General features: G+C 39.9%; 3 protein-coding genes across 3 annotated transcripts; 2 read left to right on the top strand and 1 right to left on the bottom strand.

The window, feature by feature from the left end:
• The first annotated feature begins 18,264 nt into the window (after positions 1–18,264).
• Positions 18,265–23,657, top strand: LOC131218815 (uncharacterized). The gene is made up of 2 exons (XM_058213640.1): positions 18,265–18,473; positions 21,792–23,657. The coding sequence occupies exon 2, from the start codon at positions 21,876–21,878 to the stop codon at positions 23,484–23,486; it is 1,611 nt and encodes a 536-aa protein (XP_058069623.1). The 5' UTR covers positions 18,265–18,473; positions 21,792–21,875; the 3' UTR covers positions 23,487–23,657.
• Positions 23,658–39,077: 15,420 nt separating this feature from the next.
• Positions 39,078–67,197, bottom strand: LOC131218814 (cytochrome c oxidase subunit 6a, mitochondrial). The gene is made up of 4 exons (XM_058213639.1): positions 67,043–67,197; positions 64,263–64,369; positions 64,056–64,098; positions 39,078–39,314 (listed from the first exon to the last, which is right to left on the bottom strand). The coding sequence occupies exons 1-4, from the start codon at positions 67,149–67,151 to the stop codon at positions 39,280–39,282; spliced, it is 294 nt and encodes a 97-aa protein (XP_058069622.1). The 5' UTR covers positions 67,152–67,197; the 3' UTR covers positions 39,078–39,279.
• Positions 58,001–58,635, top strand: LOC131218813 (uncharacterized). Its single transcript, XM_058213637.1, has 2 exons — positions 58,001–58,094; positions 58,193–58,635. The coding sequence occupies exons 1-2, from the start codon at positions 58,029–58,031 to the stop codon at positions 58,586–58,588; spliced, it is 462 nt and encodes a 153-aa protein (XP_058069620.1). The 5' UTR covers positions 58,001–58,028; the 3' UTR covers positions 58,589–58,635.
• Positions 67,198–72,089: the final 4,892 nt, after the last annotated feature.

Raw genomic sequence — 72,089 nt, 5'->3', positions numbered from 1 at the left:
CGAGATGCATGAGTCACACCGTCAAATCATGTAACAATCTCACGCGTACCGCGTGCTCATGTGGGGCACTCCGCTCATAAGGAGTCCCGTAAATGTCTCAGCCCAATGGCTTATGTTATGATCAAACATTCCTCATATCAAGCATATATATGATGCGTATGGGCATGAATCATAGAGCTATACTAAGCATGTTATAAAGTGATGAACTGTCCTTACAATGAAGATGGGCCTATATGGCCTACACACAACAAGTACGGGCCTATTAATGGGCACTAGGGAGAGTTATAATGCGGACATTTAACCAACATTATTCTTACAATGTGGACGTCAAACCATCATTGCTCCCAAGGCATAGCCCACCCTAAACATCAACACATAAACCACGGTGGAATCACATTACAATGGGCCTTATGTACATCTCATTGGGCCTCGACCCATGGGCCTCTAATATATCAAATGGGCCTCATAACATGGGTCTCATATATATCAAGGTGGGCCTCAACGGATAGGCCATAACTACATCAAGATGGGCCTAATCATATGGGCCTCATATCTATATATATACCAAGTGGGCCTCAACAACGGGCCACAAATACATCAAGATGGGCCTCAATAATGGGCCTCATAAATTTCCAAAAATGAGTCAAATTGAAGGATCATTTGGACCATACCACAAATAGCATTGAAGATAACAATTTTCACGGTTAATTAAATCACAGGGCCCACTTTAAAGTTGTAGGAGCCGTCTCCTAGTCTGTACTGTTATGTCGACTCCCGCGATCCTTCCCGTCGAATTTCGGCAACCTGTGAACTATAGTCGACGTTTGCGCATGACTATAAGTCAAATCCCTTAGATTTAAATCGGCTTAATCCGAGAGTTGTACCATTGCGACCGCAATATCACCGCGGTTTCAATGCCGCGTCTCACGCACTGATCCGATACCCTGGCAGGGAGATGTGGGCCGGTGTTTATTTCGAAGAAAACACCAAGCGTTTGTAATCCCAAGAGAATCTCTACGACATGTCCCATCAATGAATCAATCAATGTTTTCTTTCTCCTCAAGTCAAGCAACCCCAAAGTCAACTCTTTCTCACCCTCTCTCTTACACACCCATGCTAGTCAAGTACACCTTCACCTCATATCCATCAACCATCACTTCTCTTATAACAACCCTCTCTCTCTCTCTTTTCTCCAACACAATTTTCAAGCAACAAAGAGAGCAAAAGAGTGGACATCCATGACTTTCCCAAGTGAGAGAAAAGTGTGATGTATGTGGCTCACTCCCTATTTCAAAAATCCTTCATCCTAGCCATTCAAACCTCATCATCTTCCGTTAAAGTGAAGCACAAGGAGATCGGCTTTCCATCGGACCAAGAAGATCGACCGGTGGGTGCTTCTATAGGCTAGATTTTCATATTTTTATGATGGGCCAAGTGAGGCCTACCGATTGATAGTATGGATCTCATTTTGGACCCTAGGTATGGCCGATGACCCACCTTGATTCTCATGATCATTCCATGATGGGGCCATTCTCCATAGACCCCATCATGATGTTTATTTTTCCTTGTATGAAGAGTGGTCATATAGACCGTCCATTTTAGGTGGAGCAAGTTTGGTGGGCCCACATTCTCGGATCCCGATACCCATTCACCAGGTTCCGATCCTGGGATACTACAAGGAGGGTTTCAAATCATCAGTCTGATTCATAATGAGAATAACAAAAGCATAACCCACAAACAATAACCATAAGAACACCACCACAAAATCCACTATGATCAAAAACTTTTTGTACAATACAACAGAAAGGGAAAATACAATGTAACAAAAGAAACGAAACTCCAGAAGCTCAGCTGCACGCTCCGACTAAGTGAGACTATGGCTGCGACTGCGTCCTGGCGTCACCTGCACGCATCAATCGTGCATAAGCTTATGGAAAGCTTAGAGGGTGGTGTAAGTGTGTGCGCAATGTAAACGTGCTCAAAATGCAAGGTTAGAGTAATGCGGAATCATGGTGATGAGCACATGAATGCAATTAGCCGTATCAAGGCTATGCGGTGCAAGATATGAATGCTATCGGCCATACACAGCCATGCGATGCGAGATGCAACTTAAGCATGCCAATCCTCATCATGTATCAGTACAGTTCTCATTCTGGATAATCACCGGGGTTCAATACACTTCAAATGGCACTATCGCTCTCCTAGCCGCATACCCAAGCGAGCGTAAGAAACCTCACTATCCGCCCGATCAATAGTCCGCCAATACCTATCCAGACGTCGATAGCGGACCCATTCACGAGCCGGTCAAACTCGGCCTAGTATTGCCCCTACCCTCGGGCGAGTAAGGCCACACTCCTTTCCAACCGACCACGACACGGTGGGAGACGCGGCCTCCCGATATTCGGCCCTCATGCGCTCGTACATCCACTCGGTCTCGACGTTGGAGTCATCCTCGCAGTACCATCGGGTTTAGGGATTTTCACCGGGGACATCTATGGTGCCCGTATGCTGGAATCAAATATTTGGTCTCCAATCCTGCCATCCACGAGGTATCTGTGGAGGCTATGGCCCAGATGTCGCTAGGGCATATAGTCACTATAATCACACAAATGCAAGTGCATGAGTCACAGTATCAGACATGCAACAGTCTGTATGTACCATGCACTTATAAGGGGCAACTCCGCCTATCAGGGAGCCTATAAACAGTCCGCCCAAAGGCATATGCTATGATCGGTCACTCCTCACATCAGGCATACATATGATGCGAATGATCATGAACCATGGATCTATACTAAACATGTTATGTGGTGATGGGCTCTGATCAAAATGAAGATGGGCCTGGACGGCCTATATACTACAGGTATGGGCCTATTAATGGGCCTTAGGGAGAATCATAATGCGGACATTTAACCGACATTATCCTCAGAATGTGGACATCAAACCAACATTGCTCCCAAAGGATGTCCTTCCACGAATCACACATTTCAATGGGCCTTTTGTACATCTTATTGGGCCTCAACCCATAGGCCTCTAATTCATCAAATGGCCTCATACATGGGTCTCACTGTGATATGTATCAAGATGGGCCTCAATGACGGGCCGAAATTGCATCAACATGGGCCCATCACACGGGCCTTGCATACATCACGGTGGGCCTCGGGATATGGGCCCTAATACAAATCAAGGTGGGCCTTAACAAGGACCACCAATGCATGAATATGGGCCACCACAGGTGGGCCTTAATTTATCTCCAAACGGTTGGACTGTTGGATGAAACACATGCATCATGATAGAGCCCACACTAATGGAGGGTGTGGTTTACAATACATACATAAGCGGGGCCCACCATAATGCTTGTTTTCCACCCTGCCTAAGGCCCAATATAATGTTTATTTTTCAACCACTGATCATAAGGTCGTGTGGACCAGGGTAGGGCCCACCAAAATATTTATTATCATCCAATCTATTCAAAAGTCACGTGGGCCTGGATAGGGCCCATTGTAATATTTACTTTCCATACTACCTGTTGATGGGGCCGTGTGGACCAAGGGCCCATTGAAATGTTTAATTTTCATACAACCTGTTTACAGGGCCACGTGGTGAAGGGGCCCACCGTAATGCTTATTTTTCATCTGACCTGTTGGGCCGGTCACGTGGGCGGGGAGCCCACTGTAATGTTTAATTGACGTCCAACCTGTTGAAGAGGTCATTGGACCTTGGGGTAGATGTGGGGCCCACCGAAATGTGGTTCACAAATCCAGCCCATTCATTGTGTGAGTCCCACCTCACTGACGGTACAGACCAAGTTTCAGCAACGTTCAAAACTCAGGTAGGCCCCACCAAGTGATTTTATATGTTTTGACATGTATTCACATGATTTTAAATAGTATGGCCCACATGAGTTCCGTATAAGGCTGAATTTTTGAATGGCCCACGGCCAGGGAGATGGTCAACGAATGGACGGTGTGGATGTGCAAAATACACATCATGGTGGGGCCCACGGCTGGACGTGGATCCAGCCCGTCCGCCGGCGCTGCTGCCTAGCCTTGATGTTTTTTTTTTAAAAAAAAAAATCAATTTTTTTGCAAAAACTCCTGCGTGGGGCCCACATCGGATAAATCCACTCCAGCCATCGGATTCCACGGTCCAAGACCGATCAAATGAGTCTAATATACGGCCTGTTTTTGGCGAATACAGGGATCTAGGTGGTTTTCAAGGGTGATACCGCTATTTCTTATGGTATGGCCCACCTGAGAATCAGATTACCCTCAAAGTTCGGCTCAACGCCTAAAATGAGCTGGAGAGGAGGATGGACGGATTGGATTGAGCACATACATCAAGGTGGGGCCTACATAGGTGGCCCACCCCAAAAGGCATCTAACCCCTTTTTCCTTTTTGTTTTTTTTTTTGCTGGTACACATCCACGTCAGTGCACACACTTCACTTCCAACGTCCAGCGTCCCCTGGACGCTGGACCAAACTCCTAATCACATTGCTACGGTGGGTCCCACGTAGATGTGGCCCACCATCATATATGTATATATTATATATTATATTATATATATATATGATATATATGATATTATATTATATATATGATACATATTATATTATATATATATTATATAAAATATAACATATATGTATATACATATATATATATATATATTTTAAAAAGCATTGGGCCATCCAAACAATGGATGGTGTGGATCATCACCTGTAATGGAGTGGGCCACACCGTCTGATGTAGATGGACGGGGTAGATGTAACACATATTGGTGGGATCCACACCATTATAAAGAAAGAGAGAAAGAGAGAGATAGAGAGAGACATACGGTGAGATAGAGGAACCCCGCCACTATGGGCCCTCTTGATTAAATCACATACATCCAAATGGGTCCCACCAACAAGTGGGCCCTAAAATTTAAAATAATGGAAAATCACCCACCTTATCTTCCTTCTCCTTGCTCCCTTGGACTCCTTAGCTCCTTACCTTCACTTTTAATGGAGGTTGATGAAAGATGAATGGTTGAGATTGGAGATGAGAGGGTGGGCCACACTTGAAGTTGAGAGAGAGTGTTGGATGTGTGAAATTTCTCATGGGATTTGGAAAATTTGCTAGAGAATGAGAGGGAGAGATAGAAATAATGGATGGAGGGATGGGTGGAGTGATGGTTGTAAGAAAGGAGTGATGAGAGGTATGGTTTAGTTTGAAATTGGTGGAGAAGAGAGATGGTTGTGGTTGAAAATGAGAAAAAGGGGAATGGTTGATGTTGAAAATGGGAAAAAGAGGAGTGGTGAGGTGGAAAGAGAGTAGACTTTTGGAAAAAGAGGGAATGGGTGTAGTACTTGATGTATGGGATGCATTTATGGTTGATTGATGGGACTATTTGTGTAGAGATTCCCTCGAAATTCGCAACGCGCGGTGTTTCTCGGAATAAACGCAGATCGGCATCTTCTTACTTGGGTATCGGTTGGGTGCGCAAGTCATGGCGTTAGAACCGCGGCGACGACGCGATCACTATGATACAACTTTCGGATCAAGCCGACGTCGGTGCGCGAGACCTGGCTTAGGATCGTGCGCAAACACCGAATACGGTGCGAAGGTTGCCGAAATTTGACCGGAAGAACCGCGGAAGCCAACGGAATGGTACGGATTAGGACACGGGTCTTAGGTCATCTAGACCGTGCATTTTGGGTGGAGAAGGTTTGGTGGGCCCACATGTATTGGGACCCACTTGATGTATGATTGAATGCAAGGGAGGGCTTGTAGTGGTGGAGCCCTCCATCACTCTCTCTCTCTCTCTCTCTCTCTCTTTCTTTTTATGTGATGATATGGCCATGTGTCCCACTTGGATGGACCCCCCCCCTTGAAGCATATATTTTATCCAAGCCATTTGTAGGTGAGGCCCACTTCACATATGTGTTGTATCCACACCATCCATCATTTGGTGGCCCACTTGAGCAGGGCCCACCTTACATATATGTGTCATGCCAAGCTGTCCAGCGTCCAGAGACGCTGGATGTAAAACAAAAAAAAGAAGAGATTTCTTTTGGTTTTGGGGTGGACTGCTCCCACAGGCCCCACCTTGATGTATGTTTTTAATCCATGCCGTTCATTTCATTCCTTAGATCATTTTAGGTGTTGAGCCGAAAAATGAAGTAAATCCGAATTTCTGGTGGGCCATAGCATAGCAACTGTGATTTTTACCGTTGAAAAATCACCTGATGATTTTACATGCCAAAATGTCTAGAATATTGGGCTTGTTTTGAGCCATGGGAGCCAATGGACTGGGTGGATTCCCTTGGTACGGGCCCTACCATAAAAAACCTCAAGAAAACCAATTTTTCAATATATATGTATATATATATATATATATATATATAAATAGGTACCAGCACCTGCTACCGTTGACAGAGCAGCAGGCGCTGCTGCACCATGGACGGACGGGTAGGGACCACGAGTCCCAGCCGTGGGCCCCACCGTGATGTGTGAGAACATCAGCACTGTGCATTTTGATGAAGGCCCTTAGGGTAGTGGGCCCTCCAAAACTCAGCCGTTTACACAGCTCGGGCGGCCCACATCATAGGAAATAGTGGGATTTAAGGCCTACCATTGAAATCCATTTTGGGTGTCCCAGAACCTTTAGATCCATATGAAATTTGTTTTTCCTTTTCATTGAGGTCCGTGTGACCTTATCAACGGGTTGGATTGCAAACAAACGTTATGGTGGGCCCCACGTGAAACCCACCATTGATGTATGTGTTTTACTCACACCGTCCATGGCTGTGGACGGTGGAAACTACCATGTTGTATGTGCTCTGTATGATGTACATGTTCTATCCATGCTATCCAACCGTCAATCAGGCGGGCCACACAGCAGGAAACAGTGTTGATTAAACATCTACCATTGGAACCCTTTTGGGTTGTGAAATTGTTTCTGTGTGACCTTATCAACGTTGGATGGAAAATAAATGTTATGGTGGGCCACACGTGTGGACCCACCTTATGAAGCAGGTTGGCTGGAGTGCCACACACCAGCTATATTGATGGTGTATGGGACATCACCAAGTTATGTGGGCCCCACCTATTTCACCCTCGCTGTCCATCTATGGAACCACCCTGATGCATGTGTTGCATCCAAACTGTCCAGCCATTTTGACAGAAAATTTTAAGGCTTGAGTTCAAAACTAAGATAGATCTAGGATTAGGTGGACCACACTATGGAAATCAGTGGACTTGACCGTCCACCATTTAAACCCCTTTCAGGTCATTGTGACCTTATGATCAGATTGGATGGGGAACAAATGTTATCGTGTGCCTTGAGAATTTTAATGGTGGAAAATCATTATCACCACTTATCTTGGGTATGGCCCATTTGATATACATGGGGCCCAATTGGTGTGGCCCATTTGATATACTTATGGCCCATGTGATGTGGCCCAATTGTCATATTTATGGCCCGTTGTTGAGGCCCACCTTGATGTGTATGAGGCCGTTGCTTAGGCTCACCTTGATATACATGAGGCCCACGTGATAAGGCCCATCTTGATGTATTTGTGGCCCGTTGTTGAGGCCCACTTTGATATACATGAGGCCCATATGATTAGGCCCATCTTGATGTATTTGTGGCCCGTTGTTGAGGCCCACTTTGATATACATGAGGCTCATGTGATTAAGCCCATCTTGATGTATTTATGGCCCGTTGTCGAGGCCCACTTTGATATACATGAGGACCATGTGATTAGGCCCATCTTGATGTATTTGTGGCCTGTTGTTGAGGCCCACTTTGATATATATAAGGCCCATGTTATGAGGCCCATTTGATGTATTTGTGGCCGTTTGTTGAGGCCCACTTTGATATACATGAGGCCTATGTTATGTGGCCCATTGATATATTTAAGGCCCATGGGTCGAGGCCCAACGAGATGTATATAGGTCCATTGCAATATGTGATTTTACCATGGGTTATGTAATGACATTTATGGCGGGCCATGTCTTGGGAACAATGTGGTTTGACGTCCACATTGTAAGAATAATGTTGGTTAAATGTCCGCATTATAACTTGCCCTAGGGCCCATTGATAGGCCCATACTTGTTGTGTGTAGGCTATTAAGGCCCATCTTCGTTGTTAGGATAGTTCATCATCATATAAAATGCTTAGAATGACTCCATAATTCATGCCCATACGCATCATATGTATGCCTGATATGAGGAATATTTGATCATAGTATATGCCATCGGGCAGACCATTTACGGGACTCCTCGGGAGACGGAATGCCCACATTATCGGGCAGTACGTGCAGGATTGCTACATGACTGGATAGTGTGACTCATGCATCTCACATATATGTAACTTGATCATTGTATGCTCTACTGACATCAGGGTTGTGGCCTCCACAGACACATCGTGGATGGCCAGATAGGACATTAGAAATACTTGGTTTTAGCATTGTGGGCACGTATGATGTCCTTGGGTGAAAATTTCAGAACCTCCTTAGTACCAGGAAATGCTCTAACGTCTAAATCGAGTGAAATATGAGCGCTGGTGCCTATACCATGAGGTCGTGTCTCCTACTGTATCGTGGTCGGTTGGAAGGGGGTGTGGCCTTATCCGCCTGAGTGAGGGGGCTATAAGTTAGGCTAAGTATGACCAGCTCATAAATGGGTCCGCTATCGACGCGCTGAGTAGGTATTGGCAGACTGCTAGCTAGGCGGATAGTGAGGTCTCTTCCACTCACTCGGCTGTGCAGCTAGGGAGGAGGCAGTCGGTGTGGAGTGTAATAGACTACGGTGATTTTTTCAGAGAGCAACCGTACTGATATGTAGACTTATTGAGCAGGAATTGCATATTCATTCATTCATTCATTCACTATCCACTCGGGCTGGTGGTGCGTAACTATTTGTTACGTGTACAATTGCATGACTAGGATTTCGGTTGGGCGCGTGACTAACCTGAGATCAGGAGTTTACCACATTGAGTCGGACTATCCAAATTTAGGTATGGGACTGGTTTGGATAGAAGTCCCTTGTGGTGGACCTCGTAGCCTATGATACTATGTACTATCATCCCGACTTCACATTCCAGCATGGTCATTTCATTTGCACCACATATTACATTGCATTTGCAGTACTTAGCATTTTGGGTTACTATATTTTTTTACACTTATAAGGCCTAGATGAGGTCGATGGTATTCGTGGCTCATCAGGATTTGCATATTGCATTGCATCCTCAGCATTTGTTATTGTCTCTTTCATGTCTTGCATTGCATAGCCATTGTACGGCTGATAGCACTCATGGACTTACCAGTATATTTCCGCTTACTCTGATATCGTATGATTCATGATCTTATTAGTATTTCTGCTTATTCCAATGATGTATGATTTATGGGCTTTATGGTATACTTGGCACTTATCTTGTGCACAGACTTTCACCACCCTCTAAACTTCTGTAAGCTTATACACGATAGATGCGTGCAGGTGGTGTTAGGTTGTAGCAGCACTGAGCTTGGAGCGTGCAGCTGTCCTCTGGAGCTTTGATTTTGACATATGTATTTTCTTTTTAATATTGTATTCAAATAATTACATTAGTAGATATGTGGTGATGATGTTGTCTTTATGATTTGGGTATACTTATGGTTATGCTTCTTATGAGACAAATGTACGTTGGAAAATCTTCCTTATAGGATCTCAGGATCGGAATCTAGCATATGAGTGCCAGAATCTGAGAATGGGGCACTAAGGAGGCTGTCGGCGCTGGATTCGGTGATCAAAAATTTTGTGAGTCCGGTTTCCGAGTTTGGGGCGTGACAAAAGTTTATTTTCCAACCAATCTAATCATAAGGTCATAAAGACCTGGATTAAGATGGGAAAACAAACATCATATTGATCCAAACCCTGTAGCCCAAGGGTTTTAATGGTGGGCATTTAAACCCACTATTTCCTGTAATGTGGTCCACCTGATCAACGGCCGGATGGTGTGGCCTACCGTGATATATTTTGAGATCCAACCTATTCATAAATTAACATAGTGATAGATGAATTGAAAACAAAAATATAAGATTGAGTGGAAACTGCTATGGCTCTTAAGAAGTTTGAATGGTGGAGGTCACTGTCCACTATTTTAAATAGTGAGGTCCACTTGAACTTTAGATCTGGCTCATTCTTTAGCTCGTGCCATAAAATGAGCTTTCAAAATGATTGGACGGTTTGGATGTAACATATGCATCATGGGGGGTCCCATAAGGATGGACGGTGTGGAGAGAACACATACATCATTGGGGGTCCCACCGTCCAGTGCTGTAGACGATGTGGACAAAACACATACACCATGGTGGGTTCCACCGTCCAATGCCATGGATGGTGTGAATAAAACACATACATCCTTTTGGGTCCCACGTGGGGCCCACCATAACGTATATCTACCATCCAATCTGTTCATAAGGTCACGCAGACCTGGATGCAGAGGAAAAATAAATTTCAAAATGATTCAAAACTTCTCTGACCCAAAAAGGGTTTCAATGGCAGATGTTAAATCAACATTGTTTCTTGTAGTGTGGGCCACCCGAGCTACTTATACGGCTGATTTTTGGGAGGGGGCCCGCTGCCTAAAGGGGCCCACCAAATGCATGGCGTGGATGTCCAAAACACATCACGGTGGGGCCCACATATGGGATAGTGGTCCCTACCCACCCGCCAACGCAGCAGCGTCCTGCTACAGTGTCAGCAACAGCAGGCACTGCATGTATATTTTTTTTAAAAAAAAATAGTTTTTTCACGGTTTTTGGTACGTGGGGACACATCAGGGAAATCCGACCCAGCCATTGGTTTTTATGGCCCAAGACAAACCCATCAAGCCAATATTCAACATATTTTGGGGTACAAAAACATCAGGGTGTATTTCAACGGTAAAAACGTTGTTTGCTATGCTATAGCCCACTAGAAAATCAGATCAGCTTCATTTTTTGGCTCAATGCCTAAAATGATTTGGGAAATGGAATGGACGCTGTGGATTAGTCCCATACATCAAGGTGGGGCTTGTAGGAGTGGCCCACCCAAATAGCTTTGAACTAAAGCTAATATTTGTGTTTCCAGTTCACATCCAACGTCCCTGGATGCTGGACCATTTGGGTTCAACCCATACATTTAAGGTGGGCCTCACCTATAGATGTGGGCCACTAAAAATAAAAAAGGTTGGATGGCGTGGGTAATACATACATCAAGATGGGGTTCATCCGGGTGGGCCACATGGCCACATTATCACACCAAAAAAATATGAAAGAGAGAGGGAGAGAGAGAGAGAGAGAGATATGTGATGATGGAGGGACCCCGACACCATGGGCCCTCCCTTGCATTCAATCATACATCAAGTGGGTCTCATTACACGTGGGCCCATCAAATCGAAAATCAACGGTGGAGATCCTTCCTCCACCAAAACGGAAGGTCTAGATGACCTCTTTCAAGCTTAGAAAAGTAAACATCATGATGGAGTCCATAGAGAATGGCCCCATTGTGGAATGATTATGAGAATCAAAGTGGGCCATCAGCCACATCTAGGGTCCAAAGTGAGATCCATACCATCAATCGATAAGCCTTACTTAGCCCATCATCCAAACATGAAAATTTAGCCTATAGAAGCACCCATTGTTTGATCTTCTTGGTCCGATGGAACGTCGATCTCCTTGTGCTTCTCTTTGATGGAAGATGATGTGAGATGAATGGCTAAGATGAAGGATTTTGGGGTGGGAAGTGGGCCACACACACATTTTTCTCTCTTGAAAATGGCTTGGACATACACCTCTCTTGCTTGCTTGGAAAATGTGTTGAGAAATATGAGAGAGAGGGTTGTAAGGAGAGAGAGTGATGGGTGATGGATGTGAGTTGAGTAATGGGTGAGGTGAGAGATTGGTTAACTTTAGGGTAGATCGCTTGACTTGTAGAGAAAGAAAGCATGGGTTGCTCTTGTACTTGACATGAGGTGATTGATTGATTGATTGATGGGACATGTTGTAAAGATTCTCTTGGGATTGCAAACGCGCAGTATTTCTTCGAAATAAACGTGGGCCCACATCTCCCGACCAGGGTATCGGATCGATGCGCGAGTCGCGGCGTCAGAACTGGAGCGATGGTGCTGTCACAATAGTACAAGTCTCGGATTAAGCCAACTCAAATCTACAGGATACGACTTAGGATCACGCACAAATGCCGATTATAGGTTGCAGGTTGCCGAAATTCGTTGGGAATGATTGCGGAATTCGACGGAACAGTACGGACTAGGATACGGGTCTTACACCCCTTCACTTCACGATCAATTCAATTCATTTCACAGTCAATTCCCTTCACTTCACAGTCAATTCCCTTCACTTCATGGTCAATTCCATGGATTTCACGGTCATTCCTGGCGATTCCCCTTCACTTCACGGTCAATTCCATGCATTTAACAGTCAATTCCCTTCACTTCACGGTCAATTCCATGCATTTCTAGTCATTTTCGACAATTCCCCTTCACTTCACAGTCAATTTCTTTCATTCACGGTCAATTCCGGCAATTCCCCTTCACTTCACAGTCAATTCCATGCATTTCACGGTCAATTTCCTTTACTTCACGGTCAATTCAATGCATTTTACAGTCAATTTACCTCACTCCATGGTCATTTCCATGCATTTCACGGTCAATTCGCTTCACTTCACGGTTAATTCCATGCATTTCATGATCAATTCCCTTCACTTCATGGTCAATTCTATACATTTCACGGTCAATTCCCTTTACTTCATGGTTAATTCAATGCATTTCACGGTCAATTCCCTTCACTTCATGGTTAATTCCCTTCACTTCACGGTTAATTTCATGCATTTCACGGTCAATTCCCTTCACTTCATGGTCAATTCCATGCATTTCATGGTCAATTCCGACGATTCCTCTTCACTTCACGGTCAATTCCATGCATTTCATGGTCAATTCCCTTGACTTCATGATCAATTCCATGCATTTCACGATCAATTCCCTTCACTTCACGTTCATTTCCATTCATTCCACCGTCATTTCGCTTCACTTCACGGTCAATTCCATGCATTTCACGGTCAATTCCCTTGACTTCACGGTCAATTCCCTTGACTTCACGGTCAATTCTCTTCACTTCATGGTCATTTCCATTCATTTCACGGTCATTTCCCCTTCACTTCACAGTCAATTCCGTGCATTTCATGGATACTTGGATTTAACATTTTAAAACAAGAAGTCAAATCTTTCAAGACCTAAAGGTCCAGACCCCAGATCATAGTTTCCTTAAGTTTTTTTATCTACTGGCGACTGTTGCATTTTCTATCTTTGTGCATGTAATGCGTCAGCCTATGTATCATTGACAAATTTTGCTCTAATGGAATGTTTGAAGTTGCCTAAATTTGAGTAATGTTTGAAATGTTAATAGTGGTCGTTAGCACTTACATGATATTGCTATCGGAATGCATAGGTGTTTCATGTCATATCCGTGGATTTAATGATACTAAACCTCATAAGAATGCCTTTAAAGAAATTAGGCCTCAGAGGAACGGGGTGGTGAATTCAATGTTAGGCTCAGTTAGACATGACATCATGATGGGGCCCAAATAGCTTTTAAGGGGAACAGGGTTGACCCCACTACACCCGGTCGACCCCGTATCGCTGGCAGCAAGTCAGGGTCGACCGGGTCTAGATGGGGTCGACCTCGTCTTGCTGCCAGTGAACCGAGTTCGACCGGGTCTAGATGGGGTCGACCCCGTTCGGCTAAAAGTTGTTTGCGCTCCACTTCTTCGTTAACGACATCGGGGCTTTAAACTAATCGTCGTATATTAAGAATTTATAGTTTCCTCAACTGGTTTGGCTGGAAACCAAAACATAGGATAAATTTATAACTCAGGTATGGCCCAAAGAGCTTTGAGGGGAAACGAGGTCGACCCCATCTGGACCCGGTCGACCCTGTCTTGCTGGCAGCAATCGAAGTTGACCTTGACTCGCTGTCCCACCCTAGTTGGCTTTTTAAATTTTCTGTTGTCCTCACTCTCTTTTGCAATAATTTCCTAGGCTTTTACATCTTTCACTACAATTCAACGAGCCTATCGTGAAATTCAACGAGCCTAACGTGAAATTGAGAGAGCCAAACATGAAATTCAACAAGCCTAACGTGAAATTCAATGAGCCTAACGTGAAATTGAGCGAGCCTAACGTGTAATTCAACGAGCTTAACATGAAATTCAACGAGCCTAACATGAAATTCAACGTGCCTAACATGAAATTCACAATATTAATATCTTCTATAGTGATTAACTACATGGGTTTAAAGTTTTCAAGTTTGAGTTGAGAAGAATGTCGAGGTAGCTTAATCGAACTAAAACTTAATATTTATAGTAAAAATAAAAATAAAATAGGCTTTTAGCCATCGATTTAATGGAATCTCGCAAATCCGCTAGGTTGGTTGGATAAATCAGCTTCTCCTACCCTAAAATCTTATTGACTTCGACTTGCTGCCTATCCGTCTAACCTTAAAATAGTCGTATGTTACAAACGGGAATGAGTTTTTTGACAGGTCGACCCCGATTGTCTGCCAGATAGATGAGGTCGACTGGGTCCAATCGGGGTTGACCCTGACTTGCTGCCTTTCTTTTCAACCTTAAAACAGTCATATGTTGCAAACTGAAATGGATTTTTCAACATATCATATATGATTTTAAGGTAGGAGAAGCTAATTGAACCAACAAACCTAGTAGATTTACGAGATTCCATCAGATCGATGGCCAAAAGCCTTTTTTATTTTTACTATAGATATTAAGTTTTAGTTTGATTAGGCTGCCCCGACATTCTTCTCAACTCAAACTTGAAAACTTTAAACCTATGTAGTTAATTACTATAGAAGATGTTAATATAGTAAATTTCATGTTCGGCTTGGTGAATTTCATGTTAGGCTCATTGAATTTCACATTAGGCTAGTTGAATTTCATGTTAGGCTCGTTGAATTTCATGTTCGGCTCATTGAATTTCACATTAGGCTAGTTGAATTTCATGTTAGGCTCGTTGAATTTCATGTTCGGCTCATTGAATTTGAATTTCATGTTAGGCTCGTTAAATTTCATGTTAGGCTGACCACAAAGTGAGTAAACTTAACCGAGAAGAGAGTGAAATTCACCGCGAAGTGAGTGAACTTGACCGCAAAGTGATTGAAATTCACCGCGAAGTGAGTGAACTTGACCGTGAAATGCATAGAATTGACCGTAAAGTGAAGGGAATTGACCGTGAAATTAATGAAAATGACCGTGAAGTGAAGGGGATTGGCCATGAAATGCATGGAATTGACCGTGAAGTGAAGGGAATTGACCGTGAAGTGAAGGGGAATCACCGGAATTAACCGTGAAATGAATGGAAATGACCGTAAAGTGAAGGGAATTGACCGTAAAATGCATGGAATTGACCGTGAAGTTAAGGGAATTGACTGTGGAATGAATGGAAATGACCGTGAAGTGAAGGGAATTGACCGTGAAATGCATGGAATTGACCGTGAAGTGAAGGGGAATCACCGAAATTGACCATGAAATGAATGGAAATGACTGTGAAGTGAAGGGAATTGACCATGAAATGCATTGAATTGACCGTGAAGTAAAGAGAATTGACCACAAAATGCATGGAATTGACCGTGAAATGAAGGGGAATCGCCAGAATTGACCGTGAAATGCACGGAATTGACCGTGAAGTGAAGGGAATTGACCGTGAAATGAATTGAATTGACCATGAAGTGAAGGGGAATCGCCGAAATTGACCGTGAAGTGAAGGGAATTGACCACGAAATGCATAGAATTGACCATGAAGTGAAGGGAATTGACTGTGAAATGAATTGAGTTGACCATGGAGTGAAGGGGAATTGCCGGAATTGACCGTGAAATGAATGGAAATGACCGTGAAGTGAAGGGAATTAACTGTCAAATACATGGAATTAACCGTGAAGTGAAGGGGAATTGACCTTGAAATGAATTGAATTGACTGTGAAGTAAAGAGAATTAACCGTGAAATGCATGGAATTAACCGTGAAGTGAAGGGGAATCGCCAGAATTGACCGTGAAATGCATGGAATTGATCGTGAAGTAAAGCGAATTGAAGGGGAATTGCCGGAATTGATTGTGAAATGCATGGAATTGACCGTGAAGTGAAGGGAATTGACCGTGACATGCACGGAATTGACGGTGAAGTGAAGGGAATTGACCGTGAAATGAATTGAATTGACCGTGAAGTGAAGGGGAATCACCGGAATTGACCGTGAAATGAAGGGAATTAACCGTGAAATGAATTAAATTGACCATAAAGTGAAGGGAATTGACACTTAAATGAATTGAATTGACCATGAAGTGAAGGGGAATCGTTAGAATTGACTGTGAAATGCATGGAATTGACCGTGAAGTGAAGGGAATTGACTGTGAAATGAATTGAATTGACCGTGAAGTGAAGGGGAATCGCCGGAATTAACCATGAAATGCATGGAATTAACCATGAAATGAAGGGAATTGACCACGAAGTGAATGAAATTGACTGCGAACTGATTGAAATTGATCGTGAAGTGAATGAAATGGATTTTCGACCATCGACCTGATGGAATCTTGGAAAATAACCAAGTTATTTGGTTAAAGTAGCTTCTCCTACCCTAAAATCATATATGGTATGTAAAATAACTAATTTTGGTTGAGAAGATATTTTTGTTAAATGAATAAAGAAAGAAATAAATAAATAAATAAAAAAAGAGAGAGAGAGAGAGAATTTTTTTTATATGCTTATATATACATATTTATATAAATATGTATTTGAGAAAAATGAAGGTAGAATAAATTTCTTCATGTTAAAAAACAAGTAGGACTGGCACTACGGTTATGGCTACGGTTATAATCCGTAGCCATACAAAATCCGAGTTTTCATTATAACATTTCTGAAAAAGCAGGGCCATTTTGGTCTATTACATGGGCGTCCGTACAGCTGAGGCTTATTCTTGGACGCTGAAAATAAGTGGCTTTCAAAAGGTTAGTGGGCCATAAATGAGTCGTAATGTAGGAGATTTCTCAATTTCCGACGTATCATATTACAATCCGTCGAGATGCATTCGAGAAAATCTCCACGAATACAGCTATACGATGAGTCCGTTGCAGAAGCTGCGTGGCACAGTCGCAGAATTTCTAACTCTCCACCACATAAGCGTGCTGACGTGGCACACGTGCGTGATAGGGGGCATCCACCTGAAGGGCCTTCCGTGCAGATGGTCCATTTTAAGAATCAAGCCCCATCCACTTGCCAAGCCGTACAATCCAAATGGACGGCTAAGAAAAATCGGCTCAATTTTTCTGTGGCCCACCAGATGAGCGGGCAAGGGCACCCCAAGGACCACGGGAGCGGATTAGATGCTGCCCCGCCCTCACCCAAGACGGTGCAGCCTTTACAGTGGGGCCCATCTTGATGTATTTATTCTATATCCATACCGTACATTCGTTTTTCCAGTAGGGCATAAGCTTAAAACTGAAGAAATCCAATTCTCACGTGGACCATATGACCGTACCATAGCAAACAAGTGATGAATAAATGCCCTACCATTAAAAACTTCCTGGGGCCCACCGTAATGTTTCGGTAAATTTCATTTACCATCCAACCCGTTGATAAGGTCACATAAATCTGGATGAAGGGCAGAAACAAATATCAGCTTGATCCAAAACTATTTTGGGCCGTTAATCGTCAATCACTACTGTTTCCTATGGTATGGCCCACCTAAGAATTAGATCTGCTTCATTTTTGGGCTTATGTCGTAAAATAATCTGGAAAAGAGGATGGACGGCGTGGATGTAGAATACATTAATCAAGGTGAGCCCCACGGTAAGGGCCGCACCTAATCCGCTTGCACGGACCACTGGTATCTACTCGTCTGCCATGCTGGCAGATGGCCGTGCGTACGGGTGCTGGGCAGGCCTGTACACATGCACTTTTAGATTCAAGCCCTCCATCAGGTGGGGCCCACCTTGCAGATGCATTAGCCAAGGAAGTAGGGCGAGCACCCAGCGACAGGCCAGGTCTACGACAGAGCCTTCTTCAATGCCCCACTGCAGATCCGGCCAGCATCGGTACGTGTCAACAGAGCTTTGCGAGGCACGTGTGGCAAGGGCGACACGTATATATGGCGGTGGGCCCTACACGCGTGTAGAAAATTAGCAAAGCCTCCACTCGCACTCGCACTCGCATTCTATCACTCTCCGTCTCAAATTCCACTTCCCGATTCCACTTCTCAGATCCCATCTCGTCTGACGAAAAGACAAAAATACCCTTCTTCTGCTTCTTCGTCTCTCTTTTAAATCCTCTCTCTCTCTCTCTCTCTCTCTCTCTCTCTCTCTCTCATCTACCCTTCTCTTTCCCTGCAATTCCAACCATATCCAACGTCAAAGGAGCCACCTTTGCTCATCTCCATCTCGCTTTCTTCAGGTCTCTCTCTCTCTCTCTCTCTCTCTCTCTCTCTATATATATATATATATATATATATATATATATCAATTTCTTTGATATATGGATTTTTTCCGGAATTTTACAACTTGGGTCTTCTCGCTTTGGATATATCGATTTTTTCTTGGATTTTACAACTGGGGTCTTTCTTAGATCTTCTTCGACTGTTCTGCCATTGGCTTTTTTTACTAGCTTTGAGGCGTACAGATGGGTAGATCTGTGTATAATTATCTCAAGAAGTCTGTTTGTTACGTTGTTCTGGATTTCTGACAGTTATTCTAAGATGGGTTGGTTCGACATTTGAAAAAGTTGCTGTTTTGATTGGGGTTTTGGGTGTTGAAGGGCTGATTTGAGGTGGGTTTTGTGGGGTTTTTTATTTTTTGGGGGGAGAAGGTAGATAGTTCTAATTTTCAAGAAATTTCACTTCGTTTTGCATTGACTGTGATGAGTTTGCTTCATATTGGAAAGAAAAATCTGTGATTTTGACTCATGTTTCATAGTTTTTGGGATTGATTGTGATTTAGTTTTGGATGATGAGTGCTGGGGTGATTTTGACTTATGTTTAATAGTTTTGGGATTGATTCAGATTTAGTATTGGATGGTGACTGCTGAGGTTTTCTTTCTTTCTTTCTTTTTCCTGGATTGGTTTTGGCTCTTTCAAGAAATTGGAGACAGGTCGCTCTAATTTTGGAGAAATTTCACTCTATTTTTTTAGCAATTTGACCATGATGGGGTTGCTCCATATTGGAAATAAAAGATGTGATTTTGACTTGCGTTTTCTAGTTTTGGGCTTGATTGAGATTGGGGTTAGGATGAGTATGGCTTTTCTCTTTTTGGTGCATTGGTTTTGTTTCTTTCAAGAAATTGGAGTTCTTTGTTGTTTGTGATATTCAACTAGTGATTGATGAGATTGGTTTGCTTTAGTTTGGAAACATCAGTGACATTCGATGCTCCAAATGTGTTTTGGGCATGAATTCAGCATGGTTTATTTATTTATTTATTAAATAATGTTTTTGCTTTCTTGAGGGATTATCAATTTTGGTTCTTTGAAAATTTACATTTATACCACCAAAGAGTCTAGAATTGAAAGAGAAACTTGAAAAGGGATAAAAGACTCAAATGAGCTAGATAGTTTGCCTTCATTGGTAAACTACGAGACCTTTTTTGAGGTAACATAGGATTCAGATTGAGGATTGGTTTGGGAGATTTTAATTTAATTTTCTTTTTTTTCTGTGGTATTTTAAAGGGAATTAGAAATTTAAGATCTTCAAGAAATTACATTAGTACCATTGCAAAATGCTATTGCTTGGTATCTGTTAGAAGCTCAATCCCGAGGTAGTTAATGTTCCTCTTAAACAAGATTAGATTGCGGGTCTCTTCTTTGGAAGTTCAATTTATCCATGTCAGTTGGGAAAGCAATACCATTGCTGACTCCTCAAGTAAAGACGGTGTTCTAAATAGCTATGCTATACAGCATGTAGCGCTATGTAGCTCATGAAAATAGCTTAAGTTCTGTGTGGCCTATGCTACATAGAGTACATACACGCTATGTATCTCACATTACAATGTATTTTTTAGTACAACATGAAAATTAATTAATGTTTTCAATGATTTGTCACATTTTCTATTTTAGTTAATCATTTCAATGCTTGTAGTAGAATAATGTAAGTCATAATATTAAATCGGTTTCGTTTGTCTTCTTTACTTTTATGCTTAATCAACACCCTTTCCTATTACTTTAGGTTGCGTTTGGTTGTACCAAATATCATGAAATTTTGTTAACTTTCAGCATTAATCAGTTTAATTTGGTGCGGAATATGATGAAATTGGTACAACCAAGCGTAACCTTGATTGAAATCTAGATGTAGCGTATAGTTTATGCCTCGTGCTTCAGATGTGTTCTCTATTTAAAGCACTAGCTAAAGAAGGGGACTCAAGGCCAGCAATTTTTAATTAGCAATTTCTAACCATTATCAAGAAATCTTGGTTATCTTTCCATGTCCTTTGTTGAACTTAGAGAAAGCTGATTGGTCTAGTAGGAAGGCAGAGAGGTCAGAGACTGAATAGCCAGTTTTTGAGTGTCCATCCTTTGAAGTACATTCCTCTGGTGAGGCATTTATGGTGCTGCCATGGAGCGTCATTGTTTGCCTTTTGCTAGTTTGTTGGTTAATCTTAGGATTTGATAATCCAGTCATTAGTCGGTGCTTTTTTCCTTTTGCAGTTTCATTGAAAGTTCTTTGGTTTTTTTTTTTTTTTTCAAAATTTGGGCAAAGAATTTGTCGATTCGGGATTTCACCATTTGGTGATCCAAACTGTTCTTATGGTGGACTTCCATTGTAAATGGAGAATTACCCAATTCCATTGCCTACTGCATGTACCTAACTGTCTCATTGAACCCATGTTTTTCCCTGATAAATGTGGAAGATTTCTAGTAAATGCCCTTAGCATGCTATTGGTCAGATTGGATCATGGGCATACTCCATCCCATGAAGTCGCCAGATGAATGGGGTAGCTAATTAGACATGGGTCCCACCTGTAAGAATCCCAGGACAAACAGGATGCAGTTCCTTTCAGTCATTATATGATGCCCCTCTCCTTATATTCACTTGGGGCATGTTTGAATATATGGAATGGAAAACAAAGGAAAGGGAGAAGGTTTTCCTTTTATGTGAGATCTTGGGATGTTTGGATGGCAAAAAAGAGGGAGGATTTCAAATAATCATTGTACTTTCCATACTAGTTCTGGAAACTATGTGACCATTCTCTCATAGATTTTGGATAGCAAAGAAGAGGGAGGGTTTCACTCACCATCCAAACAAGGCCATTAAAATACATTTCTTAACATGCATATGGAAATATTTTAGTTTAATGACTGTTTTTCCTTTCTTTTCCATTTCTAGTGGGTATCTGAACGGCCCCAAATAAATGAATTAATAAAGATACAGTATGCTATTGAATTTTTGGTACTTGTGTTTGACCATGTCTTGAGAGAGGGGTTAAGCTTAGAGAAAACTTGAATTTTGATGAATGTTCTGTTTCCTAACCAATCGGTATATAGTGGGTTCTGGTTAACAAATGGTAGGAGAGGGGTACTTGATTTAGCGGCTTTTGTATGGTTGGCATCGCCAAAGGATACCGTCTACTTGTTGTTTTGCAGCTATGCTTCTTATGTTGTGTTTTAATCAAGTTCTTCAACATATGGGTTTGCTTCATCTATAAAGAGATTTGTGGTTTTGATTATGTTTTGTGGTGTTCGAGCTGTTTTGATTAATGTTTTGTGGTCTTCGAGCTGTGGTGCAGATCTCCTTTTGGTAGAGGAGTGGTTTGTGGTTTTTGACATTAGGAGGAGATTGTTTGTTGAGATTTTAGAGGGAAAAAAGAATCATGTTTAGGCAAACTTCTAGCCGGAATCATAGAAGCAAAGGGTTCAAGGTAAAACACGCGTTGCAGATATTCCTGTTGCTTGCCGTTTGCATCTGGTTGCTTTATCAGGTCAAGCATTCCCATGATAAGAAGAAGGCATTTGACGAGAACAATGCAAGGATTGCAAACAAGGCAGAGGTTCTAGACACTACAGATGAAATCTTGAAACTCGGGAGGAAAGATCTCAATCGTGGGGTGGAAATGGCTTCCGAGAACACGAAACGTGCAGAAGAAGAAATTGAAGAAGAAGAGGAAGAGGAGCGCAAACCGGAAGAGCCAGAAGACGAAGAGAGAGTGGTGGATGAAGAGAGAGGGGGTGGAGACGATGAGATCGACGAACATGATCAGGAGAGAGTTGATGAGGAAGCCGAACGTGGAGAAGATTTTGGGGATGATGAAGAGAAGGAAACCCATGAAGAAGAGAAGGAGCAAAATGAAGAAAAGGAAGGCCAGAATGAAGACACTGGTTCTTCATTGGAAGATCAAGATCACGAGGAGGGTGACAAGAATTCTCAAGAAGCGCGAGAAGAAAATTACAAAGGAGATGATGCTTCCAGTGCTGTGGTTCGGGACACCCAAATGATAAGATCCGAAGTCGAAAATGGAGGAGGTTCGGGAAACTTGGATAGTGAACAACAGACAGAGAACTTGGAGAAGAACAATGTCGAGAATGAGAATAAAACAAATGACATGGAGAATGGCCATATCGATCAGAACGGTTCCAGCCCAATGGTCGGTGAAACTACCGTTGTTGCAGATGGTGAGACAGTCGACAACCCTTCAGTTAATGCAACAGCCAGTGAAGAAAAAGGTGCTGAGATTATCTTGTCTAAGTCGGAAAACAACTCTCTTCCTAACTCACCAGCAACAGAATCTAATGATCAAACGGAATTACATAATAATGCGACATCCGAAAATGCAGAAACTCACGGTTCGAATCTACAGAATGAAATGTCTATCTTGGGTTCGACTCAAGATCAAAATGTGATGGCCAGTACTGAAATGTCTGAACATGAAAATCCCAACTCGGAACATGCTGCATTGGAGCAGACTGGGAAGTTTGAAACAACTGCTGGGTTGGAGGTTTCAGATGGCAACACAACATCTTCTCTGACTACAGATGATAATACAAATGCAGGTCAAGCAGAAGTCAACAGTTCCGAACAAAACAACTCCAACTCCCAAACTAAATCAGAACAGACTGAGATATCTGACATGACTGCCAAGTCGGAGGATTCGGGTGAGAATAATGCATCTTCTTCAACCGAGAATGGTAATGCGGATGCGGATCATGCTGAAACCAATGGTTCTAAACAAAATGACTCTGACTCCCAAATTGCCGCATCAGAACAGACTGAGAAGTCTGACATGAGCGCTGGGTCAGATAAATCGGATGAGGACAATGCATCTTCTTTAACTGCAGATGAGAATGTAGATGCAGTTAAGCCCGAGACCACTGATTCTTCCAGTTCTTTTGTTACCCAAGAAGAGAAGGATGCTCTCACAGATCTTGGAACCTTGCCTGAGGTTGAGACCGGAGGGAGGAGCACCGAAGATGTAGCAGCGGAGTAATCTTCTTTGATGAAGAAAAAGGCTGTAAGATTTTCTAACTTAGATATGAGAATTTGGTTTTATGTAGGCTTTCTACTTGTTTTGCTTGTTTTCAAGGGAAATGAGCAAATGCTTAATGTTTGATCTCTTTATGTTTATCATGCAAATAGAATCTCACAAGAATTGACAGCAGTTTCAACATAGGTGGAGATGTTCGAATGAATATTTAAATTCCGACTGTCAGAATGGTGCAGATCAGAATCTGCCACAATGGATGGGGTCATCAAAAATCCAATCCTGCAACACCCGCTTTGGAAGCAGACATCCTTTTTTCTTTTCTTTTTTATAACGCACACACCCTCACACCCAAACACTACAATGGGTACTCGAACCCATGACCTTACTGTTGAAACTCTTGCGAGTCTACCACTAAACCGTGAGTGGGGACCTAGGAAGCAGACATCCTATCCATTGCACCGAGAGTGTTTCTCTTGGTTATTTCTTTCATTTTGCTCATTTTCTTTAGTAATACTTTTGAGAGGGTTTCTGAGTTCTGAATGGACCGGACCGTTTGGATCAGTGATTGGACTAAGCTGCACCCAAAAATGGGTCAGACCCAGATATGCGTTTTGAGATATTAGCTCATGTTGATCAAAAAAGAAATAAAAGAAATATATATATAAAAAAAAAAAAAAAGAAAGAAAGAAAGAAAGAAAAAGAAAAGAAAGGAAAAACATATATATTTTAAATTTATTGTGCTCAAAGATGGCCACATGACATGTGGCACTGTTTTGGCTCTTCTAATAGCCAAAGGGAGGTAAACCATGCCAATGTAACTTGCCTATCTGTGGCTTCCCATGTTCGGGCCGAGTCCCCACAAAACTCACTGGCGAGCTCAACTCAGTTGTGACTTGGTCAACTCATCGCAGAGCGTGAAATTTCGATGCTTGTCTATTAGATGGTGAAGTAACTCTGCTAATGCACTTCATCTTTGGAAGTTGGTCGACCTTTAATATTCTGAGTTGACCAAAACATTCAAGTCGGAGTCAAGTTTTTGGGTTTTTGAGCTCCCTCCCTCCCCACAGGCATCCCACATGTAGCCAGGACCACCTTAGTGTGCCTTGTTGATATAACTGAGACGATAGTATAAGTACGTTATGTAGAGATATCTGGAAGTTTTAAGAATCCCAAGTAGATACTTGCAGCTAGACTTATCTAGAATAATTATATAGATTTGTGCAGAGATTTTTGGAAGTTTTAGGAATCTGAAGTGGATACTTGTGTAGAATTATATAAATTTGTGCAGAGATCTTTGGAAGCCTTGTGGATAGATTTGTGTAGAGAGCTTAGGAAGGTTTTAATAGTCTTAAGTAGGTACTTGTGACTAAACTTATGTAGAATTATAGAGACTTGTGTAGTAATCTTTGAAAGTTTTAAGAATCTCAAGTTGGTAATTGTGACTAGATTTGTGTAGAATTATATAGAATGACTGTAGGATGAATGCCATTGAATGTAAAGGGACTATAATGTTCCTTAGTCCATATATAAGGAGGGCTCATCATTCGGGAGCCATCTTGTAAGTTGTTATCTCTCAAGGTCTCTAAGTACAATAATAGTCTTGTTTTCAAGTGTCTCTACTTCACTCTGGGGTGGTGTATCATCGTCAAAGGGAAATACGGATCTGATGCTGGTGGCTGGTGGACGAAAGACACCTCTTCCTACAGAGCTTCCTTTATCTGGAAAGGCATCCTTCGCCACAAAGCTAAGATGCAGTCTTACATAAGTTTCAGTCTAGGGAATGGCTTGAGAATCCGGTTCTGGGAAGATCAGTGGATGGGCGACAGTACCTTGAGAAGCAGATTTCCGGGCATTTACTGTATTGCGTCAAATAAAGAAAGTTCAATTGCCAACAACTATTCTTTCTCGGAAAACAGTGGGGGCTGGGAAATTAACTGTGTTAGGAATCTGTGGGATTGGGAGGTAGACGAATATGTAGACCTCCTTCAAAGTCTTTCCTCTATTTCTTTGGATATCTCCTCCCCTGACAAGCTGATTTGGAATCGTCACAGGTCCGGCAACTTTTCTGTTAATTCTTCTATGCGGCTTTGCTCCCCACCCCTGCTCCCATTTCGCAGATCTGTCTGTTCATCTGGAAATATGCAGCAACCCCCCTCCCCAAGTTCATATGTTTCGGCTGGCTCGCTGCTATGAACCGGATCCTCACGATCAATAGCCTCAGGAAGCGAGGGATGCAGATTGTCAGTATTTGCTGCTGTTGCACGCATAGTGAAGAGACAGTCGATCATCTTTTCGTTCATTGCCCCTTTATCAGTTTTATTTTCTGGGACTTCTGGCCCCGGTTCAACTTTACGGGTTGCTGTCCCAATACTGCCGCCTCCTTGCTTGCTGCGTGGCATAGCCATAAAATAGGCAAAGTGAAATCTAGAATCTGGAGAATGGTTATTATTGCCATTTGGTGGGCTGTTTGGATGGAAAGGAATGATAGAGTCTTTAATGACTTGCAGGCTACGCCTAAATCAGTGGGTTCCTATGTGAAAAAGTTGATCGTTGAATGGGTGTCGAATGTTATGGGTTTAAAAGACTTTAATCTTATTTTCTTAGGTCTCTAGTTTTGCCTTCAGGCTGCTATCTCAGCAGTCCTCTTTGTTTTCTCTTCTTTTTCTAATGAATTTCCCTCGTTGCTTTTCTTTTTCTTTTTTTTAAAGAAGGGGGTGGTGTATGAGTGTCACATTGTCTATGCTTAACGTAGCATTTTGGCCATGTCCACTAGGCTGCGGTCCACCTGCATCTCTTCTTGACCATGCTAACCATTGATTGGGTCTGAACTTTTGGCCCATGAGCTAGCTGTGCCTGAAGCATGGGAAAACTTATAGGCTTGCTCTAGCCTCTAGATGTAATGCATTGTTAGTCTGTGGGGGAGCCTGAATTTTGGATCCAGCTGACTAGACACGGTGGGAGTCATTGAATCAACTTGCTTGTTCAGTCAACTTGGCATGACTCACAATGGCTTGAACTGAATAGTCCTTTGAAGTAGGGGTGGCAATGGTTGGCCAGGCCATAGTGTCTTTAGCTCTGCCCCAGTCCATGCCCTAATGGGCTAAAGAGGCACCAGCTAGGGCCAGGTTAGACCAAGGTCGGTCATTTAAGTTAAATATAATAAGTTACATGTATGATATTTGTACAACTGGCGAGTTGGTGTCTCTGAACCAATATCATAAGTTTTTTTTTTTTTGGGTACACCTGTGTCAGATCAGGTCATTTATCAACAAAGTGGGGTCCACAATTTTGACAGTTAAATGCCTTTGTATCATCCATCACACCCTACCAATGTATCAAAATTCTACATGTTAACATATATCTAGAGCACAAATACGATATATAGCATACACTAGGGCAATGGTGGGGCCATTTATCATTGTCACTGACTTGAACTAATCACACAGGTTCTAAATTTCAAGCCCAAGGTCAGACCTCAAGGCAAGTTTAGTGGCCTAAGCCCTTTTCCCTTTCAGTGCCTGGCAGCCTGGCCCATTGCCTCTCTTCCGTCCATCCATGACTTACTGTGGGGCTGGCCTTACATCACAACATCAGCTGTTTTGATAGCTCCTTTTAGGGCATGATACAAAAGTGAAGTAGATCCAAATCTCACGTGGACAACACCATAGGAAACAATGGGGATTGAATACCTACCATTGAAAACTTCTTGGGGGCCACGCGAATGCTTATTTGCCATCTAACTTGTTGATAAGGTCACAAAGACCTGGACGAAGGGACCACACAAATATCAGCTTCATCCAAAATTTTTGTGGCCCACAAGAAGTTTTTAATGGTCATTCACCATTGTTTCCTGTGGTGTGGTCCATCTGAGATTTGGGTCTGTTTAGTTTTTGGAATCATGCCATAAAATAAGCTGTCAAAACGGATGAACGGTGGGGATGTAAGGCACATACATCACTGTGGGTCCCACAGTCAAACCATACTGTGATGGGTTCACTTGATGTTTATATGCCATTCAAACCATACTGTGATAAACTGAAAGCTTAGCCTGATACGAAACATCTGAGACCTACAAATGTTTCAACGGTGGTCATTCAATCCTACTGTTTCCTGTTGTGTGGCCCACTTAAATTTTGGATCCACCTCTAATGTCCTAAAATGAACTGGCAAAACATATGGATGGGATGGTTTCTAACCAACATGGTGAGCGCCACCTAGTAACTGCATCGGCCTCCATTTCGGACAGAGCATTGGAGCTGTTTTGTTCTCTGCTCAATCCTGGCTGTCTATTTTCCATGTTATTGATTACAATCTTAAGATGTATTCTTATAGCATGGCCTGTGTTTGGCTAGCCACGCTGTGGCTAGTGGTAGGTGCTCAGTGGACCTATCATGATGTATGTGTTTTATCATGGCGTCCATCATTTTAGGGCTTGATCTAAAAAATGAGGCTGATCTAAATCTCAGGTGGACCACACTACAATTGCTCTGTGGGCCCTACCATGATGTATGTGTTTTATCCATGCCGTCCATCCATTTTTCCAGATCATTTCAGGGCTTGTTTCAAAAAATCAGGCAAATCTAAATCTCAGGTGGACCACACCACAGGAAAATAGTTGCGATTGGATGTCCACTATTAAAAACCTCCTAAGACCCACTGTAATGTTTATTTCACATCCAATCTGTTGTCTAGGTCACAGAGACATGGATGTAGAGAAAAAAAAATAAAACAAAAATCAGCTTGATCCAAAACTTTTGTGGCCAGAAGTTTTTAATGGTGAGCGTTGAATCAACATTGTTTCCTTTTATGTGGTCCACTTGAGATTTCGATCCATCTCATTTTTTTGAACTCATACCATAAAATGATCTAGAAAATGGATGGACGGCGTAGATGAAACACTTACATCGTGGTGTGGACCACATAGCACCGACCACTAGCCAATCCACGACCGCTTTAGGCTTTAACCACCCGTGGACCCACACGCACACGTTCTCTCCTTTAACCACCAAAGCATGTATTCCATGAATGGAAGCGGATTGCGTCCGACCCCAGTTGGACGTTGAAACGTCCAACCAGATCTGTGTGGGAGCCCACCGTGATGTATCTGTTCATCCAAACCGTCCATCCTTTGTCTCATATCATGCTAAGGTATGAACCAAAAATTGAGGCAAATCCAACGCTCTAGTGGACCATACCAGAGATGACTCCTGCATTTAATGATGTGCATCTAATGCAATCCAAATTTACTATTTGGTGTGGTCCATTTGAGCGTTGAATCTGTCTTGATTTTAACCCCATGCCATAACATGATATGAGAAAAGGGATGGACGGCGTGGATAAACAGATATATCACGGTGGGCTCCCACGCAGATCTGGTCGGACGGACGCTTAAAGGTACAACAGGGGGTCGGACGCAATGGGCTTCCTCCATGACTCGTCTTTCCTCGAAACAGAAGAAAAGCATGTAACCATATTCCGTGTCCTCTCTTTCGATTTATAATCATTGAAAGATATATCTCCCACATTTTTTGTCTATGTCCACCACATACCCCAAATCTTTTTTTATCAGAACCGTCCAATTTCCCTTCGTGAGTTCTTACAAATGAAAGAACGGCTGTGAGCATTTGTAGAATAATGCTCTTTGCCACTTCATCTCGTACAGTGGCCTGCAGGTGATCAATTATCTTTCGTAAAATCTCTCTTTGAAATGTGTTGGGATCCCCGCCAACGATTTTGAACGGTTGAAGATATTTGCCTGTTCGTCCGTTTCTCCTCTCTCTCGTAGCACCTGTTGTTTTACTATATTGTATTCTTAGTGGGCCCCACTTATCTGATGGGCCAGGATGCCAAGATCACACTTATTAGCCATCTATGGTTTGGATGGGTCACCTGCAAATGGGCGATTACAATCTGTTGGATCTAATCCGTCTGTTTGGAGATGAAAAAATGAGGAGATTTGGAGATTACACTGATCCAATGATCAAACAGTTGGATCATTACCTGAAAGTGGACGGCTAAAAGGTTACAATCATGTAATGACTATAAACCATCAATTTCCAAGCCACACATCAGGGATGCAGATTGCTTCCCGAGTAACTCAGCACATAATAGCGTGCTGAGTAAGCTGTGGGCCCACCATGATGTATCTGTCCTATCCACGCCGTCCATCTGTTTTACCAGCTCACTTTAGGGCATGAGCCCAAGCTTGAAGCATGTGTCTTATCCACAGGAAGGAAACTGTGGATAACCATGTCTACTAGGGTTGCACATGGAACCGGTAGAACCCCTGAACCGGACTTGGAACCGACTAAACTGCACGGTTTGTTTCGGTTTTGAAGTGTACCGTCCTGGTTTCGATTCCAAAAATTAAAGAATCGGTTAGTTTGGATCAGTTCTCCATTTAAAGTTCAGTAGAGATGAATCGGACCATGTACCAGACCGTAGAACTGAACTTGGAACTGAATGTGGAGCTGGACCATGAACCAGACCGTAAAACCGAACTTGGAACCGAAATCAGAAGTGGACCATATCAAGTTTGCATTTTGCGGCATACTATTAGTATGCTACTCTGCTAAGAGGTATATTATCCCGATTAATTGGACTTGTCTTAAAGCTATTTTATCAGTTTACAATATGTTTTACTTGTCTGACTCATGATTTATGGTTTACAACGCACCCTTTGATTGTTTTTGTAAATGTTTTTCTGCACACCTTACACAATATCTAGACCATTCATCAAATGGATCACAACATGAGTTGGATATATATATATATAGGCTGGATTATAAAAAAAATCAAGAACTATAGAACCGAACTGGTTTTTATGTTCCGGTTCTGATTCAGTTCTAGGGTGCAAACGGTCCGGTTCTGATTTTCCTGGAACCGTTAGGAATAGTTCAGTTCCGGTTTCGCCCCAGAACTGAACCAAACCATGTGCACCTCCAATGATTACCATTGAAAGCTTCTTGAGTCTAGAGTAGTGTTTATTAGTTATACAGATCTAGGTGAAGGAAAACACAAATAGTAGTCTAAGAAACCGTTGAATCCTCCCTAGGAGTCCACAGTGATGGTTATTTGTCATCCAACCTGTTCATAAGGTCATATAAACATAGCTAAAGGAAAAGACAAATATCAGCTTGATCCAAAACCTGTGCCCCCAAGAAGCTTTCAACAATAAGTATTCGATTCCCACTGTTTCTTGTTGTATGTTGCAAAAACATGCCCGCATGTGATCAGTATAAGTGAGGCCAAAATACAAAAGAAAAGGACTGACGAAAAGTAATAAATAAGATTTATAGAGATTGATATGATTCGACAATATGCCTACTCCATGGGGTAGCAACACAAAGCTTTCTTCTTCACCAAGAACAAGAAAAATAGTAAATACAATGTTTATCTGTCTTAAACCCGTACAATGAACACCCCAGAAGATGAATTAATGGAATTAACTCCTACTCATGGCCCTCATATTGATCACATCACGAGAGAGCGCATAACATAAGAATTAGGCTTCACACCTAGGTAGTCGTACATACAGACGTACGCACGAGAGAGTGAAATAGGGGAGTTAGAGATAGACAATGTAAAGGAGAGAGATGTCTCTTAACAGGAGACGTCAACAACTAGGAAGTGTATCTCCACTACCAAAACATTCTTCCACTTGAAGATAATTTTTTTTTATTTTTTATTTTTAATAGTGTAAACAATACTTCAAATAACAGTTGTCTAAACATCATTATTCACTAAGTAACAACAAGTTTTAGAGAAGTCTTATACTAAACAAACTTCTCTCTTACAATAGGCTTTGTCAGCATGTTTGCTATGTTGTTCTCAGTTTGAATCTTTTGCAATAAGATATGACCGTCTTCCATTACGTCACGAACCAATTGATATTGAACATCAATATACTTGGTCCGAGCATGACCGATTTTTTAGTTAAGTATAATGTGCTCTGACTATCACAATGAATCATCATTACTTTTTGCTTAAATTTAAATTCTTCTAACAACATCTTCAAACAAATAGCATCCTCACATTCTTATGTAATTAAAATATACTCTACCTTTGTAGTGAACAGGGCCATAACTGACTGCAATCCCAACATTCAACTAACCACACTGCTGACCAGAGAGAAAATATAATATGTGGTAGATATTCTTTTATCATGATCTCCTGTATAATCTGCATTGACAAACCTAACCAACTATAAATTTTAGCTACTATAACAAATAGAAGCCTCAGAAGTATCCTTCAAGTAACAAATGATCCACTTCACAACAATCCAATGATCTCTCACTGGGTTCACCATCGTATTTATTAACTGCTCGCATTGCTTACACAATGTCTGGTCTAGTGCACACCATGGAAAACATAATGCTCACAACCTCCGATAAATATGGTACTTGAGACATATCTGTCTTCTTCGCTTCTGTGCTAAGACATTGATCTAAAGACGGCTTGCAACTAATTACAGGGAATGGAGTATTGACTGGGTTAAAATTCTACATATTGAAGCGACACAAAACTCTTTTAATATAACCCTTATAGATTATTCAGACTTTCTTGTTCTTCCTGTCTCTAAGTACAGTCATCCCAAGAATTTAATTAACAACACCTAAATCCTTTATATCAAATTCTCTAGCCAAACGAGCTTTTAATGTTGCAATAATAACTTTACCATTATCTGCAACCAACATATTATCAATTTACAATAACAATCCTGATCCATAGCTCAAGTGGTAGACGGAGTGAAAGATACCTCGTTTCAACACTGAGGTCTTGGTATCGATTCCCTAGTGGGGGTGGCTAATAGTGAAGTGTGACCTAATGGTGGGTGTACTAACAAGTTAACCAATACACACACACACACACACACACACACACACAAAAACACAATAACAAGATAATAAAGTCATCATTATTATAACTACGAACATATATAGGCACAATGGTATGCCCAATATCTCTGAAATATCAAGCTCATAATAAAGGAATCAAATCGCTTGTACCATTACATTGGTGTTTGTTTTAAATCATAGAGCAATGTGTTCAGCCGACAAACTAAATTATTCTTGTTTTCTTCAATAAAACCTTTGAGTTAAGTTATATATTTCTTCATTAAGATTTTCGTGCAGGAAAATAATTTTTACATTTAACTGCTCAAGCTCCAAGTTAAACACCACTGTTATACTCAATATAGTATGAGTAGTACTCAAACGAACAATTAGAGAGAAAATTTCATTGAAGTCAATATCTAATTGTTTTATCATACCCTTTTACCACTAATCAGGCTTTGTATCTTTCACATTCCCTTTAATATCATTTTTCAGCTTGTAAACTCATCTACAACTAATAGTCTTTTGCCCTTTAGATAATTCAACAAATTCTCGTGTCTCATTCTTATGTAGAGCTTACATATCCTCCTTCATGGACACTCTTCATTGGTTATTATCCATAGATTCATATGTCATTTGGTATGAACAAGGCTCGATCTCTTTTGTCATGCAAGCATAAGCCGTAACATAATCCTTCAGCCAAATAGAAGGTTTTATAGCTCTCTTCGGTCGACCTTGATCACTTTGAGTTTTATCATCAGTGATTTCATTTGCATTTTCTTTACTGGCTTTGTCTTTAAAGATATCAACTAAGTGAACATCTGAATCAATAGACCGATTTTGAATATCATTTAACAATTCTAATTCAATTATTTCTTGTAACTTTGAACTCGTCAACTCTATGTCTTTCTTTAGCAAATTTTTATTAAAAACCACATCTCGACTAATTATTAACTTGTGGGTAGTAGGTTTCACAATCTGTATCCCTTTGTTCCATCTGTATAGTCAAGAAAAATACACTTTTTGGACCTCACGTCTATCTTAGTCATGTGCTCTTTAGGAATACATACATAAGCGTTACAATCAAAAGAACGAGGAATGAATAATTAACAAGTTTTTCATACCATACCTCTTCAGGGATTTTGTAATCTGGTGTAGTCGTAAAAGAATGATTTACCAAACAACAATTTGTATTAACGGCTTTCGCCCAGAAATACTACTTGAGCCTAGCCAAACTCAACGTGCTCTTATCATGATCCATAAACGTACAGTTGACACGTTTTACAACTCCATTCTACTATAGAGTACCAGGGACCTTGTAGTGCATCTCAATGTCATGTTCATTGCTAAAATTCTTAAATTCTTTCGAAGTGTATTCTCCTCAATTATTAGTTCTTAGACACTTAATTTTCTCTTTCTTTTGATTTTCAACTAATGCTTTAAGCTTGGTAAAACAAGTAAAAGCATCACTTTTTCTTCTCAATATGTAAACTCATACCTTTCTGCAGAAATCGTCAATAAATGAAACAAAATACTTCGAACCTCCTAAGGATTCAACTAGAGTTTTCCAAGTATCATAATAAATTAAATTTAAAACATCTTTACTTTTGTTAATAAATGAAGGAAAACGAGTTCTATGGAGTTTTTTAAATAAGCAATCCTTATAAAAATATAGATTAATTGACTTTAAAGCAGGAAGTAAATTTCGATCAAGAAATACCTTCAGTCCTTGCTTGCTTATGTGGCCGAACAGCCTGTGTGAGATTGTAGTGTCTATCATGGCATTAGCAATAATAACTTCGTCAACTACGATATTTCCAATGAAACGATATAAATTCGCCCATTAATTCTTCGTTCATTACCACCATCGTCCCTTTTACAATTTTCAATCGAATCTTTTCGCTAGAAAATTTGAAGCCATTTCGTTGAACTTTTCCATTGACAGAAAACTCTTCCATAGATTCGATACGTGTAACACACTGGAAACTATAGTGTGATACCATCAAACATAGTTATTCTGACATCTCCAATCCCCACAATTTTACACATGCTAATATCACCCATGTAAACTGTGTTATAATCATATGATTGATATGTGTAGAAATAATTTCTATGTGGAGTCATATGGAACGAAACACATGAATCTAAGATCCATTGATAACTCATATTCTCTCGTGGAATTATTGCAGACAACACTTTCCTATCATCTGATGAATTGTCTTTCTCAATTAGATTTCCTTGAGAAACTTTTGAATCGGATATTTGATTATGCGAATCAGGTTTATAATTTTTTTTTGAATTTTTTTTCTTAACTCTACAATTTTTATACAAGCAGCAATTCTTTCCGCAATTCCAACACTTGCATGTTTTGTACCATTTCGACTTGGATCTCGTCTGATTTTCATCTGACCATTCACCAACAGATTTTCAGTATATATTTTTTACCAGACTCTTTAGTAAGCAATGTGAACATGGCCAACTTCATAGTGAGATATGGATCATTGTTGAGATTCATAATCAAACCATCCCATGAATCTGGCATCGAACAAAGCGGAAGTGCGACATTTTATTCATTGTCAATTTTCACATCGAACGTCGTCAACTTTCTAATTATGGTGTTAAATCCATTAAAGTGTTCTTGTAAAGAGGACTTTTCTTTCATCTTCAAGTTGTATTTCTTAGTAGATCTTCATCTGACCATTATAGTATCACCAACAAATTTTATATATATATTTTTTGCAAGACTCTTTAGTAAGCAATGTGGACACGACTAACTCCATAGTGAGATATGAATCATTGCCGGGGTTCATAATCAAACTATCCCACGAATCTGGCATCGAACAAAGTGAAAGTGCGATATTTTCTTCATCGTCAATTTTCACATCAAACGTTGTCAATATTCTAATTAGGCTGTTAAATCTATTAAAGTGTTCTTCTAAAGAGGACTTTTCTTTCATCTTCAAGTTGTATAGTTGTCGTCAGAGAAATATCTTATTTGATCTCGATTTTCTTTCATATAGGTTTCGTAATTTGTCTCACAAACCTTTTGCAGTAGTTTAATCGAACAACTTAAACAAAACCAAATCATTTAGAGTAAGAAGAAGGTTCGCCATGACTAATTGATTATTTCCCCAACATTCTTTCGCTAATACTGCGTTGGTCTTCAGTTTCCAAATCGCACAACTGGATCATCAAACTTCAACACTTCGAATATGGTAGAACTCAATCCAATCATCTAAAACCAATTACAAAACAAACGCCAACACCGATCTTGTGCTGAAAGATTTTTCAACCTTTGGCTTTAATACCAATTGTTGCGGAAAAACACCCGTATGTGATTCAGTATAGGCAAGATCAAAACACAAAAGAAAATGGTCAAACAAAAACAATAAACAAAAGGTACATAAATTTCCATGGTTCAATAAGATGCTTACTCCATGCTTACTCCATGGAGCAGTAGTAACAGATAATTCTCTTCTTCACTGAAAATAAGATAAGCAAAAATACAAAACTTACTTTTTCCCACCTGTACAAGAAATAGTCCAGGAGATTGAATTAAAACAGGATTAACTCTCCACTAATAACTCTCCTTATACAGATCACATCACAAGAGAGAGAATGCACGTACCAAAGTCCCATTAAAACTAGGCTTTACGTCTACTTAGACGTATGTACGGACATAGGTACCAGAGTGTGAAAGAGGAGAGCTAGAGAGAGAAAATGAAAAGTAGAGTCTCCCAATGGAACTCATGCCCCAATCCGATTCCTAGATAGATAGCACGGATAAAACATATACATCACAGGATGGTAGAGGATGAGCACCTCACTACGCAATCCGATTCCTAGATAGATAGATATACACATAACAACACATTAGGCCCCCACACTCTAATCAACGGTGGGTATTCCCTCTCAATCTGTTTAATGTTCTATAAGTTTTTGATCACCCTAAAATCTGGGATCCAGGATTTTTTTTAAGGTGATGCATTGGATAGACGGGTTGGATTCTGCAAGCGCATTACTGGACCCCACATAACTGTCCATAGTGTATTGCACGTCAATGCAACTGGAAGAGGAAGTGGTTTGCAAGAAAACAGTTCTTTCATGATAGTTGATGTGAATACCTGAAAGAGAAAAATAAAATGCTGGGAATGGAATAATTTCAACCCTCTGATCATTTGACTCATTTTCCTTTGAACATGGACTCTTTTAATCTTCCAATCTTGAATATTGTTTCACTTATCAACCATCCACCATGCGGCCCATCATGTAAAAGGTGTTGATCATACAAAATATCTGACTCTTCTACACTAGCTTGTGAAAATACTACCGTTGGATATTTTCATTTTTAACGGTCCAATAAATGTCCACCAAATAAGCTTATTATTTTGGGTTCATTATACATCTGCACTGGCCACCATAAATTCTCAAATTTATTTTGACAGCTTGTATGCCAAGTAGGACATTTCTAAGTGCCTGCGTATCATCCATCTCTGCCAGAGTATCAAATTTTCATGCGTGCAACGAATCTCATGTACAAGCCACACATGTGACAGCATCGTATGATAGGTCCAGTATCCAAGCCATCCCAACAGAAGGGCACCAATGCCGTAGCACGAGAACCACGTTAATCCACTGATCAGGTGGGCCAAAGTTGGCCAAACACATGTAAAGCGTTCTATCCTAGCCACCTGTTTCCAATATCGGGGCCCACATGTTGATTGGACCAGAGCAGTGGACGGATTAGATCTCACAACTTTGTGCCAAGCTAGCATGTCAAGGTAAAAGCGTGTGCTCATCAAAGCTCTCAAAAACTAGCTCTTGGCGATTTTCACTCCTGCCTACTCATTGTAATTTCTTCACCCGCCTGTATCAGTCCACCTTGTATTTATTCTATATAGATGCCGTCCATCTGTTTTTCCATATCATTTTAGGGTATGAGCCCAAAAATGAAGCAGATCCAATTCTCAGGTGGACCATAGCTTAGGAAAAGTGGTGATTGACCATTAATGGGCTACAAAAGTTTTGGATCAAGCTGGTATTTGTTTGTTTTTTTCTTTTCTTTTCTTTTTTTTTTTTTGTCATTCATCCAGGTTTACATGACCTTATCAATAGGTTGGATGGCAAATAAACATACCGAAACAATACGGTGGGCCCTACGAAGTTTTTAATGGTAGGATGTTCAATCAACACTGTTTCCTATAGTATGGTCCACCTGAGATTTGGATCTTCATTTTTGGGCTCACGACATAAAATGATCTAGAAAAACAGATGGACGTGTGGATATAAAATAAATACATCAAGGTGGACCCCACCACCTTGGCTGAGGTCAAAGCAGCACCTAATCCGCCCTAGAAAGGGCATACAGTAAAAAAATACAGGAAATATTCATGTTTTAATTCAGTATCAATTGGATCAAAATTCAATTAAAGAAAAAACGAAAATCCTAAAAAATTGGGAGAATGTAAGGGTCGTTTATAATACAATTTAGATTTTTTTATTTTTATTTTTTATTTAAAGAACTTGAGAAAAAAATTAAAATTTTTAAAATTTTAAAAGGGTGAAAAGATGACTAACCCATGTACATATTTGTGTATGTATTGTGCACATAAGGTTAAAAGATAACTTTAGTTATCAACCATCCACAAAGGTGTAGTCGTTGTCAAGTGGGCCTAGATCTAAGGGCTAGGATCCTCTAGTAAAAAATATCAATACAGCAGCACTTATTTGGCACGGCCAACTTGACCTTCACATGTTCAAGTGGAAAAATGCAAATGGACTCAACTACACAAAATACCCTTCCCACTAAAAACCCTTTTTCCACATCCTCAAATAATGGAGAGTTTTCGGGTGTGTTTGGTTGCACCATTTCATAATTAATCAAGTAATTTGGGACAAGATAAAATGAAATTTCATGATGTTTCATGCAAATAAACATTCCCTTAGCCATCTTCGCATGGTGTCACTCTTGTTTTCAGAAATTTCTCAGCCTGCAAATTTTGAGGTTTTTATCAGGATATTACTGGGAAAATATTGCCAAAACCAATAGATATTAATAAAAACATTTAGAATATATATATAAAACAAACTCTTTTAATGTTTTTACTATTTTTAGTTATTTATTATCATGATTAAAACACGATATTTTAAATTTTGCCAATAATTTTGAAAATCTTGCAATAAAATCATTTAAGTATTTTCTTTTTTAGCGATGCTATCATGAGATTTTCAAAATCTCAGCAATATTTGTCACATTGCATCGTAGAAACTAATTGCATGAAAATTTTGCCCCCAGCTAATAGGCTTATTATATATAGTAAAGGTATATATTTTTTATAATAAATATAATTAAATAATAATAATTTCTTCATCTGCATGGTCAACCTGACCCAGTGTTGGCGAGCAACGTCTTGGTTCGTGGACTGAGGATGTCAGAATGCAACCCAATGCTCATTGGCAGACGGTGTTTCGACTCTGAGGTCATGGGTTCGAGATCATGTGGTGTGTGTGGGTGTGAGAGTATGTGTATTTGACCATTCAAAAAAAAAAAAATTTGCAACCAATGCTCATTCCATGCAGGTGGAGCCCACTAAGTTGGTCCAAATGGTGGGCCAAATCATTGATGGATAATGGAACAAAATCCAGAGATCTCCACCATAGAACGACCAAAGCAGAAAACACCGCCCTAAAAACTGATTGGACTGTTCTGATCTGTGGCCCACTGTATTCATCATCAATTATGTAAAAAAACAGAAAGATCTGAAGAGAACCAAGCAAATATCAAATTCTCAGTGAAATCATGTGTGCAAACAGCAACATTCTTATTGGGCAGCTGCAAGTAGAAAACGGAAAACAAACAGGAAACAACTCAGCTGCTGCCAATGTCCTGAACCACAATACGATCTGGCATTGGAATGTGCAGAACATCAATGGAAATGTCCTAGGAATGGGAGGACAGCCAATCAATGGTGCTTTACCTCAAAGAGGCCATCGGGACCTAGAGAAGCATGTAACCAATAAAGACAAATCAGCAATCAATCACTTGAAGACTTTTTCTTAGAAAAACAGCTATGCTACAAACTTATGAAACTCATCTATTTAACCATACAGGCATTCGGCAGAAATTGATATGAAGAAAAGCAACTCCAACCCAAAAAAAGGACAACTCCAACCCAAAAAAAGGATAGGTAGTGTTTGTTTGGATTGTTCATCTTCAACCCAACTAAATGATTAGATTGTCTGCAGAGATTAACATAACAGGCATCCAATGACCAAGTATAGTAGTCCCGATGCATCGGGAGATTCAGGATGCGAATAGTGCAGTCCATACAAAACAGGGAACAGCGTTCCATGATCTGGACTGTTTATCTGATGGGACCAACTGCAAAATGGTGGATGCTGTGGAGATCTCAACTTCTAAGATTCTAACCCTTGAAATTGAGACCAAAGGCATAGAAATAGGTGGTTGAAAAAAGAAGAAGAAACAGTCAACCAATAGTTCCAGAAAAGGGACATTAGATTTGGTTTTCCAATCTGGATGCTTTTTGGGGAATCACCATCAACGAAGGGATCATCAAAGCAATGGCCTGGACAATCGGACCATGGCCCCCACTTCCATAGATTCAACACATCATGACACATTTCACATCTTGCTCATCAGGAAATATGAGGGCCTGTTTGATTTTCCAAATCGCATGTAAATGCAATGGGAAATAGTAATTATTACTACTTCACGTGTTTGAAAATGCATTTGCATTTGTCTTGAAAACCGAGTCAAAAAGACTGGTTTAAATTTCTGGGCCCCACCATGATATATATGATATATCTGAGCTGTCCATCAGTTTTAGCGTAACATTTTAAGGCATGAGCCAAAAAATGAGCCTGATCTAACACTAAGGTGGCCCACACTAAAGGAAACAGTGGCACCGATACATTTTTAATGGTAGATATTCGATTCCCTAAATCTTGTGGTGTGGCCCACTTGAGCTTTGTATCAGCCTCATTTTTTTGGTCAAGCCCTAAATTCAGCTGGCATAGCAGATGGACGGTGTGGATAAGACACAGACATCATGGTGGGCCCCACATATTTCAGTCTCCTCAGGTTTAGAGCTCAAAAATAAAGTGTCAAATCAAGCATCGATAACAACGCTGTAATCACCCAGTGAAATAATTATTACTCACTTGCAGTGTATTTACCAAATGTTTGGAAAATCAAACAGGCCCTGAGTAACAATACTTTACAAATCAATTATGTTTATCTACCTAACTTCAGAGGTGCCAGATTCAAGCGAACATCATACGCTCTTTGGAGAAGGTAAGCACTTCATGGGTGGGTCCAGATATTACACGAACCTAACCCCCCTTAGGTGGGTACAGATATGGTACGCTAATACCCAACCTATGCCCAACTCATGGACAGCCATATTTGAAGTGATTGACTAAAAAAATGTTTCGAGTTATATTATTGTTGGTGTTGTTATTTATGAAGAATGAATAAGATCCATCGAAAGAAGAGAGAGAATACAGAAGAGAATGACCAGCCAAGCGGTCAGAAGTTGGATCCCTGCTACAATAGCCCAGAAAACTTTAGCCCCCTCCAAATAAGTACAACTATCTGAAATCCCAAACCTTTTCACTCCCCCCAGGAAGCTCCCTCTTTTGCGAGACAGTTGGCGATGTCATTGGCCTCTCTGCCAATCTGTTGGAATGAGATGGAGACGCCTCTGCATAGGTCTCAAATGGCTGTCCCGTATCCAAGTTGATCGTGTTTCACTTCTTCCTCAGAGAAAGACGACCAAAGAATTCCCAATCAAGGTCCTTGCATATTGGGTCATCTGTATAGGATACAAAAAGAAACTACGGATGGTCAATATCTCTCTTTGAATGACATCTCAATTCCAGCTAAAGTTTCATTAGATATCTTACAACTAGAATCCCTCCTTTTTCCAATTCGAACTCCGGTTAGATTCAGGCATGATATATTTTTTAATTAGTGGGAAAACCAAAGTATTCTTTCAGATCCATGAAAACACTCTCAGAGATCTTTTTCCCCTTTGGAAGATACAGGAGCCACTTTGTTTATCATACCTTGCAATCTCTATCGGCATCTCCCAGATGATACCCACTTGATAACATTTTTCGAGTCCCCTACAATAACCACAGGGCCATATGCCGTTTGAAATCTGCTTGCTTGCCTGAAGAATCGCTGCAACTTCAGCAAAAGATGAATCTTAGACCCCAACTGACCCTGAGTATTCCATTAACATCTTGCCTTCAAAGTTGGAGAGGAAAAATCCTGTGCCAGAGAAGCGGGGATTGCCACAAGAGCACCCATCAAAATTGGCTTTGTACCCACCTGGGGGGCGGGGGGACCTTCAATGAATGGGGCATAGCTGATAGCTTCAGTTCAGTCACACTCTAAAAGAACCTGAGGAATATTCTTAAGGGCAGGGATAGCACTACTCTATTCCAACACTGCACTATCTACCTTCCCTGGAGGGCTCTGACGACTTCCACCCAAAGACCTGGCAATTCCTTTCCAACCAAATGCTCCAGAATGTAACAAAGACGGTCATCTTCCAAAAGGTTCTGCCCACCCTCTCCACACTTTCACATCACAGCTGGAGATCATTTCTTTCAACATTCCCAGGATAAACCACACCAAAAAATAATAACCTGGAACACCTTGGATCAGGTTTCCCATGCAAATCCACATCTTATAAGAAGGTGATTAACCAAGCACAACACACATCAGATAGCCATTGCCATACCCCTCTTCCTGAAGTTATCCACCATGCTTTCCCAGACTCACTGTCGTAACCTTTGGGGGGAAAAGGACCTTCCATATTTTCTGAAAGGGAACCTATGCCGGACAGTCCTGTTCCGGCAGCCAAGCAAATGATTTAATAGAGAAAACCTCATTGGGTCCGTTGTGTAAAATGCTTTCATCAGGATACATCCCTTGTCCAGCTGTGAGAGGAGCCTGGTTTTTTGGTTGAAAGGCAACAATTTTATTGAGATAGAGTGAAATGGCCAAAAGAACACCCACAAATACAGAAGACATCCTCCTTGCCCCCCACAGAAGAGATTGAAACCCATTCCTTTACATCCAGCTTCCAGCTTCCAATCCTGGCATCACACCCAACATGGCCTTCAATGATTGCTTCCATTTTATTTCCTCTTCCTTCAATTGGTTCCTGTATTCAAGCAAAAGAGACTCCCTTACATACTTCTCTTCCATCGACAACTCCATCCCCTCTTCCTTAATATCCAGAGCCTAGATTTCAAAAGAATGGCTTACATCTCTTGCTTCCGCCTTCCTAGCACCACCTCCTTTTTCCACTCCATGAGTTTGCCTTTTGGAAGCTTTAACTTCTGGAATAGAATGAAGCCAGGATGACCTTCCACTTGGAAAAACTCCCACCACCCCTTCACTTCAAGCCACAACAGTTCAAATTTGAACAGCCTTGGGCCCTGATCATCCACATCTCTCTAACAAAATTGGGTAGTGATCCGATATGGGGTCTTGGGAGACCGCGCTGATGAACCAGAGGGAATTTATCCACCCAATACAACGAGACAAGAAACCGATCTAACTCCAATGATCCAATAAGACCATGCATCCCCCACTTACTACGATGCAGGACATGAAATTCAAATATGATATGCAAGATTGTCAGGCTTTAGATCACGTTAGTTCATAAACAATTACACAAAATTCCATATCCCACACAAAAGTTCAAGCATTCAATCAAGGGGAATTTATGCAGGTCCAGGCCTACACAAGCTAGGGCTGAATCAATCAAAATTATAGACCAAACAATAATTAGAGGAGGGTAAATTCATCCACACATACACAGAAATAATTTCAAATCCAAGGGATTTACCGATTTCAATTCGGGGAACCATAAGGTTAAAGAAAGGGCATATAATTGGGGATTTGAGTAATTTAAGGTTAGGGTTAGGGATTTGGGGTGAAAGAGGGGTGAAAGAGAGGAGAGAAATGAACCAAAGACGCGTCACACGCGTAGACGGCGGTGAAGGCCCAGACGCACGTGCGCTGAAGGTGTCCCACACGTGTGTGGGGCCCACGAATCAGAAAACGGCTAGCTTAGCCCCGGTCGGCCAGGGGTGAGTCACAAAACCTCCAAATTTCAGCCTGATCCGATGCACGGTTTGTGCATGGTGCTCTGCCGAAGTTTCGGCTCTCTTGGAAATTTGTTATAGAGAGAAAAACGACTGCAATAGAGGATGGATTTGAAGCGTAGATGATTGTAGGAGAAGAGAAATATAAATGGTAGAAAGTGGGAGCGAATCGGGATAGGTGTGGCTTCGCACTACGGCAATCAGCCCTTTGAGGAAGAAAGGGTTTCACACCCAATTGGATCTCCACAACTCAGAAATTTAGAGGAGCAGAAAAACGCAGAAATTTTATTAATCTTCAATAAATAAATAAATAAATAAAATCATAAGGGATGCCTATTTATAAGAAAACCCTATACCTCGAAACTCGTGCCATGTACGCAACCTATTACTTGGAGACGAAGTAATCAAAAATAACTAATCAAAGCAATCTAAACCATCCATGATATTCCTAATAACAGTAATATGCAAAACCCAAAGTACTAGCTTAATTAGACTAGTGGGCCACGATCATGAGAACCCATGGTGGGATTCACATGACTATCGGGTCCACTCCAACGAACCAAAACATAATCCTCTAACTAGGAGGCCCTCCTTATACGTCATCATCGATCCAGATCGATGGTGGGGCCCTCCTCCTTGCGTACGTGCATAGGGGGGCGTGCGTGCGCGCGTAATGTCCCCATCATACTACCAGCTTCATCCAGCTCACCCTAAAGAACCAAGCATTGGTTCGGTAAATTAGACCCATAAACCGCAATAAACACCCAACTGAATATAATAACTAGCTCCCTCAACAAAACAGAAACTGAGAACTGACCACGCCACCAATCAATCTTCGCCCACAAGTTAGAAGCCATCCGTACCTTCTGCACCCAAGGTCACTCATACTTTAGATCTCCTACTTCAAACAACATTGATAATAACCAATGTGGTTAAATCGCATATGCGGTCGCACATTTTTTTTATATATAAAATTTTTCAAAAATTATAAAAAAAAAAAAACAAAAAAAAATAGGGATAAATTAAGAAAAAAATGAATAAATTATTATATGCAATTGGCCCTTGCAATACATTTAATTAAAGTAAAATAAAACCAATTACATAATGAATTAAATATTAAGTCATCATTCATCAACAATTCTACATTCTACAATATAGTTAACTTAACATTTAACAAATATGAAATATCAACATTCAACACTACATCAACAATCAGCATCAACACACTTAGTAAACAAAATGAAGAAGTTATTTATTTACTTTTCATTTAATCATATGCTATATACAATGATCTATTTGCCATTGTGGCATATCACCACCATCACCATCATCATCCAAGTCATCTCCTTCTTCCACATACACTTCTTCTTCTGTTTCTTCATCATCTGTATGTACTAATACTTCATCAACATCCTATGGTAAATCTTCAGCTTGATCATTATCACCATCTCCTTCTTCCATCTCCTCAATCTTTTCAACAGGTTGACGACTACTACTTGCCCCCCGGCTCCCTCCCATCCTTCGCCTTCGAGTGGTACCTTCACCAGGTGTTGATTCATATGCAGCATCTTCAACTTGCGCCCATGTCTGGTCCTCTCCAGCAAATACCAGGTCATTCGTGTCTACGAGCCACTCATTATCTGCATCCAACTCATCTAAGCAAATAGAGTCAAAGAAACCAGTCTTTTCTTTCCTAATTTGGAATCGTTCTCGCAATTTTTTTATTATATTGAACGAAAACCAAGTCGTTGAGCTTTTTTTGCTCAAGGCGATTCCTTTTCTTCGTATGAATCTGCATGAAAGGAAACGCATTTAGCATTAGGTATTTAGGTAATTAATTTAGCTTAGGCCTTAAACTAAAAAATTGAAGTTTACAATTACTAAAGTTACTGCCTCGAACATGCTTCGATTGTGCTCACAACCACTGGCAAAACACATGAATCCAAGAATACCGGGTCATCCGTATCTACTAACCACTCGTTATCTGCATCCAACTCATCTAAGCAGATAGGGTCAAAGAAACCAAGCTTTTCTTTCCTAGTTTGGAATCGTTCTCGCAATTTTTTATTATGTTGAACAAAAACCAAGTCGTTGAGCTTTTTTTGCTCAAGGCGATTCTTTTTCTTCGTATGAATCTGCATGAAAGGAAGCGCATTTAGCATTAGCTATTTAGGTAATTAATTTAGCTTAGGCCTTACACTAAAAAATTGAAGTTTACAATTACAAAACTTATCGCCTCGAACATGCTCCAATTGCGCTCACAACCACTGGCAAAACATGTGAATCCAAGAATCCTCATAGCCAGCTTCTTTAGAGCTGGATCCTTCCTGTTCAGGTTCACTCCATAGGCAGCCAAGCAGTTAGCCGAGAGTAGGTTAAAGACACTTTGTAGAAAAACTATTTGTAAGACACTAAGACTAACATTCATAGTAATACTTACTAAGTAATTTCATTGTCCGATGCCTGATTACGATATCCCTTGAGAATATCCCCTCACTCTTTGTATAGAAGTCCAGTAAAGTTGAGATCTCGTCTAGTTCTTCTCTATCTGGAATCATTCTCTCCAAGACATCAATAAATCCAACCATATGCATAATAAGTGCTTCTGCTGAATCAGCAGAAGCGAATAAACAATAGGTTAGGTTAAGGATGTAAGCAACCGAATACAATGGAGATGACATTTGGCTACCCCATCTTCTATCTATAATATTTAAAATTGGCTTGCAATCACAGTCTCTATAATTAAAATGGTCTATGATCGTATTTTTCGCCCTCTCCATCGCATCATATATGTTGCTCATTACGGGCTTCTCATCCCCGTCCACCAATCGCAACACAGTGACTAAGGGCTCGAATGCTTTTAGCGCCTTTACCACTTGTGTCAAAAAGCTTTGCGAATGAATTGTTTGTTGAATCTGTTTCCCTTCAGCCTTCTTTGACCAAGGCCAACTTGTCAAATCGGCCAACATTACAAAGCTTCTAAGTTCTTATTTTTTTGCATGTAATCTTTGTAGTGTTAAAAAGGCTATAGCGAAACGGGTGACTGCTAGATGTAGCAAGTTACCCCCAATGTGTTTTCTCATTTGACTGAGAAGAAGGGCATGTTTGTACATAAACACCGTTATTCTTCTAGTCATTTCAATCACACTTATAAATAACCTACCTATATCTTCTATCATAAGATCAACACAATGGGCCGCACAAGGGGTCCAAAATAAACAACGCCTCTTCTCCATAAGAAGACTTCTAGCCATTACATATGAGGCTGCATTATCTGTAATTACATGTAAACATATTCTTCACCTATTTCCTCAACTATATTATCTAGTAAACTAAACAAGTATTCTCCTGTGTGTGAATGGCCCGATGCATCTAGGACTTCAAGAACATTGTCCCAGTTGGACAATTTACCAAAAAGTTAATGAGACACCAACCGGATCTATCGGTCCATCCATCGGCCATTAGTGAACACTCATGTTTTTCACGATTCCTTATATTCAGTTATGAAGGATCGTGTATATTCAACTTCAGTTTTCAGGCATGTCTCCCTCATTTCATGATATGAAGGAGGTTTAAGCCCAGGTCCAAATTGACCTATAGCTTCAACCATTACTTTGAAGCTTCTCGATTTAACGACGTTGAAAGCAATACCGATTTGGTAAAACCACTTAGCAATATATTGAATAGTGGTTTTCCTATCTTTTTGTTTATAGCGGTTCTCTAAAGTTGTTTGAGCCGACCCTTTGCCTCGACCCCTTTGGTCGATCACATCTTCGAGGTGTGGTCTACACCATCTATCCATAGGCCCATGCCCTCGGTCTCTTTTCGAGACCGTTGGGTATACTTGTGGTCAATACCGGTCTATCGAAGTAGGGAGAGTGGGACTAGCTTCATCTACATTAACTACATTTATATCTTCATATGCATCTTGTTCCAAATACTCCTCCTGACGTTGGGCACTATCGCATCTCTTTCTTGATTATTTTTCCATATACTCCATGATCTCCCTTCGGATTTCTGGAGTAATTTTATCGCATGCTTTTGCATTTGACCTTGATAAATGTGTAAGGTTTTGCTTGTGCCTTGTAATGCCACTGGAACCCACATACCCACATAACTCACATACTATGTGAGTCTTATCTAAAACACTACAGTAGTTGCCCATACTTCCAACCCAGGTCATTTGACTTGGGTTTCAAAGAGGAAAATTGAGAAGAAGACATTATGTTGGTGGTGTGTGTATTGATTGCTAGTAGCCTAGTACTAAAAAGTAACTAGAAAGTAAACTAAAAAGTAAAAACTAAAGTAAAGTAAGCAACTAAAAGTAAAGACTAAAGAGATGGGACTTGGGAGAGGGAGAGAGAGTTACACACACTTACACACTTACACTGGTAGTAGACTAGTAGTAGAAACTAGAAAGGGAGAGGGAAAAGAAAAGGAGATAGAGAGAGAGAGAGAGTTGAGTTATACTTGTAGAAAGGGAGAAGAAAAGGGAAAAGAAAAAAAGGAGAGAGAGAGAGAGAGAGAGAGAGTTGAGTTTACTTGTAGAAAGGGAGAAGAAAAGGGAAAAGCAAAAGGAGAGAGAGAGAGAGTTGAGTTACACTTGTAGACTTGTAGTAAAAGAGGGGAGAGAGATTTACACAAACAAAATTACAATTACAAATTTAAAAAGAGGTTCCAAATTCTTCAATCTTAACTTCTTGTCTAAGTAATCTTCACTTTTGCCTTGAGTCCTCGACCCTTGAGTCTTGATCTTGATTCTAGAATTATGTAGAATGCAGACTTGTAAAATTGTGTTGTTGTAAGTGGTAAATTGTAATACTAAGTCACTAACACAACACTAATTTGTAACTTGTAACTTGTAACAAAGTAACAAACTAAGAAAAAAATTGTTAGAAATTGTTAGAAAACTTAGAACTTAGATATGATTATGAAACTTTATGAGAGAATGTGATGTAGGACATGAAATTCAGATATGATGTGCAAGATTTCGGGCTTAAGATCACGTTAGTTCAGAAACAATTACACAAATTCCATATCCCACATGAAAGTCCAAACATTCAATTAAGGGGAATCTATGCGAGTCCAAGTCTACACATGATAGGGCTGTATCAATAAAAATTATGAATCAAACAATACTCAAAGATAAGAAATAATCATCCACACATGCATAGTAATCAGTCCCTAATCCAAGGGATTCAAAAATTCCAATTCGGAGAACCCTAGGGTAAGAAAATGGGCATAAAATTGGAAATTTGAGTAATTTAGGGTTAGGTTTAGGGATTTTGGGTGAAAGCGGAGTGAAAGAGAAGAGAGACGAACCAGAGAAGTACCGCACACGTGGACAACAACAATGGCCCAGGCGCACATGCGTGTGATCCCGGCCGCACGTGTGTGGGGCCTACTATTCAGAAAAAGACCACCTTGGCCCTGGTCGGCCAGGGATGGACTCCAAAACCCCCAAATATCAACTCGATCCGATGTACGGTTTGTGCGTGGTGCTCCGCCAAAGTTTCAGCCTCCTATAGGGCCATATTCTGAAATTCTGATGTGGGGAGGAGAATTGCTGCAATAGATGATTGATTCAAAGTGTAGATGATGACGTGAGATGAGAAGAAGGGATGGTAGAAGATAGGTAATAGAGATGGCAATGGATGTGGGTGAATCGGGATAGATGTGGCTTCGCACCACGGTAGTTAACCCTTCGATGAATGAAGGGCTTTGCACTCAATTAGGCTTCACAACTCAGATAGTAGGAAAACACAGAATTTTTATTAATCTTCAATTAATGAAAAAAGCTACAAGGGGAGCCTATTTATAAGAAAACCCTATACCCCAAAACTCGAGCCATGTGCGCAATCTATTACTTGGCGATGAAATAAACCAAAATAAAAAACTAATCAAAGAAATCTAAAGCGTCCATGATGTTCTAAATAACATTAATAAACAAAACCTAAAATATGAAATCAATCTGACTAGTAAGCCACGATCATGAGATCCCATGATGGCCTTTTCTTGACTAATGGGCCCACTTTTTTGAATCAAAACTTTGTCTTCTAGCTAGGAGGCCCTCCCTAGACGTCGTCATCAATCCAGATCGACGGTGGAGCCCTCCTTCTGGCATACGAGCATAGGGAGAGTGTGCGTGCACGTGTGGACGGCGTGCGCGGGATGTCCCCATCAGAATGAGATAGAAAGAGATAGAAACTAGAAAGAGATAGAAAGAGAGTGATGGGCGTGTTGTGTGAATATTTATAACTTGGAAAAATTAGTAACTAGAAAGAGAATTCAATTCAATGGATGATGGAGAGCTTCTTTTTTTTTTGTTTTTTTGGGGTGGTGGGGTGGGGTGGTTAGCTTGTTAGTACACACCCATGTCAGTACACACTCCATGTTAGCCGCCCCCACTAGCAATCGATACCAAGACCTCAAGTGTTGAAACGAGCTATGGATCTAGGTGTGATAATGGAGAGCTTGGTTGTCTTGTAATGTCTCTTGAATCTTGATTCTTGAATCCTTATAAATGTATGTACTTATCCCTTGATTGAAACTTCAATCTTAAAAGAAATATGGATGGAGTGGAGTTTGGGGCTTGGAATTGTGTAAGAGATAGTGTAAGAGAGCAAAATAGAGATAAAGAGAGAGTTTGAGCTTTGAGTGCATGTAGGAGTGCTTAGAATCTCTTTTTATAGAGAAAAAATAGGATTTAAAAAAAATAAAAAATCCAACGGTCAGAAAATGGTCAGATTTCTGACCATTTGCAACTATGCGATCGCATATGTTGTATGCAATCGCATACATCGCATATGCAATCACATATCATTGCACATGTGGCAAATGCGATCGCACATGTGCAGTGATCGCATATGCCACTGTCGCATATGCGATCTATGCACATGTGTGCGCATATGCGAATGTGCGATCGCACATGACCAAGGTGTCCCGTATCGGTATCGGTTGGCGTAACGGTGCCCTCCGAAACCGATACGGATACGGGGGCGTAACGGCCCGTAACGGCGTAATTTTTTTTTTTTTGCCAAAAAAATATGAAAAAATATGGATTAAATCCAAAATATTCTAAGCATTCCAAATATGCATTCATTTATAAATTGGAACATGTTTATGGTGGTGTAACGGTCCACTCTTTGGTGAGAAGTTGTATCGGACTGTTTGATTAATTTTTTAACCAGGTAACTTGAATTTGACTACAAAATTCATATATTTAATTTTTTTAATATGTAATTTATATACTTAACATCTTGATATCATTTCTCCCAATAGTTCTTTAAAAAAATAAAATTAAATTCAGGTAGATGGCGTTGCCAATTTGGGGCTGACTTGGAGGACCAATTTATTCTCCAAATCAGCCTCAAATTCATGCCATTTATTGTCATTATCCCACTTATAAATTGGTGGACATTTATTGGATAGTGAATCATAAAAATAAAAATAAAAAATCAAAAGGCCCTATTTTAAAAAATAAAAGTTCACAAATTAACAATTAAAACTATTCAAATAATCTGATTTTGGCATTGTGAGTTAGCAATTGCAGTCCATAATTTAATTGTCAAATTTCAAGTTAATATATGTCTCGTGTACAAGTTTTTAAGGTTTGAATTAGGAGGGACTCGGATGTAAAGTGCAGCACACGTGTCAAAGTTTTTTGGGCCTCACCCGTGATGAATGTGTTATATCTACACCATTCATCCATTTTGCCAAATAATTTTAGGGCATGAGCCCAAAAATGAGGCACATCCAAAGCTCGGGTGGATTGCACCGTAAGAAACAATAATAATTAAACGTTCACCATTAAAAATTTATTGAGGGCTAGAAAAGTTTTAGATCAAGCTGACATGGGTGTTTTCCTTTCATCCACGTCAATGTGACCCAATTAACAGGTTAGATTGAAAATAAACATTACAGTGGACTTTAGGAAATTTTTAATGGTGAGCATTCTATAACCACTATTTCCTATGGTGTGGTCCACCTGATATTTGGATATTACTAATTTTTTGAATCCTGACTTAAAATGACGTTGCAAAATGGATGGATGATATGGATAAAATATATACATTATGGTGAGGCCCACTCGGGTCTGATATGATTGGATGGAAAATAAACGTTACGTGCGCCCTGAATTATTTAACCGTGAAAATCATTATCGCTGCTGCTATTTTTGGTGTGGTCCAGATGATCTCTGGATATAATTCATTTTTTGGTCGGTGCTCTAAAATGATCTCTGAAAATAGGTGAACGGTGTAGATGTAATAAATACATCACCGTGGAGCCCATATAACTTTGATCTCCTTTGAACCGTTCGTACAACTCGGAGCTCGAGGAGTGTCAGCGCTCGTCTTTGCGTGACACGTACCGCAGTCAGCTGCGGCAAATTAAAAAAAAAACGGAGAGAGGGAAACGAAAAGAAAAAAAGAGGGAAAGAAAGAAAAGAAAAAAAGAGGGAAACGGGAAAGAAGAGATTGAGAGAGAGACAGAGAGAGAGAGTGAAAGAGAGAGGAAGAAGAAGAAGAAGAAAGGAAGCAGCCGGACGCAGCCGCAGCTGCAGCCGCAGCTGCTCGAGAAGAAGAAGAAGAAGAAGAAAGAGAAAGAGAAGAAGAAGAAGAAAAGAAAGGAAAAAAAAAGGTAAGGTTTTTTTTTTTTGTTTTTTGTTTTTTTTTTTCAGGTTAGCTTTGATTTATCCGTAACGGCTGTTATGGCCCGTAACGTCCCCGTAACGGCCGTTACGGTCACAGAATTCCATAACGGCCGTTTCGACCCCGTATCGCGTAACGGGTCCCACCGTTACCGTTACGTATCGGCCGTTACGGCCGATACGTAACCGATTTGGGATACCCTGCACATGACAACGTTGATAATAACCCGATTCATTGAGTTCATCTTGATTTCCTGTAACAACACAACCTAAGCCGTGTACTGCCTACAGAAATCCCTAATCTAGGCTCGCTTCAGAGGGTAGCCCAACCCCCTTATATTCCAGCTAATGATCCTCATTGACCACCCTCTTTTCCCCTTCCCTTCCCTACTTCTTTGTACTGACCCTGCCTCATAATTTATCAAAACATACTAAGCCCCTCAACTCTCTTCCTTTTTTGTAGCCGCATATTCTCCTCCCCAAGGAGAGCCTAGGCTTTTTTCACACCCTTTTCCTTTATCGACTTAAACAAAGCAATATAGTCTTCTTCACAATCCCCAATGATCACCCCTATCCAATGTTTTAAATATCAACATTATCGGCCGATATATCCTACGATATATCTTGTATCCCATCTATGCCATGCGAAATGCATAGGGAGTGCCGATATATCCCGCATGTTCGATTTAATGAGAAATTTCGATTTCCGATCCCCTTTTTTTCTTGAAATTATGTTAAATTAGTGTCAAATGGTTACAAATCCATTAGTTCTTCATGTTTTCCATGAAAAATCATATCGTTGGAGTTTTGATTTCGATATCCATTGGTTCTCCATGTTCTCCATGTTTTCTTCAAAATTTCCTTTCAACCAGCTGTCAATTGATACTAATTTCGAAGTATTTAGGAGTATTTGATGAAATGATCATCACATACACTCTAATTTTGAGATTTGAGTGTAGGTGGTTTGATTTGGAGAAAATTCGAAATAACCAATTTCTCCCAAATTGCTTGCAATGTTGCACTCCAAACGTGAAATCAAGTATTTATGAGGGTTGTTCTACTGATTTGTTAAGTCCTTGTCAATTTTTGAAAAATAAAAATCATTTTTAATTTTAAAAAAGTATTAAATTATTGTTTGATGAAATGATCATCACACACTCTAAATGTTATGCATTCAATTTGAATATAATTGCATTAGTTTACTCAGACAACTCATAGCTTGGGACTCTATACAAAGAAAACCTATTATGTGCACTTCTTTTTTGAGATGTAATGATTTAAAAGTGTATTAATGTCTTTTTAACAATCCTTGAAGTTTCACTGAAAAATTCAACCATTTTCCCAATGTTTCCCCATGTTTCGTAAAAAGTGCGATAAATTACTCAATACAAACGATATATTCTGTGCGATAACCGATATGTATCTGTATCCCAAGGATGTGATACGTAATGCATTATCAATATTTCGAACATTGCCCCTATCAACCTTCCCACATGCCCCAGGGTAGCCCTACCGCAAGACATACCTTTTGCCTTGGTGTCCTTCCTCCTCTCTCCCCTAAGAACCTGAGTAAGATGACACCTCCCTCAGAAACCGAACAACCTCCTCCATATTACTCCTTGGCACGCATAATGAAAATTTTTTCAAGGCCTCGACTATAAGAACACCACCTAGCACCTCCTGAACCATCACCTTCCCATCTCCTTGATCCTCGCAAACAACAATACCTCCCCGCTCGACCACCACCATTGCTCCTACACCCAATGTTCATAGTATCGGTATTGTTAAGGATACGGAAACATATATCTTATTGCCAATATCATCGCCAACACCCGGAAATGTATCGCTGACTGAGGGAAACATTGGGGAAACATAGGGAAAATGATGGAATTTCTCTATTGAAACTCAAGGAGATGCTAGCATACACATATTAGCATATTTAGGTATCAAAATAATTGCAAAAAAGGCATGCATAATAAGTTCTCTTTAATGGGGATCTAAAAGCATTTAACACCGACTCAAGGAAACATTAGAGAAACATGAGGAAATTTTTCAATGATACTTCGAGAGATGCTAAAATACACATTTGCATGTTTAAGAATCAAATAATAGCGAAAAGATGCATATTATATGATTAAAGGGAAACTTATTATATGATTCCTAAATATACAAATTCCATGAATTAGCAATATATCGCGAAGTATCGCAAACGAATAGAGGAGATGTTGTCTTTCTATTGTTGGCCTCATCTTGATGATGATTCGGGGAACCTGTGTTAGGGTTCTCGAGTCATCATCCCACTCTTCTTTCATTTCCACCCTTCGAAACTATTCCGAACTCGATTTCTTTTAAGGTGAGACAAGAATTGGTCTCACGCATGGCATCACTAAAATCCCTCCACCAGACGAGTCAATACAAGGGGCTCCTCCACACAAGAGAACAATTGCACATAGGACAACACGGACTCGCCTCTCAATTTACTGATACAGGTTTTTTGGATTTTTATCGCAAAAAAAAAAAAAAAACAGAGAGAGACCATAACGGCCATTACACCCCATATCTTAAAGGTAATGGTGGTGGCCGTTACAACTACCATTACCGTTACAGAATACCTTGAATTGGCAAAAACATCTAAAAAACCTTTCATCACTAAAAATTCTAGCCATAAATCTTTTAATAATATGAATTTTTTTTAATCCCAATTCCCACAAGGAATCTGGCCTGATTACACAAAATTGAGTTGCCCAAGAAACTCCTTTCCATACCATAGATGTGTTGCCCTACCTTGGATCTAAAAAACCTCTCACCACCCTTTCATTGCCTACATGAACTGAGGATGATCAACCCACATCTTTTCAAATTTAAAAGCCTTCGGCCCCCAGACTCTTAGTACCGAGGCAGATTAGGTGCAACGTTGTCATGTGCGATCACATATGCGCACACATGTGCACAGATCGCATATGCGATCACTGTTCATATGCGATCGCATATGCCACATGTGATGATATGCGATCGCATAATTGCCAACGGTCAGAAATCTGACCGTTGGAATTTATTTTTTTTTAATCCTAATTTTTTCTCGATAAAAAGGGATTCTAAGCACTCCTACATGCACTCAAAGCTCAAACTCTCTCTATCTCTATTTTGCTCTCTTACACTCTCTCTTACACAATTCCAAGCCTCAAACTTCACTCCTCCATCAATATTTTTTCCAAGATTGAAGTTTCAATCAAGGGACAAGTACATGCATCTACAAGGATTCAAGAATCAAGATTCAAGAGACATTACAAGACAACCAAGCTCTCCATCATCCATTGAATTGAACTCTCTTTCTAGTTTCTAATTTTTCCAAGTTATAAATATTCACACAACACACTCACCACTCTCTCTTTCTATCTCATTTTCTCTTAAAGTTTCTTAATCATATCTAAGTTCTAAGTTTTCTAACAACTTCTAACATTTTTTTTTTAGTTTATTACTTTGTTACAAGTTACAAGTTAGCGTTGTGTTAGTGACTTCTGTTACAACTTACAACTTACAACAACACAACTTCACAAGTCTACATTCTACATAATTCTAGAATCAAGATCAAGACTCAAGGGTCAAGGACTCAAGGCAAAAGTGAAGACAACTTAGACAAGAAGTTAAGATTGAAGAATTTGGAACCTCTTTTTAAATTTGTAATTGTAATTTTGTTTGTGTGTATATCTCTCTCCCCACTCTTTTACTACAAGTCTACAAGTGTGACTCAACTCTCTCTCTCCTTTTCTTTTCCCTCGTCTTCTCCTTTTCTGCAAGTGTAACTCAACTCTTTCTCTCTCTATCTCCTTTTTTTTCCCCTCTTGCTTTCTAGTTTCTACTACTAGTCTACTACTAGTGTAAGTCTCTCTCTCTCTCTCTCTCTCTCTCTCTCTCTCGCCCCCCCCCCCCCCAAGTCCCATCTCTTTAGTCTCTTACTTTACTTTAGTTTTTACTTTTTAATTTACTTTCTAGTTACTTTTTAGTACTAGGCTACTAGCAATCAATACACACACCACCAACATAATATCTTCATCCCAATCTTCCTCTTTGAAACCCAAGTCGAATGACCCAGGTTAGAAGTATAAGCACTAACGTAGTGTTTCGGATATGACTCGCATAGTATATGAGTTATGTGGGTATGTGGGTTTCGGTGGCATTGCAAGGCACAAGCAATACCTTGCACATTTACCGAGGTCAAATGCAAAAGCGTGTGACAAAATTACTCCACAAATCCGAAGGGAAATCATGGAGTATATGGAAAAACAGTCAAGAAAGAGATGCGATAGTGCCCTATGACATGAAGAATATTTGGAACAAGATGGATATGAAGATATAAACGTAGTTAATATAGATGAAGCTTATCCCACTCCTCCTACTTCGACGGGTCGGTCTTGACCACAAGTACAACCAACAATCTCGAAAAAAGCCCGAGGGCATGAGCACATGGATAGATGGTGTAGACCACACCCCGAGGATGTGATCGACTAAAGGGGTCGAGGCAAAGGGCTGGCTCAAACAATTTTAGAGAACCGGTATAAATAAAAAGATAGGAAAACCAATATTCAATATATTGTTAAGTGGTTTTACCAAAACAGCATTACTTTCAACGCCGTTAAATCAAGAAGCTTCAAAATATAATGGTTGAAGCTATAGGTCAATTTGGACCTGGGCTTAAACCTCCTTCATATCATGAAATGAGGAAGACATGCCTGAAAACTGAAGTTGAATATACACGATCCTTCATAACTGAATATAAGGAATCGTGGAAAACATATGGGTGTTCACTAATGGCCGATGGATGGACCAATAGATCCGGTCGGTCTCTCATTAACCTTTTGGTAAATTGTCTAGCTGGGACAATGTTCTTGAAGTCCGTGAATGCATCGGGTCATTCACACACAGGAGAATACTTGTTTAGTTTACTAGATAATGCAGTTGAGGAAATAAGTGAGGAATATGTTATACAAGTAATTACAAACAATGCAGCCTCTTGTGCGGCCCATTGTGTTGATCTTATGTTAGAAGATATAGGTAGGTTATTTATAAGTGTGATTGGAAGGGCTAGAAGAATCACGGTCTTTATGTACAAACATGCCCTTCTTCTCAGTCGAATGAGAAAACACATTGGGGGTAACTTGCTACGTCCAGCAATCACCTGCTTCGCTACAGCCTTTTTAACATTACAAAGATTACATGCAAAAAAATCAAAACTTAGAAGCTTTGTAGTGTTGGCCGATTTTACAAGTGGGCCTTGGTCAAAGAAGGCTGAAGGGAAACAGGTTCAACAAATAATCATTTCGCAAAGTTTTTTGACACAAGTGGCAAAGGCACTAAAAGCATCCGAGCTACTGTGTTGCGATTGGTGGACAGGGATGAGAAGCCTGCAATGGGCTACATATATGATGCAATGGAGAGGGAGAAAAATAAGATCATGAAACATTTTAACTATAGAGATCGTGATTACAAGCTAATTTTAGATATTATAGATAGAAGATGGGGCAGCCAAATGTCATCTCCATTATATCCGGCTGCTTACATCCTTAACCCAGTATGTTTATTTACTTTTGTCGATCCAGCAAAAGCACTTACTATGCATATGATTGGATTTATTGATGTCTTGGAGAGAATGATTCCAGACAGAGAAGAACAAGACAAGATCTCAACTTTGTCGGACTTCTATACAAAGAGTGAGGTAATATTCTCAAGGGATATCGTAATCAGGCATCGGACAATGAAATTATCCAGTAAGTACTGATATGAATGTCAGTCTTGGTTTCTTACAAATAGTTTTCCTACAAAGTGTCTAACCTACTTAAACTATTTTTCTCAGTTGACTGGTGGGCTGCTTATGGAGTGGACTCGAACAGGAAGGATCTAGCTCTAAAGAAGCTAGCTATGAGGATTCTTGGACTCACATGTTTTGACAGTGGTTGCGAGCGCAATTGGAGCACGTTCAAGGCGGTAAGTTTAGTAATTGTAAAGTTTGATTTTTTAGTGTAAGGCCTAAGCTAAATTAATTACCTAGATAACTAATGTCAAATGCGCTTTCTTTCATACAGATTCATACCAAGAAAAGGAATCGCCTTGAGCAAAAAAAGCTCAACGATTTGGTTTTCGTTCAACATAATAAAAAATTGCAAGAACAATTCCAAACTAGGAAAGAAAAGCCCGGTTTCTTTGACCCTATCTACTTAAATGAGTTTGATACAGATAACGAGTGGCTCGTAGAGACAGAAGACCCGGTATTTACTGGAGAGGACCTGACATGGGCACGAGTTGAAGATACCGCATACAAATCAACACCTGGTGAAGGTACCACTCAAAGGCGAAAGATGGGGGGAATCGAGGGGCGAGTAGTAGTCGTCAACCCGTTGAAGAGATTGAAAAGATGGAAGAAGGATATGGGGATAATGATCAAGCAAAAGATCCACCATTGGATGTTGATGAAGTATTAGTACATACAAATGATGAAGAAACGAAAGAAGTGTATCTGGAAGGAGATGACTCGAATGATGATGGTGATGATGATGGTGGTGGAAATATGCCACAATGGCAAATAGATCAATATATATAGTATATGATTAGATGAATAATAAATAAATAACTTCTTCATTTTGTTTACTAAGTCATATAATATTGATTGTTGATGTAGTGTTGAATGTTGAATGTTGAATGTTGATATTTCATATTTATTAAATGTTGAGTTAACTATGTTGTAGAATATAGAATTGTTGATGAATGATGACTTAATATTTAATTCATTATGTAATTGGTTTTATTTTACTTTAATTAAATGTATTGCAAGGGCCAATGGCATATAATAATTTATTCATTTTTTTCATAATTAAAAAAAAAATGTGCGATCGCATATGCATGCGCACAGGCATATGCAATCGCACACGATCGCATATGCGATTTAACAACATTGACTATGTGGTCATTAGACATTCTTCTCAGAATATCAGGAACCAATCAATCTTAATTAAAAAAACGTTTGAGTTGACACATGAAAAGATTCTCTTACAGAAGAATAAAACCTTATAAAAACCAACTTCTTTATTGTGCAGAGTGTGGAATATCAATTATCCTCTTTTCTTTCTCCTTCCCAAATCAAACGCCTCATCATGTCAATATCAACATGACCTATATACAGGCGCAACATTTACTCGACATTGAGCAAGTGAATGACCCACTCGAACAAAAATGACAACTAAGAAAAATCAGAGCTCACATTAGCAATTGGGTTAGAGTTCTCTCACATCCACTTTACATGTATAACAAGCAATGACACTCACCATAGACCGACTTTCTTATATTCACTCCAACTCAAAACACCAGTTGTTAATTCAAACACTTCGCTTTCTAAGTTAGATTTGTCAACATGGTATTACATTTGCAAATGACTACATTGTCAGCAACAGGACTATTTCTAGCCTCCATGATATGTAAATCCCATTCATGATCCTCCATCTATAGGAAATCACTCAATCAAATTAGTCTAATGTCATCCCCACTTAATCATGCTCCTGCTTCAACTGGAGCTGTACATGAACCGAGCTAGGTAAATCAACTCACTCAACTTGAAAAAGCTCAATTCAAAACTGAGTTCGAGCCGAGTCGAGCTTATTTTTGGAGCTCGAAAATTTTTTGAGACGAGTTCGAGCTAGCCCGAGCTCGACTCGACTCGGTTCGATGTATAACTCGAACTCGACTTATGTCTCGATACTTTCAACCTCGAACTTGAACTCATCTCGAAAACTCAACTCGAACTCAAATTCGAAAACTCGAAACCTCAAACTCGAACTCGAAAGCACGAATTGCTTGCCCGTCCATCCAAGTTTCTCTCCAGTCTTGGTGCATTTTACAGGGTGTTGGGAACTACATATAAATTTGCTCACAATGAAAGTTTAAAAATTTTAATTCGAATTATATGAGAGGACAATAAAAGGCTCTATCCACCTTCTGATTCGAGAGAGGTAAACGAGTACGTATATGAAGAATTGGATAGCAACTCGAGCTCGGCAAACGAATCCCATCTCCAGTAGTAATTAGTAAATAACGACAGTAAAAAAAATAATAATAATAATAATAATCTAATGTTGTTGTAATTATAATATTTTCAGTTTTCAGTTTGTATTTTATTTTTCAATTTTATAGTGTTTTAAATGTTATGTCTCCATACTTCCGACCTCGAACTTGAACTCATCTCAAAAACTCAACTCAAACTCAAATTCGAAAACTCGAACTCGAAAGCACGAATTGCTTGCCTGTCACAAACCATCCAAGTTTCTCTCCGGTCTTGATGCATTTTACAAGGTGTTGGGAACTACATATAAATTTGCTCACAAAGAAAGTTTAAAAAATCTAATTCAAACTATACAAGAGGACAATAAAAGGCTCTCTCCACCTTCTGATTCGAGAGAGATGAATGAGTACGTATATGAAGAATTGGATAGCAGCTCGAGCTCAGCAAATGAATCCTCTCTCCAGAAGTAATTAGTAAATAACGACAGTAATAAAAAAAAATTTGTAATGTTGTTATAATTAGAATATTTTTAGTTTTCAATTTGTATTTTATTTTTATTTTCAATTTTATTGTGTTATTAAATGTTAGGTCTCGATACTTCCGACCTCGAACTTGAACTCATCTCGAAAACTCAATTCGAACTTAAATTCGAAAACTTGAACTCGACTTCGAAAGAACTGCTTGCCCGTGGCAAACCATCCAAGTTTCTCTCCAGTCTTGGTGCATTTTACAGGGTGTTGGGAACTACATATAAATTTGCTCACAAAGAAAGTTTAAAAAATCTAATTCAAACTATATGAGAGGACAATAAAAGGGTCTCTCCACCTTCTGATTCGGGAGAGGTGAACAAGTACATATATGAAGAATTAGATAGCAGCTCGATCTCGGCAAACAAATCCCCTCTATAGTAATAATTAGTAAATAACGACAGTAAAAAAAATTTCTAATGTTGTTGTAATTAGAATATTTTTAGTTTTTAGTTTGTATTTTATTTTTTATTTTCAGAATATTGAAAGCACGAACTGGTCCGAGCTGCTGACCGAGTCAATTCGAGTTGGACAAAGTGGCTCGGTGACCGAGCCAAGCCGAACACAAGTCGAGGGTAGCTACTGACCGAGTCGAGCTGAGGCCGGCTCGACACGATTCGACTTGGTGTACACCTCTAGCTTCAACTTCCTCTTCAGAACATTCCCTCTTGTGCCACCACCTACTACAAACACTTACTCCAAATCCATCTTTAGCAGTTAGCACCTCTAACTTGGAATTCTAAGTAAACTCGATTTTTTTCTTATTTTTGAACCAATTGTTTAACAATTACATCATATTATTATTTAATAAATAAATTTATTTCTAATCATCATCATTATTGATAGCACCATCCCAACTATTTGGGGTCCACGTTAGAAATCTTGTTTCACCAAAAATTCCTACAGCCTTATCTCTAATAAGCAAATAGGCCTTCATATGCATCTCACGACCTCTACCCAAGTCCTTTTAGCTCTTCCTTTGTCCTCTTTTCAGGCCCTCACCACAAGTTCCCATCCTTACAAGCGTTTTCTCCATTTTTTCAGAACATGGATGAACCATCTCAATTGACACTCAATAAATTTGTTTTGATAGTTTGCAAAATGAACGCAAAGTTCACAGCATTTTTCCACTTATTCTCGTGGTTTTAAGACTCAAAGAAGCCTTATGAGATTCAGACTTATCCAAGTCAATTGGGACTCGGTCGGGCCCTATATAGTTCGATACCATAAGTCACCCCAACTTGGACAAATTAGGGTGATTCAGCCCCAACTTAGGCGAGTCACGACTCGACTCCCAGCTAAATGTGTTGGGTTGAGTTGCCAAGTCTTTAAAGTTTAAACAATGCTTATACTACACTTTTGAGTTGCTCCTGCTTCCTGACTTTGTTGAGAACAACCACTTTCCCACTATCATTTATAGGGCTGTCAACAGGGCAGGCCTGGGGTTGGTCTTGGCCCAGATTTTGAACTGTTTTGGGCTAGGCCGTTGGACCGGACCTATTCAAAATTTTGATTTTGGCAGGCCCGAGCCCAGCCCATTGACACCCCTAGTCATTTATGAACAAACCCCTTTAGCCAAACCAATTTAAGGTCTGCTCATACACTGCCAGCCTCTTGAACATTAATCCTTGGGCATTAAGACTCCATAGACTGTTTAGATAAATTAAGAATCCCATTCCTTGCAACTTACAACCAAATGGGTATGGATTTGGCATATTTTGCCAATGTCAAAGGAACATATAAATAACATAAGAGATTAGCATCAAGATTTTCTTCAGCATCAACCAATGCATGTAGGAAACTCATTGATTGTAAACAATCTATGTGCTAGACTATTGGATAGTGCTTGATTGTAATCAACCTATCTAATAGTCTATTACATTGAGCTTATGGGAGTTATCCATTCTCATTCCTGTTCCCAAGCAGAGATAGTGTTGTGGCAAATGGCACCAAACTTATACCATAACTTCTATCATGAATCCAATCAATATGACATTCCAAATTCATGCTAGAACGTTCCCTGTAAGCGACACACTGCATCGAAACACGAGTGCCATGAGAAATGGGCAAAGGTTGGCTAGGGCAAAGGAAAGGCCAAATCATATAAGGAAACTTAGTAGTGCAATGAAGACGTACAAAAAGTTATTCACAAGAAGTGTTCATGTTTCAAAGCGCCTAGCAAGGGACTAGAAATTATGAAAATTTTGAACTACATAGAAATGCCAAAAAGACAACTAAGAGAGTAGTGACGCTAAATGTAAGGGTTGTGATGATCTTTACAATAAATTTGGGACAAAAGACGGTGAGAAAAACGTTTTCAAGCATGCAAAAATGAGAGAGAAGGGTAGGGACTAAGATCATATTAGGTGCATTAAGAGCGATAACCAAATGGTACTAATAAAAGACAATGAGGTTAATGAAAGGTAGAGAGGCTATTTTTAGAACTTGTTAAATGACAACCACTCTGAAAGCATAGGGATAGAAGGAATGATAAACTTAAATGACATCGGATACCATGGATTGAAAACGATGTTGCACATAGAATTCAAGTTGGGTGGAAGAAATGGAGATGTGCCTCTGGAGTTTTATGTGATCGTCGTGTACCTTTCAAACTAAAAAGAAATTTTTATAGGATAGCTAGAAGACCAGTCATGCTTTATGGAACAAAATGTTGGACAGTTAAAGAACAACATGTTCATAGGTTAAGTGTAGCTGAAATGAGGATGTTGGGATGGATGAGTGGCAAGATGAGGAAGGATAGAATTAGAAATGAATGGATTTGAGTGAACTTAGGAGTAGAAGTATCAATAGGTAATAAGATGAGATAACGTAGATTTCAATGGTTTGGTCACGTGCAATAGAGACCAAGAACTATATTAGTTAGGAGCAAGTTGGTATAAGTTGAAGGCTCTAAAAGGTCAAGGAAGGCCCAAAAGGATGTGGATGGAGGTAGTAAGAAAAGACTTGATGACCTATGTTCTAACTAAAGGTGTAGCCCTTGATAGTGGAATGGAGGAGAGGGATTCATGTAGCTTAACCCAATTAACTGCAATAAGGCTTAGATGAAGATGATTCATGCATGCAGGAAAAGAAAACCCCACACAAATAGTCCAATGTAGCATGAGAAGTTGAAACTACTTACGGAAAAGGACTGGCCGATGATTAGGGTAACATAATATTGAACAAAGATATCAAAATTCAATACTACATTTTAACACAAATGCAACCAATATAAATTCCCAAGATTATTAACCATCAGGGCTTTTAGAGAATGTAGCAGAACATTAGTTTCTTTCTTCTTTTTTCTTTGAGAAATAACAGTGATAGTAAAAAAGCAAAGATGGAACCAAATAACGCAACGAAACATACCCCAAGGAAATTCCTTGTTACGAACATGCAAATACGGGTATGCCTGCAAACATAAGCAGAACAGTAGAACCCCATTAGATTAAATAAAACTAGAAATTTAGCCGAAGAATTCTAAACTCAGTAATTACCAAAAAAAAAAAACTGTCCAAGATTTGAACTCTCCCACAAAACAAAAAACAAAAAAAAACAAAAAAAAAAAAAGGTTACCGGACGGTCTTCATGGTGAGGATGACCCTTCGATAGGTTGTAAATTGCTAGAACAGTGCAAGTCGCGATGCCAAGATACGTTATCTTCTCCCATTTAGCCGTTTCATCTGACAAAAGGACAGCAACTTGGATTATTAATATTAATATTGTTATTTATTATAATTTCTTCAAAAAGTTGAGATGCAAAAAGGAGGCAACAAAACAAAGAAAGAAAAAGAGAATCCACTCCAGATGGTTTGAAAATCGGTTATGTAAAGACGACATCGATGATCTATTCGAGCACTGAACTAGAAACCAAAAACAAAAGAACAAAGAGCTAGATAATATGATGTGTTTGATATGTTGAGTGCGAGAATTATCAAAATATACAGTGCATGACAGTACAGACCATCTAAAACATTGGTCCCATTGTCAAGGGGGCATAGTTGTAATCCACGGCTTCGACTATACTCAAAAGTCAGACTACCGGCTGTCAAACAGACAAGTCATATTGGTGACTATGCGATGCAATCCCAAGTAGATTCAACGCGAAATCAGCCTGTCACTGCTGCAACAACAGAAGGAAACATCCCTAAGAGGATAGTCAGGAAAAAACACAAGTGGGTGATCAGTAAGTGGCTTGACCACAATCAACACATACCCTTTACAAGAACACGGTATACATGCCTCTTTTTTGTTTTAATGAAAAACCTGATGTAGTCCCAAACAGTCCACAAAGTCAGTAACTGCCCAGTAACACAGCATGAGGAAAAACGCACTTGAAGGAGAACCAAGAGGAAAAGACATGATTCCCATGATGAAATCACCAATGGAAACACGTATGCATGATAGATTGAAAAGCCAGATGCCCTGATGTAGAATGGATGGAATAATGATGCAGGAGTTTTTATTTTTTTATTTTTTTTCTAAAGGGATGGGGGGTTTAATATCATAAGCAAGAAAGAAAGGGAAAAGATGAAGAAGGTACAAAAGACGAAGGGGATAAGAAGAAGAAGGTATGAAAGAAGAAGGGGAAAGAAAGAAGAAAGTTTGGAGTAGAGTCTCTCTACTTAGACTCTACTTCTACGGATAAGGAGCCGCACCTTACTCAAGAACTTTTCATTCATTCTAAATCTGAATTGAGTTACAATGACATAGGATCCACTATTTAACCTCCTTTCATAAACACAATGACTTTATCTTCAACTTCTTGGGACTAACTCATAAATGATAACAACTTCCAATACTTTCTTACAAAAATGCTAGAACCCTCTTTCATAATGCAAAAACTTAGGAAATTGAAATATGTTCAACTTCATAGGACTAACTTGTAAATGATTACTTCCAATGTCCCAGGACTTTCTCAGACTAATTAATGAAAAACATGCTTCCATGGTACTCCAGGTCTTACTAAAAGGTGACACGGGGAAGGACGTGATGAGGTCGATCATTGTCTTCCTCAGGGAAGGACTAAAAGCTTCTTGTATCCACCATGCCTTGTGGAAACAATTTGATCATCAAGCAAATCTTCAATTTCTTCTATATTTCCTTTAGGTGTTGGGGGAAGGTGGATGGCACATTCTTCAATCTTCTCGTGGTGACAAAAAGACATCATTAAGTCTTCAACATTAAAGATATGACTGAATTAAACATCTGGTGGACGCTCTAATAGATAAGCATTTTCTCCACACAATAAGATCCAACATTCTTTGAATGAACCTGGTGATAGATGCCAGATGGAAATCTCTCAGGTTGTAAATGAGCATCACGATATCACCCTCATTGAATTGAGCAAAACGTCAATGAGGATCAACTTTATCTTTATAACTTTCAGCACTAATTGCAATCTTCCAGCAGACCTCATCATGGATTTATTTGACATGTTGAGAGAATGCTTCAGCATCTTTACTAGTGCGAGCAACCAATGATAAAGAGATCAAATCAATGGGTTTCCTAGGTGATCATCCCGTTGTTCATTTAATAGAGTTATTATAAGCAAACTCTGCCTAAGGAGATTGATTTTCCATGGCATAACTTCAACACTCTAGTACGAGGCTAGAAGACTGTTGAGCTTGCTCAAGCATTGCGTCTTTTCTCTTGCATGATTCAAACTTTCAATCTGGTTCGGTGAACTTCATTGCAATTAGTTTCCTCCCTGACCTAATCTCACTACATTTTCCCATTAAATGCCAACCGTGGTTGGTACTCTTCAGCCATCAACTTAAAGATCAACAATAGAACAGTTAGATCATCAAATCACCAAGACCTCCCCACCATCACCGATCCACAGTCGGACTCACCTGATGAACAGTCCACATCCAACTCCCGTTCGAGTTCACGATAATATATATATATATATATATATATATATATATATATATATATATATATATATATATATATATAAGAGAACAATCACGAATATGCGCTGGCCGCGACAAGAAACAGCCCCATCTTTCCCCAATGGAAAATGTGGGCCACACAGTCGAAATCAACACACAACCCATGATCTCATACAGGTGTTGCTCACCTAATGAATGGATCAAGCCGATCATCACGGCGGATGATCTCCGTAGTGTGGCCCACCTTTTGCACGGCTCGGATGTCCTACACGTATGACACGTGAGAGGAAAAGACGGCCCCTGTATAAAATTATCTCTTAAAGAAATGAAATGACTAAGGAGTTTTCATATAAGAAGAGAAATTGCAAGATACAACAATGAAGTAGATATTTGAAAATTTACAAAAAGAAAAAGAGAAAAAAAAAAAAAGAGGACATTTATGGAAAATATGGAAATTACGGGCGTCGTCGTGATGGGCGGAGGAAGAGAAGGTCTTCTTGGAAGGAGAGCTGCGAACGCCTCTTCGAAGGGCGGCTTGAATTCCCGATCTCGCCATCGCCATCGCCATCTATTTTCTTTTTTTGCCCTTTTTCCGTTTGTGCCCTTCGAAGGATCGCTATATAGAAGGATGAGGCACGTGGCATGCACGTGAGATGGAAAACAGCTTCGTTACGTACTGTGCCCTGGTATGATGGTTGGTACGCATCCATTACGCTGTACAAAACATCATCCGACTTAGACTGTCCAATTTGGTCGATCCTTTTTTAGATGGGCCGTGTACCAAAATTTACGTTAGAACAGTGTGTTGATAATTCGATTTATTGAGATAAAATGGACGGTTGAATGAGTTTTTTTTTTTTCTTTTTTTAACACACGCACACACACCCCCACACACTCACATTGGTGGAATTTCACCACCAATGGGTACTCGAACCCTTGACCAAGAGTTGAAACTCCTGGGAGTCTACCACCCGGGCATTATTAACCAGGGATCTAAGGAAAAAGCCAGGCCGGTCGTGCCGCGAGCAACTGTAGATGAGATCCACACCGTCCGCCAGGTGCACCGACTAATGTTTTGCTTTGACACCGAATATAACACCGATCAAAATCTCAGGTGGGCCTTTGCAGTGATAAAGAGCGTAAAATCAAGCCTAAAACCTTAAAATTCACGTTGCCTATGTTCCGAAAGATGACTCTCACGCATGCTAATTTGGAAACCCCGTTACTCTTTGGAGCTTGGCATTAAGTGAGATTAGATGGTATTGAGCTGAATTTGATTCCTTTGAAATTCCATCCAGCTTGGACTGATAGGATAGTGAATTTTGAAATCCATTACATTTTATAGGCCTCACGATTGATGCATGTGTTTTATCAATGCCATCCATCCATATGCACCTTTTACACATTACATTCGTTTGATTGCAATTTCATAGTCCACCAAGCAGAAGCTTCACTTAACATTTTGTTTTATCAGAGGAAGAATTTGATTCAAATGTAGAGTTGGACTATCAAAATACCATGTTATTTCCAAACATGTAATCATTGTGCAATAATTGTATTAATTTCATATAATGTAATTCAATGCCATTTAATTTCATGCATCAAACCAGCTGAAGTGAATATCATGACTTAAATCATCTAAAGTGAGCGGTCACTTAAATAATTGTGGGCATTTCATCCTAACTCTTTATCGAGGTGTGGCCCATTTTAGCTTCTGACTATAGATATTAAACTAAGTCGCTTTTTTAGGTGGGGATGATCAAGACCCTTGGTCGCAAGTCTTTAAAGCTCATTCAATATCATTTGGAGCACTTACTACGGGGTGAGTGGACCATTGTCAAGTCAAGTAGGACCATCATTTGGATCCTTACTCTTGCTCTGGTGGTAGACCCTTAGGAGTTTCAACACCCAGTCAAGGGTTCTGAGTATCCATAGGTGGTGAAATCCCACTACAGTCTACAGCATGAGTGTGTGGAGGTGTATGTGCGTGTGTTAAAAATTAAAAAATAAAAAATAAAAAGTAGGAAATTTCTTTTACAAAGCCACACAGATGAGCATATATAAGAATTACAAAAGGTTATAGTTAGACTAAGTAGCTTAATAATCTAACCAGCTAATATTGGAATCAATCAATCAAATGTGCAAATGTAGAGTGATTGCACAAGAAAGCTAATGTCTATATAAGGTTGCAAGTTTTGCAATTTGATGGATGGAGATGATAAGATGTGGTGAGACACTATATCAATCAAGACAATCTATACATTACTGCCAAATGGTTTAAAACATATATGCCAAATGATCTTGCCCAAATGAGATGTGGGCTTTAAAGTAACCGCAAAGGGTTATTTGGCACCGTAGCTTTTAGATATTGACTTAAAAAGTTTAAATCCAAGATTTGGAACTGTTAAAATTAGTCTGTCATGTTTGGTAGGTCATTAAATTCAAAACTTGTGTTTGAAAACCTGTACTTTCAAAAAGATCATTTCATAGAGAAAATTAATGCACAGTCGCAAAAATTGAATAGAATTTCAAATTTCAAAAGCACTCAGCCTCTTCTCTTGCCAAACAAGATTCCCATTCCCAAAATCAGGATTTTTCAAATTGCCAAACAATATTTGAATTGAAAATCCTAGATTGCAAATCTAAATTGTACTAAATATATATGCCAAACGTTGATGAAAATGATTAATGGTCAACCGTTGATAGGTAGATTTATAAAACATGGGCCATCCATGATGTGGCAAACTAGGGTAAAATTGATAAATCACCTCGCCATTAGGCGTTGTAAGGGGGCCGGACTGGCCCGCTTTAGACTGGCCTAGGGTTCAAAGATGATGTTGATTATGGAATGGACGGTCTAGATCGGTTAAAGGCTTGCCACATTTTTATCAAGTGAGTTGTCATAGGGATGAATGAGTAAAAGGTGTTTTGTGAATCAATGGTATGAGATTTGCACACATACATTTTGAGGGCAAACATGAATGGTTATTTGATACTTTCCTGATCAAAAATTAAAACATGACATCCACACAACTCATCTAAACCGTCTAAATCAACTGCTATAGATACAGGTCCGTAACCCAAAATTCAGATTGCCTAGATGATCCTAACTGCGGATTAATGGGCATTTATTTACTGAATTTTGGACCATTGACTATTTTTCATTCTAACCATCCACCAGATGTCAATTTCCAAATGGTTTAAATTAAAGTTGTACACGAGTTGAATTGAGTTGAGCTTGGCACAGCTCGACTCAGCTCAGCCAGTAGCTAACCCCAACTCAGTTCTCGAGCCTGATTGGCCAGCTTGGCTCGATTGGCTCAGCAACTTAGGCCAATTCAAGCATGCATGACATTTTCTCAAACACATAAAGTGCACCTTCAATTTCTCATAATATGCAAAAAAAAACAACAGCACTTTATAGGTATTTTATCAAACACTTGGCAACCAACATCAAAATCAAGATAGTAGTTTTATCATGTAAAGGTTTTTTTTTTTTGTGGTGATTTGTTTCATATCCATATCTTCCTCGCCACCAACCAATCCCGTGGAGAACGTATGCACCCGAAACAACACTTCGTTGAGTCATTTCATCAAACACTCGGTGGCCAGTGTCAATATGAAAATAACTAAGTCACCGAACTGATTCGATCCTAGTCGATTTGGCTCGGACAAGCTCGAACTCAGCTCTAAATTTTTTCAACCTAAAAAAATCAGCTCAACTTGGCTCGAACTCAATTTCGAACTGAGTCGAATCAAGCCTTTTCAAGTCGAGTCGGGCAATTAACTGAGCTAACTCGGTTCGCGTACAACTCTAGTTTAAATGCCTGAATAAGGTCTCTGCACATATGAATGAGCATGATCTGAACTGTTTATCTTGTGGGTGGAGAAGCCATAGCCTAAGATCACACCAATTGAATGATCTTATCCAAGTTAAGGGTCTGTTTGGATACAAATGTATTTTTTGGATACAAAATAAGCTTGAACATGGATGGCCGCGTGTGTGGCACATTTAGCGCATTTAACACATGATGGAACACTGTTCTTAGTGATTTTGTTGCAAATCTAAAGATTGAATGGTTAGGATCTCACGCCGTCCATAATTCTTGGGGCATTACACCCCATCCAAGAGTGCATGTGTACTGAAGATGGTAGAGATGGTTGATCCACATTCTGCCATCTTTAAATGCATAGCTCCTAATACCAAAGAGATGTGGGGCCCACATGATGCATGAATGAAATCCAACCCGTTCGTCAGATGCATCAGCACATGTTACCCTAAAAAATCTGAAGATCAGGCTGATCCATGAATCAGGTGGGCCACACTTGTGTACATGGAATTTAGGCTGTTCTGACCCTAGATGGGATCAGGTCATTGCTTTGGTTATGACGAGGCCCCAATATGGTCATTTGGACAGTCCAGATCATGCTCATTCATGTTGGTATGTTGTGTTCTGATTATATCTATAGGACCGTCCCAAAACTTGTGATGATGATGTCGTGGGGCCATAGACATCGTGTGTTAACTCCACCCTAGGATCATACTGCTGATAGCAATCTAGATGTTGACACACGAGGTAATAGCACACGGTTGAACCCTTCGCGTGGAGTTAACACACTGAAAGTGCCCTGGTTTGTCAATTAGAGTGAGTGTTAAGTCGGACAGACTACAGAGCCTCATAGGAAGATCAATTCAAGCGTCCGCCTCAACCAAGATGTGTACAAGTTCGCCTCAAAGTAAATCTAAGCCACACATCCCATGTCCCAAAACACCAGGTATATAAAACCCTTAAAACAAATTAGAACATTATAGGGTTTATAAGTGAGAAAAATTTTTCGAAAATAAAAAAATCTTCAAGTTTTCTTGCTCTGTCGATTGTGTCGATACACATCTAGATATGCTCGACCTGCGCTGTCGATGTCATCGATGAACAAATCAATTCTATCGGAATGAGGACAAAATTGTCCAGCAACCACATACTTATCTGGACAGAATTATCGATATATCGATATACTTATCGATATTATCGATATTTGAATCTTGAGCCGATCGAAGGTGGCTCGATAATATCGACAGACAGATATCCAGCGCCTCTATTTTTACTTAAGAAAATCACATGTGCATCGATATATCGAAGTCGTTCTCGATATTATTGAAATTCAAATCTCGATGATATCGGAAGGCTCTCAATGTTATCAGTCATGGGCGCCTAAGTTCTCTAGCAATTATTTCAAGATTGATTATCTGATATCGAGGGGCACTCAATAGAATCGATATTCAAATATCGATGATATCGGTAAGGTTTCGATGGCATCAAACAAGGACAGAAACTGTCCAACAAGCTTAAATGAAAATCCTTTGGATTTATCGATGCCTCGATACTTTATTGATATCATCGACATTCAATTTCTGATGATCTCGAAGGTCCCTCAATTATTCTTTTAAAACCTAAAAATTTCATAACAAGTCTCTCTCATTTTCAAGTGTCGATGAATCGAACCTCAC

The sequence above is a fragment of the Magnolia sinica genome, chromosome 11 (genome assembly GCF_029962835.1).
Source record: "Magnolia sinica isolate HGM2019 chromosome 11, MsV1, whole genome shotgun sequence".
NCBI lineage: Eukaryota > Viridiplantae > Streptophyta > Magnoliopsida > Magnoliales > Magnoliaceae > Magnolia > Magnolia sinica.
This window is presented reverse-complemented; position numbering and strand designations above follow the sequence as displayed.

Excerpts from the sequence above, each read along its gene's own strand:
- LOC131218815 (XM_058213640.1), top strand. The coding sequence starts at position 21,876 with ATGTTTAGGCAAACTTCTAGCCGGAATCATAGAAGCAAAGGGTTCAAG.
- LOC131218813 (XM_058213637.1), top strand. The coding sequence starts at position 58,029 with ATGAGGATTCTTGGACTCACATGTTTTGACAGTGGTTGCGAGCGCAAT. Across the intron at positions 58,095-58,192 it reads ATTGGAGCACGTTCAAGGCG|ATTCATACCAAGAAAAGGAA; the intron begins GTAAGTTTAGTA and ends TCTTTCATACAG.
- LOC131218814 (XM_058213639.1), bottom strand. The coding sequence starts at position 67,151 with ATGGCGATGGCGATGGCGAGATCGGGAATTCAAGCCGCCCTTCGAAGA. Across the intron at positions 64,370-67,042 it reads CGCCCATCACGACGACGCCC|ATGAAACGGCTAAATGGGAG; the intron begins GTAATTTCCATA and ends TCCTTTTGTCAG. Across the intron at positions 39,315-64,055 it reads TAACAAGGAATTTCCTTGGG|GTCCCGATGGCCTCTTTGAG; the intron begins GTATGTTTCGTT and ends ATGCTTCTCTAG.